This window comes from Cornus florida, unplaced genomic scaffold, assembly GCF_030987335.1.
Source record: "Cornus florida cultivar Cherokee Brave unplaced genomic scaffold, ASM3098733v1 CherokeeBrave_3.0.0_Hap2_Chr07, whole genome shotgun sequence".
Taxonomy (NCBI): domain Eukaryota; kingdom Viridiplantae; phylum Streptophyta; class Magnoliopsida; order Cornales; family Cornaceae; genus Cornus; species Cornus florida.
The window spans coordinates 8,323,453-8,395,541 of record NW_026775577.1 but is presented as its reverse complement, the minus strand read 5'-3'; the positions used below and the strand labels follow the sequence as shown (position 1 = coordinate 8,395,541).

General features: G+C 34.2%; 4 protein-coding genes and 1 non-coding gene across 5 annotated transcripts; 1 reads left to right on the top strand and 4 right to left on the bottom strand.

The window, feature by feature from the left end:
• Positions 1–3,375: 3,375 nt before the first annotated feature.
• LOC132316008 (cytochrome P450 85A1-like) lies at positions 3,376–6,878 on the bottom strand. The gene is made up of 9 exons (XM_059814490.1): positions 6,601–6,878; positions 5,783–6,104; positions 5,502–5,651; positions 5,160–5,408; positions 4,977–5,063; positions 4,772–4,850; positions 4,128–4,234; positions 3,883–4,007; positions 3,376–3,786 (listed from the first exon to the last, which is right to left on the bottom strand). The coding sequence occupies exons 1-9, from the start codon at positions 6,786–6,788 to the stop codon at positions 3,696–3,698; spliced, it is 1,398 nt and encodes a 465-aa protein (XP_059670473.1). The 5' UTR covers positions 6,789–6,878; the 3' UTR covers positions 3,376–3,695.
• A 21,390-nt stretch (positions 6,879–28,268) lies between these two features.
• On the top strand, positions 28,269–31,337 carry LOC132316007 (COBRA-like protein 4). Its single transcript, XM_059814488.1, has 6 exons — positions 28,269–28,516; positions 28,606–28,685; positions 29,007–29,463; positions 29,550–29,697; positions 29,813–30,090; positions 30,182–31,337. The coding sequence occupies exons 1-6, from the start codon at positions 28,462–28,464 to the stop codon at positions 30,463–30,465; spliced, it is 1,302 nt and encodes a 433-aa protein (XP_059670471.1). The 5' UTR covers positions 28,269–28,461; the 3' UTR covers positions 30,466–31,337.
• On the bottom strand, positions 30,754–35,305 carry LOC132316006 (protein COBRA-like). Its single transcript, XM_059814487.1, has 6 exons — positions 35,019–35,305; positions 33,745–33,824; positions 32,829–33,285; positions 32,191–32,350; positions 31,786–32,063; positions 30,754–31,547 (listed from the first exon to the last, which is right to left on the bottom strand). The coding sequence occupies exons 1-6, from the start codon at positions 35,107–35,109 to the stop codon at positions 31,255–31,257; spliced, it is 1,359 nt and encodes a 452-aa protein (XP_059670470.1). The 5' UTR covers positions 35,110–35,305; the 3' UTR covers positions 30,754–31,254.
• Positions 35,306–44,686: 9,381 nt separating this feature from the next.
• LOC132267750 (small nucleolar RNA SNORD24) lies at positions 44,687–44,778 on the bottom strand. The gene has a single exon (XR_009469090.1). It is a non-coding gene; the product is annotated as a small nucleolar RNA SNORD24 (small nucleolar RNA).
• A 647-nt stretch (positions 44,779–45,425) lies between these two features.
• LOC132316005 (protein COBRA-like) lies at positions 45,426–48,680 on the bottom strand. Its single transcript, XM_059814486.1, has 4 exons — positions 48,394–48,680; positions 47,108–47,187; positions 46,194–46,650; positions 45,426–45,704 (listed from the first exon to the last, which is right to left on the bottom strand). The coding sequence occupies exons 1-4, from the start codon at positions 48,482–48,484 to the stop codon at positions 45,646–45,648; spliced, it is 687 nt and encodes a 228-aa protein (XP_059670469.1). The 5' UTR covers positions 48,485–48,680; the 3' UTR covers positions 45,426–45,645.
• Between the last annotated feature and the right edge of the window lie 23,409 nt (positions 48,681–72,089).

Genomic DNA, 72,089 nt, shown 5'->3' with positions numbered 1-72,089 from the left:
TACTTGTTGAGTTGATAGACCTTATATATTCTAATTGGAGAGCTCAAAAAAGTGATTTAGTGTAAATATGATAATTCTCCTATATATTATATTATATTTATAATATATATTATTGCGCCAAATATTGTATTATTATATTAAAAAACAATTAAATATATTTCCAAATAACATACTATTCCACATCAACTAATAATTATTCTTTCTAATACTTATTTATTTGATTAGTAGGATTTAAGAGTATCTCCAATGCAAAATGTTTTATTTCCATGCCAAATCTATATATTGAGAAGAGCTACATTGTCAAAATGCTATATTTTTGCAATTCTGCTTATGTATTTTATCTAAAATACTATTAGTTTTGACACAATAATCATTCCACGTTTTGAGAACTCATTAGAGTGTTTCATTATCATTTTAGCAACTTTTGATAATCTCAAAATATGAGAGGTCTTTTGAGAAAATCCATTGAAGTTCGCTTCTTATATTTTGAGTTTGAGAGGTCATTTGAGAGTTACTATATTTGAGGATACATTTGAGAATCTCAAAATATGAGAGGTCTTTTGAGAATCTATTGGATTACCTTATTTTCATCTATTTATTTTTTGAGTTTGAGAGCTTATTTAAAAGTCATTAAAGATGCTCTTTATAAGGTTACTATTAGTTAGCTTTTTTTTTTTAAACTATAGAACTTCTTATTAAACCTTAATTTTGATTAAAGTGAAAAACTAAAACCAATATCACTTATTAATTTCTCGTCCTCACAATGCCTCTCTTAAAAGAGAAGGTGTCCTAGCACTACTTCTCTATAAATAAGACTTATTATGTTTAAAAGTGGAGGTGTTGTCGCACTCTCCTTGTTAGTTAATTTTTATTTATTTTTAAAGACAATACTTGTTTACTCACTGAGTAAATGAGTAGGAAGTTCATATATATTAAATGTTTGTAATCATAATCGACCTTTTTTTCTATTTTTTTAAAATATTAATAATTGTAAATTAATTTGTGGAGAATTTATTTTAAAATTTGTGCATAATATTCTCTATTCATATATTCAATTTATAGAATTTTTATGATAGGAATAATCTAACTCGATCTTGAATCAAAATTAATTTAATATTTACCCAACTAATCTAATTCGAGTTCAGATTAAAATTTTAAATGTGGGTTAACCGAGTTAAATAGTTGATAAAAGTTTTATACTTTTTGAATTTGAGTTGCGACTCAACGCTACCTCCCTAACATTCATGAATTGCTATATATCTTAGTATAAAATGAGATAAAAATACAATATCAGTGCAATTGTTTAATATATGGTTGATATATTGCACGTTTATTGGTAAAGTGATGTTCAAAACTTAAGGTTTTTTTTTTCCCTGAAATCTAATACTAAATTTTTGATGTGTAAAATTATGTAGAAAAAACGACAATTAGACAAACTAAAACAATATAAAATCTATAATCCATGAAAATGTAATATTTATGAACATAATTCACACACAAATCATTCCGGTAATTTTGCACCAGAATGATGGAAACATTGGAAAGAGAGGTTGCAGCATTTCATGGCTGTTGACTATAAATTTAGTTGACCATTTAGGATTTATTTATATTGTGTTGTCTCATGAGTTAAGAAAAAGCTATGTTAATTTAAACTTTTGAGAAAAAAAGATAAAAAATGAAAAGAAAAAGAAAACATAGTTAGTTTAAAGTTTCGAGACATTGTGACATTGGAAGGAGGGCATGCTTAATTTGTAAGACTATAACATTGGAAGGAGGGCAACTTTCGAGACATTGTGACAAACAAAAAAAAAAAAAAGAAAATGACACCAACACCCCTAATTTTTTTTTTTTTAAATAAGGATTGAATACACCCCTTTGTTATATATATATATATATATATTTGTCAAAATTTATTGCAAATTTTGAAATTTAAAAAATTAAATGCATATTATATACATATAATGAATAAGTAATTTTATTTCATTTTTTAATTATATATTTAATAAAAATAATAACTATATTAAAGTTTAGTTGGGAATTATTTTTTCTTTTTTATTATTAAAGAAAAAATTGAGAACATTTATAGTTAATAAAATAATATTTATTCCCCGGGTGGAGGTTAGGTCTTTCGCACATTGAATTTTAGGACTATGACTATGGAGAGGGCTGCAATTTATTGAATTTTCTATGGCTTGTGCAATTGTTTTATTTTATTTTCTTTTTCTTTTTCTTTGGGCCGCAACTATTGAGTAATGGACCAGTGCACAAAAGCATATATATATGTATATATATATATTGTTTGTGAGGACGTGTTTGACACTTCCACTAGCAGAGGTTAGGTGATTTGCACGTTGAATTTAGGAGTCTCTGCGTTTGTGCCGTGCCAAAAGCTTGATAGCTTTTATGGGATGGTGCTTCTCCACTTAGGTGCGTGTCAATAATGCCGCACAAGACTCGTGATAGCATTAGTTGCTGTCATTCACACACACACACGCTGACACACACATTGGTTTCTTGAGCTTGTACGTAAATGCCAATAGAGAAATTTGGCTAATATTTCTTTAGGTGAATTAATAGTAGTAACAATTTATTTATTTATTTTTGGGTGGGTTAAAATTAGGTAAGTCCACTCCTACATCCGTCAGTGTTTGTACATGATTTTCACAAGGATTATAAGAATGTTATTTTCACAAACTTATAATGAAGGACTAATTTAGTCCACAAGCCTACCATTTACCATTATTGAAGAGTTTGGAGGGAATGTTTTTTATTTTATTCCAATCGCGAACTCTATTTTATAACGGAGCAACATTATCGTTACATCAATATTGTGCTCTCAATAATGACTTTTAAGTCTGAAACTAATAAATTCCAGCCCAAAAAGTGGGAGTAAAAAGATAGATACTAATGGTTGAGTGCTCGGACTATATCCAATTAAACCCTATTTGTGAAGTTCATCATTTGATTTATCCTTGTTATAAGTGCCTATAAATTGAACTTATTACACTTAATTCAATTAGTGACTGATGAAAAAAATAAAAAACCAAAATTTCATATTTTCTCTTATGTCCATGTGTTTTTTTTTTTTTCCAAGGTAAAATATACTAATGTTGTAATATATGAACCTTAGATGTATATCAAGCCCACCTCATGTCTATTCTACCTAAGAAAAGGCTTTGTGCAGCAGAGAAGCCTCTCGGTCCACATTTATGATGTCCCGGCCCATGCTTAGCTTACCTTGCTAAAGCCCTAAGTTTGTGGGCTGAGTCTGAGATGAAGTAAGCCCAATAAGTAAATACCTTACTTTAAAGAGAAAGTTGTAAGCAATGTTTGATTTTAAATCACATAAAGTACGAGCAAGAGCAAATTCGAGAATGAGAGCATAAAAGTAACAAAATTTAAGACATAGAGTGGGAATGGGAGTGAGAATACATGTGAAACGTGAGAGTAGAAACGTACTCGGAGTGTGAGAGGGGCACCCGTTTAAAAGGATTGTGTGACTTAGGTTTTGATTTAACAACCTCTCTTTTTTCTTTTCTTTTTTGGGGGTATGGAGTATATCTGTTTGAAACTTAAATTGATAATCAGGTAGTTTGCTGAAATGAAAATTATGAAATTCACTCAATTCCTAATCTGCTAAAACAATATTGTACATCCATATTTCTTTGATATGCTATATATCTTCTGTACATAAATTAGTCAGTAGATGACACTCTAATGTGCAGCCCATTTGGTGCTTCAACTCTGGGAAATTTCATCAGCTTGTCTCCACCAACTTCTTCCCATCTGCATTAAAAAGAAAATCATATTTTCTATTTCCTATCGGAATTGTTTCTTATTTTCTCATCAACCAAACAAAACATTCATAACTAAACAAGTTACCTGTATCTAGTTACAAAGTAATGAAGGAATGTAGAAATTTCTGCTATTCCCAGTTCCTTTCCGGGACACTGCCTCGTGCCACCTCCGAATATGAAAAAATTGTTTTGTGTCTCCAAGCTCTTATCCTACATTTCACAATCATGGCCACAATCAGTCACTTGAAATCAAATTTCAGTACCAATATAGTACCATCATTGTAATTAAGCAAATAATTAAGTTAAAGTAAAAAATTCGGTATCACGGACCATCCATCTCCACGGGTTGAAGGTAAACGGGTCAGGATATAGACACGGGTCGTAATTTATCTCTCTTGTATATACATATATTCTCCATCCTTCAGGGATAACAAATCCTGTAAAAAAAAAACATAGGAAATGATGTGATTGAAGTACAGAAATATACAAATGGAGAAACATCATAAGGTTAAATCACATTATTGAAAAAGCATACGGCAAAGCTAATAATGCATAAATAATGTCCCACTTGTCATTTCGAAAAATTATTTGATGGTTGTAGACCAATAAATCACTAGTGGTCCAATCTAGTCTAATTAAAACTAATATTCAAAGTTTTTTTTTTTTTTTTTTTTTCGTAATATCTTATTAAACTTTTATGAGTCTGCTTTTCTTAATTGGGAAAGTTTTGATTGGACGTTTAGAGCCATCTAATAATTTTTTCATAACAACCATAAAAAATCACATCATAGTATCATAAAGATATTTCACTAGTTATAGAGCTTTGATTGTACTTGATGGATCACATGTTCTACGACCATCCAAAAATTTCTCCATTCCAACCATAAAAACTCAGATCATAAGCTCCTCGAGCCCCTAAATGCTTGAAAGCAAGAAATAAAATGTGGTGTTGTTATGGATTATCTTGGACTCACCATTTAGTTCCATGTCTCGGGTAGTTTTTCTGAGAACTCCATTAACAATGGTAGCTAATCTTGAAGTCTCAAAGATCACCTGCATCATAAACATCATAGTAAATTTAATCTCCGAACCATTAAAAACAGAAAAAAGAAAAAAAAAAAAGAAAAAAAAAAAGAAAAAGAAATTTTACATGAAAAAATCAGATTTCAAAATACTTACAGCACGAGTAAAGCGCATAGACTTGAAATCATTCCAGTTAATTGGATCCTCTGTCCTTTTCCTTTCTCTAATAGCCAAATGTTCTTTCTATAAAATTTACAATCGAATCATAAAAATGTCAACAAAATACTCTAAAATCCGAATGTAAAAATCATTTTGAAAGTAATTTTCGAATTAACTTACTCTGAGTTCTTCAAGAACTCTGGGATGATCATGGAGATATTTGACAGCCATCATCGAAGTAGTCGAAACAGTCTCATAACCAGAATACAAAAGTGTGATTATTAGATCAATTATCTCTTCATCACTAAGCTTGTATTTATTTTCTTCATAATTTCTCATTAGTAAACCAAGTATGTCATGTTGTGTTTCTTTGGAAGCTCTTCTCTCCTCTATCAGTTGTCTAAACATGTTCACAACATTCTTCCTTGCCTGTAATATATACCACATCCCATTTATACATACACCAAAATTCTTCTACTAACTAAATAATAGAGATAAGAAAATAAATTATAGGTAATTTACCTGAAAACCGCAACGGTAATTCGTGCCAGGAAGATCAATAGGCAGTGAAAGAGTTCCTAATACCAGCTTTAAAAATTCGGGCATGAAATCCTGAGATATTGTACTGGATTCGATACCGGCAATTTGCTTAAGAGAGGACAATAGTGCCATCTGAAACAGAGGAAGAATAAAACTGATTAAACATGACAGTTTTTGACCGTTTTCTTAGTTATGGAGAACTGTTTTTAGAAAACTGAACTTAACAGACATTATGTTCTTTCGGGTTATGATTTAATACGAACCTCTTTGGTTTTTTCTTGAATGTCAATGATTTTGTTATCCCAATTGCTGAGGTGAGATCTCATGAATTCGTCGATTTTCGGCAAGAGTTGTTCTCTGATCATGGAGGGGCTAATGAGGGCTAGCAATGCCCCTCTCATGTACTTGTGAGTGGAGCCATGAACAGCTGCAATATTGCATTTTCCTAAGATGTCTAGCATGGACTGTGGGTAGCCAGGAACAAGCCCTTTTGCTTCATTCATTAGGATATATCTGTTTAGCTCTGGATCCATTGAAACAATGGTAGGGCAGCCCAGTATGTGGGACTTGAAAACACTTCCATATCTGTTAGAAATTTTAAAAAAATATTAAAAATTTAAAAAATTTATAGAGCAAATTACGAGAATGATTAATGATAATCTATATTGTTGATTTTAATGGATATATGTTACAAGTTCTTCTATCAATTTTTTAATCATATATAACATGTTGCTTGTTTCTCGGACACAAACACAAGATATAACATGGTTCAGCCATAACTGACGTACAACCTATGGACCCAACATTGCTGGCTATTTACAAACTAGACCACAGCATTGAAATGACAAAAGCAATTTAAACCACAAAGTACTAGCACTTGAAACTAGGAAACACACACCAACACAAATGACACTTCAAAAAAAATCTATTAAAAACTTAATTACTAGACAAAAACACCAATCACAGCAAAAGCTTCTAATATAGACCAAATTGCATATACATATATATATATATATATTCAATAATATTTGTTCCACAAAAATTTTCTAAAAATTGAAAAAAGTTGTGAGAATATATATACCTTGCTCTTTGGTTCTTCATGAAACTTGGGCCTTGTTTAAGAAAATCTGTAGTTTCCCCAAAAACTGGCCAACCCATAGTACCAGGAGGCAAACCTTTCTTCTTGTACCTCACCTCATTCCATCTCAACAGAGCAGTGCAGACAAAAAGCCCTAGAACCACCCCAAAAACCACCATAAAAATAGCCATTGATGCTCCCAAGAAGCCACTTCAGAGGGAGCTGTAAATGGTATGGGCTTGTTCTAGCTTAAGCTACTCAGAAGCAATGCATGTGTGTATATTTATATATACATATTATATATATATATAGCCATATGTGTAGAAAGAGAGAGACCAAATAGGCCAAAATATTGCACACCCCAGAGGGTCATGTGGACCCTAGTTTCTAACCCCAAGTGATAAATTAAAGCACATCTAAGAAGGGATTAAATTGCAATTTTTTTTGTTACTTTCTACTATGAAAAACAGCTTGACCCAGAACAGATATTCAAGATCTCAGAGCCTCCCCTTCCACTAAAAGTTAATATATTATAATTCAACAACCGACTCATCAGGAATTTAGCAATGAATGTTTGTTTGTATGTCTATAGTATATTATTATATGTGTGCAGTTACACACACACACACAGGGGAGGGTGTTGATAGTTAAATTGGGAGATAAAAATAAAAATAATATAAAATAAAAAGGGCTAGTTTAGAATACGAAATTCTTACATTGCATAATCTCAAAAATATGATACACTTAATTTTATCTCCATTTGAAGAGGTTGCTTTCGATTTTAAAAATGTGACCTGTTTCGATATTCATATACTGAACTTTAAAATTATAATAAAGCAACCATATCGTTATGCAAATTCAGTTATTTAATGATTTGGGTACCGAAATTGCCGGTAGTATGAAAGCTAGGGAGGGAAAAAGAAGACATAACTAATGAGAATGATGGACATATGTGAAGGGCCACATGCAAACCACCACATTGGAGGTGGAAGAAAAGCAATCACAGACTCAGCGGTTCACATGTCAATCAACAAGCTCTGCATATATGGAATTCCAAACAACCACATGAGAACAGTCTTTTGGCTGCCACGTGAGTAGAGAAAGACACTTAGTTCAACTCTAACTGCAAGTTTGAAGCCTAGACTGTCCCTCTATACTTGTCTGAACCTATGGACTGTAATTTCCAAATAACTCCGCTCTCGTATGAGGTTTGGACAAATTATGTACGAATAGCTTGAGGTTTGGACAAATTATGTACCAGTAGACCGTTAGTGACTTTAATGTGAAAAGTCAATAATGTCTTTATATTATAATACTATATTATATTGCATTACATATAATGGAAGGATAAATTTGTCATTTTATAAAATTTAGCCAACAGGTCTGTCGAAAAGAAAACGCTAAGAGCGTCGTTGAACACATGCCGAATCTTAGGAGAAATCAAAGTAATAAACGTTGAACGATCTGCTCGTGTGTAAATTTGTTCAAATCTTAAGAAATATAAGTGTAATTTACACTTTTTTTCTAAGACCTTGGATTTCCAAAAATGCCCATATATGCAACCTTAATGATATCTCAAATGTAACAATTTTTTTTGGAGCCTTAAGTGAGAGATAAGGACATAGCTTTCCTTTCTATTAATGTCAATCAACTTGGAACATATAACAAGGTTGGATTCTTATGCCAGGATGAGATAAATACTTAGTTTTCCGCTAATCACATCAATAGGTTTTTTGGTATAAGGACTAATCACATCAATGGACTTACTGATTGGGGATTTGGAGTTTTTCATTGATATGAAACTTTAATTAATTGAGCCACCATGCGTTATATAGTTAATACCTTGACGTTAGTACAATGGTTGGGAAGACTGGTTAATTTTTGATAGGGATGTAAAACACACCACCAGCCAATACTATCATTGATATTGATAGTAATTCTATCCCTTACAGAGAAGACAAGAAAATTTCTTTTAATTGAGAAAATTAAGCTAGGTACAATCTTATTTGTTTAATTGTGGCTTCGATTCCAAGGAAAAACTTTTTGATTATTATTTTTTTTTGGCTTACAGATTTTGAACTCAGATTTTAATCTTTATTGTAATTATGTATACAATGCTGGATTTGGTGTGCAGAAATATAATAAAATGGAATATCTATTCCAATCATTTTTTTGTTTGGTATACAATTTAAAGTGGAAATCACTATTCCATTGGAATGAAAATTCATTCCACAACTAAACCTATGGAATGGCCATTCCATTCCCAAGTAATTTTTTTTTTTAAAAAAATCAACTTCCCAAAAAACCGTCATGTTCTAAGTTCAAAAATCACTACCATCTTCCACCACAACCACCTCCACCTTTCACCACCAACACCACTACTGCCACCGATTTTCACCACCGCTACTGCTGCCACCTTCCACCACCACTACCACCATCACCTTTTAGAACCTTTCACCACCACCACCACTGCCGCCACCGCCTTTCACCATAGCCACCGCCTTCCGCCACCACCTTTCCCCACCACCACCACCTTCCACTACTGTCGCTGCCACTACCGCTGCTATCGCCTTCCACAACCTTCTACTACCACCATCGCAACCGCATTCACTACCATCACAGTCACCGCCTTTCACCACCACCACCGCCTTCCACCACCACTGTCGCCACCGCCTTTCACCACCGCCACCGTCTTACACCACCACCATCTTCCACTACCATTGCCTTCCGCCACCACCTTTTACCACCACCACCACCACCACCACCTTTCACCACTACCACCGCCACCGCCACCGCCACCGCCACCGCCACCGCCACCGCCTTCCACCACCACCACCGCCATCGCCTCCACCACCTTCTATCACCTCCACCGCTACCGCCTTCCACCACTGCTACCACCACTTCCTTCCACCACCACCACCACCACAGTTACCTCCATTGGCTTCCACCACCACCACCTACAACAGTATCTCCTTCTACTACCACCAACATTCTTGCCACCGCCTTCTACCACTGCTACCTTTCCAACACTACCGCTTTCCACTATTGCCACCGCCGCCGCCTTCCAACACTACCACCTGCATGCACCACTACCGTTTTCCACCTCTACCATCGCCATTACCACGATTTATTTTTTAAAAATTATAAAAGAATGTCATTTTGTTAATTTAATTTATTTTTTACTAATAGGGATATTTTAGAAAACTTAATTTAAAATTTATTCCATTCTAAATTTAAAATTGGTCCAACCAAACACTAGAATGATTATTATTATTCTATTCCTATATATTTCATATTTACAACCAAATAATAGAATAAGAATGATCATTCCATTCCATTCCGATTCTTATTTCATTCCCACTTGCATTTCATTCCATTATTCGATTAAAACTCTGAAACAGAGTGAGACAAAGGATGTAATGGTGCTAAGAGTCGAGAGATTTATAATTTTCCTTTCTTTTTCATATCATTATTAAAGTAGGTTATAAGTTAAACCATGTGAACTTTTTGTGTTTATTTACTTGATTGTGTTTTACCCATTTTTTTTCATATATTATTTGTAAAACGGACTAATGTCAAATTTGTTATAGAAGTGGGATCCACTTATGATAACTTCAAAAGTAAGCTATATACTTTGGTGTGAGGAGAAAGGCTGCACTTTGAGCTTACATTGAAAGCTTTTGTTTGTGCCTATAAATATTCGTATAACTATTGCTATGGGTTATATACTTGAGAAAAATATATCAATGAAAGTTCTTTACTCTCTCATATATCTCTCTCTTAATATTACTCTATATATACATATATATTTATAAGACGTTATCAACACGAGCTCTAGCCATTTGAGACTTGAACAAAACGCTTTCTCTCCCTCTTTATATCTCAACTATATATTTTTTTGTGATATTAGTTTTGATAGATTGTTGGGTTTGTTTGCTTTACTGAAGAAAATTTTATTTCTAACTCCAAAGGGTTAGAAAATCTTAATTATTGATTATTATTCATGAAATTAATTTGTCCACTTCAGTGATATATGTGCTCACACTATGGTCGGTTCTACTACTTTTATTATTTAATGATCTAATAACTATGGTCGGTTCTATCTCCTTTATTATTTAATGCTCTACTAACTACGGTCGGTTCTACAATCTTTATTATCTATTAACTATGGTCCATTTTACTGCCTTTATTATCTATTAACTATGGTCATTTTTACCGCCTTTATTATTTAATGATTTATGGCCAATTTTAGCGCTTTTATTATTTAATAATTTAATTGGCTGGTTTTACTACCTTTGTTGTTTAATTATACTGAGTCTTGGAAACACAATTAAAGAAGGAAATGATGCATCATTACATGATAAAGCGAATACCATGATTTTCCTTCGTCGCCATATTGGCAATGAGCTAAAAACTAAATACTTCACAGAAAGAAATCCACTGAGTTTGTGGAAAAAATTGAAAGAAAGATATGATCATTTAAAGTATTGTGACCATCTCAAAAGTTCAGTATGCAAGAAATGCAGCTGCGGTTGCAAGATAATGAAATTATTAGCGAATATAATTCGGCTTTGTTTGTAATTAGCTATATTGATATAATGTGGAGAAATAATTACTCATGAGTACATATTGAAAGGAACATCATTCACTTATCATGCCGAGTGCGTAGATTTATGAAATATTTGATATGGAGGAAAATATTATTGAAAGACATATATTGATTAAATGATATTCCACTTTTCACGCCGAGAGCGTAGATTGATGAGATTTCTTATGTAAAGAGTATATATGTTGAACAAGTGATACTCCACTAATCACGCTAAGTGTGTAGATTTATGAAATATTTAAAGCTGATATCATGTCTGTTTATGGCAGAACAAAATAAATAGCTATTATTGAGAAATTTTCAGTCCAACCGGATAAAAAACGATCCCTTAAGCGAATACTGCCTTATTCGCGGTCATGGATGTGGTTATGGGTATAATCATGGTAGAATTAACTACCAACATCATGGAGATTATATTTTGAATTTCACATTGTATCCTTAAAGGTGGGACCAAAATAATATGAAACAAACAAAGGGAAAAAATTTGCCTGAACCCCTATAGCACATGTTGTTTGTTATCAATGCAAAATTGATCAGTGTGTCGATGCAAAAAATTTGATCAATGTGAATTTACATATTATCAATGCAACATTAAAGAGAAAAAGGTTACACAACATGCTTCTAAGCATTTATCTAATTCTTATCGTATGCTTTAAAGCATTAGACTGATTTTTACCAAGTCATAATCCAAGAAAATGAGACAAAGATAAAAATGAATTTTATATGATGTTTGTTAATATTTCAGTTTTTATGAGGTAAACTAATATTTTAATTAGTAATATATACACATCTTATTTATACTTCCTTTTATCATTTCTGTTATTAAGCATGTTTTATTTTATTTGTCAAAATTTATATTAAGTTATCAAAATATGAAACTTGCATATTTAAGTAGGCAAAGACCTGAACTATAACTAAAGGTAAGGATATATATCTTGTGAACAGTAAGACCATCACACACGATCCTTTCGTTATCGAAATTATTTTCCCCAACAAGATGAAGATAATGTAGAATATATTTGTTTCACTTCTATTACTTATTACAAGAAACATATAATAGAAAAGCATCATTATTTCTCTTATGGGTATTATTATACCGCCAAAAGCATGTTTGCTTATTTTATATTCATAATATTTCATTTGCTAAAATTATTCTCTTATTTGTTTATGAAATAAGTTGAACCCCTGATATGTGATGTCTTTATAGCATGATGTGCTGATTATCATTTGAATAAGAGTGTTATCCCACCTTGAGGGGGAGAAAAGGTAAGATCAGAAATGGAAAAATGATATTACTGGAATGCTTTGAAATTATCTATATGAGTAAGAAGTTCAAAGGAAAATATGAACAAGAAGATCAAAGGATCATTCATTTGCAAATTATTACAAATCAATTACCAGATGCATTCATTGACACAAAGAAAGTAATAATATCATATGTGCCAACCGAAAAAAAATATAACCATAAGTTGACATCTCGATAGGATAGTTTGTCAGCGTTGCAAATGCATCTAAAGCACGTATGAAGCGTAGCAGACTAATTAGTACAAAAGATTCTATTCCCTGAAAGTGAAAAGCACTAGAAAGAAGTGTATAATAAAACAGGAGTTCTTGATGATGCCAAGTTAGCTAACAATGATAAAGTAAACCTTGATAAGGTAGAGGCACTCAATGTGGTACATGTAAAGGAACATGATAACATGGGTGCTCCTGTAGAGACCTTGTGATAAAATGAGGTACCTGCCAAAGAGCACGATGAATGATGAAAAGGGTACTCCTGAAAAGACCTAATTAGCTAACAGTGATAAATGTTGCCTTTGATAAAACATATGCCTTTTATATGGCAAAGGGACCTGACGAGGCTAATGATCTGACGTGGTCAAGTTAGCTAACTATGATAATATTGCAACGGTACCTGGAAAAAATGAGATCTCAATAAATTATGAAAAGATATGGAACAAAAATGAAGTTATTATGGACAACATATTCTCATATACAATTGCTCTTAATAAAAATAGTGAGGATCCGGAATCTCAAAATGTCGAAGAAAGTTAACGAAGATATGATTGGCCATCATGGAAAAGAGCAAAATAGGTAGAGCCAATTGTATTAGCTAGATGAGAAGTCTTTGGATCTGTGGTTCAAACACCTGAAGGTGTAAAGCTTGTTGGGTATTTGTACAAAGATGAAATGAGAAAAATGAAATTATAAGATTTAATGACCGACTGGTTGCTCAAACTTTCTCACAGAGACCATGTATTGATTATGAGGAGATATGCTCTCCTGTGATTGATGCAATCATATTTTCAATTCTTAATTAATTTAGCAGTAAGAGAAAGACTGGATATGCATCTTGTAAACGTGAGTACAATATTTTTATATGGCTTACTAGATAGTGATATTTATATAAAAATCCTTAAAGGATTTAAATTGCCTAGTATGTACTCAATAAAATCACAACGATCCTTATATGGATTGAAGCAATCTGAACGAATGTGGTACAATCGCCTTAGCGAGTACTTACTCAAAGAAAGGTATGGGAACAATCATCTTTGTCTATGCATTTTTATTAACAAATCAGAATTTGGTTTTGTTATTATTGCAATATATGTTGATGATTTGAATTTTGTAGGAACATTGGACGAAATCGAAAAGACTGCCACTTATTTAAAGAAAGAATTTGAAATGAAAAATCTCAGAAAGGCAAAATTCTGCCTTAGCCTGCAGGTTGAACATTTTTCGAGCAGTATTTTCATCCACCAATCAACATATACAGAAAAAGGTTCTGAAACATTTTTATATGGATAAAGCCCATCCATTGAGCTCCCTAATGGTTGTCCGAACACTTGACATCAAGAAAGATTCTTTTTGTCCTCGAGAGGATGATGAAGAACTCTTTCGTCCTGAAGTCCCTGATTTCAGTGTGATTGGTGCTCTTATGTATCTTGCAAATTGCACACGGCCTGACATAGTCTTTTCAATCAATTTATTAGTAAGGTACAGTTCTGCATCAACCCGCAAATATTGGAATAGAATCAAACACATATTGCGATATATTCATGGTACAATTAATATGGGATTGTTTTATTCAAAAGTACCAAATTCTTAATTAATTGGATATGTAGATGCTGGCTATCTCTCTGACCCACATAAAGCTCATTTACAAACAGGATATGTGTTTACTTGTGGCGGCATTGATATATCATGGTGATCTATGAAACAAACAATGATTGTAATTTCTTCAAATCATTTTGAGATACTCGCAATTCATAAGGCAAGCAGGGAATGCATTTGGTTGAAGTCAATGATCCAACATATTTGAACAACATGTAGTCTCTCATCAATAAAAGATAGTCCAACAATATTATATGAAGGTAATGCGGCATGCATTGCACAGAAGAAAGAAGGATATATTAAAAGTGACAGGACTAATCATATCTCTCCAAAATTCTTTTATGCACATGAATGCCAAAAAAAGGGTGATATTGATATTCAAATAAAACATTCATGTGAAAATCTAGTAGTTTCACTAAAACGCTATCTTCCAACTATAACATTCAAGAAGCTGGTACATAATATTGGAATGCGTTAACTAAAGGATATTCAGGGTTAATCTAATGCAACAATGAGAGGTAGCAATTAATTGAAAAGGTATTGACATACTGTACTCTTTTTCCTTCGCCCAGGTTTTGTCCCACTCGATTTTTCTGGTAAGGTTTTAATGAGATAGTTTTAATCTATGCAATATTATTTTCTGATACACAAGAATACTGTACTTTTTTTTTTCCTTCGCTAAGGTTTTCTCCCACTGGGTTTTTTTTAGCAAAGTTTTAACGAGGTATATTTTTAGTGTAATATAGTGAATCCTAAGGGGGAGTATATAGAAGTGGGATCCACTTATGATAACTTCAAAAGTAAGCTGTATACTTTGGCGTGAGGATAAAGGCTGCACTTTGAGCTTACATTGAAAGCTTCTATCAATGAAAGTTCCTTTACTCTCTCATATATCTCTCTCTTAATATTATTTTATATATACATATATATTTATAAGAAAATTTATATCTTCAAGCTTGACAGTATTTTTTACTTTGAAATTTTTTATTATTAATGATACGCGATTGTTAAGTATCCCTAATTAGCCTAATTGTAACTCTAACTTTTGTTTGCATATTTAACCTTTTAGAAAAGAGACTAGAGAATGGTAAATAGTCAAATCACGCAATATTACTTCCTCCTTCTTTTTATTTCATTACTCTGTTTTTTTTTTTTTTCATTACTCTGTTTTAGTCACTTCTAAAAGCAGTGGCGGATCCAAAGGGGGGCTTGGGTGGGCTTGACCCCCCGCCCCCCCCACCCCCCCAATTTTTTTTTTAGTATAAGTATATTTAGCCCAATGTTTTAAAAAAGAAAAAAATTAGTAGTAATATTAGCCCCCAATTTTAACCCATTCAAACAAGTCCAATATCTAACCCACAATTTTAAAACAAAGACTCAACCGAATACGCCCAAGCCAAACAAGTCCTAAACAATCACTAAGCCAAAACACAGAGAACTCCTAAATTCCTAATCTTGCACAAATCAGAGAGCTCACTCATTCTCTTCCTCTAAAGTAGGTCAGGAAGGAGTTTGACTGCTGGGTTGGGATCGGATCCTACTCGACATTGAAATTCTTGTTTCCTCAGAGCCCAAAGTAAAGTGAGTCAAACAAACTCGATCCATCTTGGGTTTGAACATAGCATAGGCTCAAACGTGATTGGAAGGGTCCTAGCTATGCCATGCGTTCAATACAAAAGAAGGGCGAAGGATATTCATGATATTAGGTTGGATTTATGTAAATTTGCCCGGCTCTACGCATTCAGTCAGGGAAGAGAATAGGATTTCTTGCATTCAACTGGATCATCATAGATTGAACAATAAATAGAAGAAATCAGTACCTCTTTTCTGATTCCTACTGTGAAACTACCAGAGTCGCATTAGCATATGTTGCGAGTCTTGCTTTCGTTCACAGCTATATTGGACAAAACTTTTTCGATTTCTTGATCCTCTCCAAGCTTCTAATTCCCTGGTTTCCAAACGCTAGGGCTAGGCTTAAAAGTTCCAAAAATGATCGCAAAACCCTATTTCCTCTAAAAAATTTCGACTCTTTAATCTTTCGTCCTCAATTCTCCCTTGTTTAATATTAGCCCCTTTTATTAACTATTTCTGGATTCACCCTTATCTAAAAGGTACTACTATTGTTTTCTTTTACATGATCCGGACATTTGAAAGAAGTAGGTAACAACCTAGAGCAGAATTCACTGAACATCAAGCATGTCACTTGTATATGTAGTACAAATATTATCATAAAATTTCAGCAAAATTGAAGGGTTATTTGGTTTAGTTTTGTATAAATAATTTTATGTTTTCTGTGAATTGAAAGTTAAAAAATTATACAAAAATATATTTGGTAGACAATTTTTGATAATTATTTTTCAAAAACTCGATTAAAACGTAGACGATCAAATTCTCTGCGTAGCTTTGAATGAAGTCACGAACATCAATGAGGGGGTATTGAATGTACGTGCAGATGGTTAGATTAATACCGGACATATATACGCACGTTGATGGGTCCAATCAAAGTGTGTGATATTAAGAATATAATGTTTGTTTTCTAATTTCGAAATATTATTATCGCTACCACTCTCATATTGTATCTTGACTTTATGTTTGAAGTAGATTGCTTGTCTTCATTTGGAACAAAAGATGGATTAGATGGTGACTTGAAGTAAAGAATGAATCCCCCGAAGATCCTTGGAAAGGGATTGGACACTAATAATTTATGCAAATCCCTTTTGCAATAAAACAGGAAATGAAAAAAAAAAAAAAACGAGATATTAATAAAAAAAAAATCCAACTCTTTTTTCATGAAGTTTATATTTTAGAGATGCATTGGTATAAAAAAAATTTGAAAACTTTGACTCTGTGTTGCTCACAAAATTCCGTGTCCTTCTTTGCATGTGCGAACTTGTGAAAGGCTAAGTAGGGGTGGGCGTCCCTACTGAATTTTTTTATTTTTTATATAAAATTATCTATAAGTTTTTATGAATTTCTTAAAAACATCTCTACTTTTTTGTGAAAATTTTAAGAATGTCCCCACTCAAATTTTAATGATACCTCACTATATATTATTATTATACAAGATCACCCCCTTTTTGGGTCCGCCCCTGTTTCTTTGCATCTACTATTACTCGATAATTTCCACCCTTCTTTGCATCTACTATTATTACTCGATAACTTCCACCCGGATAACAATTGTTAAAATGTTAATGTAACAGTTGATAATATATTTTTTACGAAATTATCGTCTTAAGACTCGAATCCAAGTAATAATTAATTAATTGATTTCGACAAAAGAATTAGACAAGCAATGAATAAATAATAAAAATAATAACAATTTTATCAGGTCCATTCATCCAATACATGGTTTAATTTCTACATAATTATGTTTGAAAATATTGAATTAATACTTTAAAAATAGAATTTGTGTAAGTATTTGGGAGAATATTTGCCGACATAGGATACGGATCAGGACATGTACGTAGAAGAAAACAAACTGATGAATGATAAAAAAAAATTAAATAGATAGTTTTTATAAACATTTTATTTTTTAATCTATATTTTTGTGGAGAGGGGGTGTTTGGCTGGGGGGTAGAACATGCATGATAGGGGATGTGATTGATAGAAATTAGCTTTTGCTGCGTCAGCAAGAGATACACGGAATTGCAGAAAAGATATATATATATATATATATATATATGTGTGTGTGCATATCTATATATATATATATATACACACAATTGGCTGGAAAGGTTTGATTAAAGTGAGGGGAGAGAGAGAGAGAAGGGAATGTCTACCCACACGAACGCTGCATTAAATTGTGACGTAAGTATATACAAACAAAACTAGTCCAGTTTGCACGAGGGCCTCTTTTTTGTTCACTTGTGCTTTTCCCTATTGGAGAAATTGGTACCTCTCCTTTTCCATACCTTATTTCCTTCTAATAATTGCCAGTATACATATATACATATATATTGACAATACATACTTCTAATTATTGACAATATATACATATATATTCGCTCTACATATATGTAAAATTGTATGTATAGAGAACTTGCAATTCTGGGATTACTTGTTATATTCCTTTTCATTTGTCTTGTATGAATTTAGTTTTCTTATTCTTATACCTAATTGGTAACATCTTCAAGACTTCAACCCCTCTCTCTCTCTCCCTATATATATTATAATACATCAATATGTATGATCAAGTATCTCAATCTATTATTTCTAAGCCGCTTATTCGATGTCTCAATTTTGATAAACGTATGTACTTTTAAAATAAAATAATAAAAATTAAGTACTCCCTATGTAGGCTTCCGTTATCATGAAATTTGAGAAGAATAAGATGTATGCAATCGTGCATAGCTCAATTATTAATGAGACTGTTACAATTATTAATGAGACTGTTTTTCATTTTTTAAGATAAGCATTTAGCCTCCAAACTCCAAATGCCAATCATGAGGAGGGGGTATAAACCCCACCACTTTATTCATGAGAGATTATTTTTCATTTTTTAAGATAAAGAATGAGCCTCCGAACTCCGAAGGACAATAATCAAAAGCGGTATGAACCCCGAAGGCCAATTATTAGAAGTGTAGGAATTCCCACCACTTATGAGATATATATTGTTTTTCATTTTCTAAGATAAAGATTGAGCTTCTGAACTCCGAAAGCCAATCATGAGAAGGGTTATGAACCCCCAAAGCCAACCATGAGAAGGGGTATGAACTATAAACCCCACCACTTTATTCAAGAGAGAATGTTTCTCATTTTTTAAGATAAAAGATTGAGCTTCTGAACTCCGAAGGCCAATCATAAGAATGGGTATGAACCCAACCACTTTATGGAGAGAGTGTTTTTCATTTTTTAAGATAAAGATCGAGCCTCTGGACTCTAAAGTGACTGTTTTTTATTTTCTAAGATAAAGATCGAGCTTCTGGACTCTAAAGGCCAATCGTGAGAAGGGCATAAACACCACCATTTTTTATGAAATACTGTTTTTCATTTTTTTAAGATAAAGAATGAGTCTCCGAAATCTTTATGCCATTCATGAGAAGGGGTATGAACCCTCCACTTTATTTACGAAAGATTGTTTTTCATTTTTTAGATAAAATTAAACTTCTGAACTCTAAAGGCCAATAATGAGAAACGCGTGAACACCCATAACTTTTCTAGGATAAAGATTTAACCTTTGTACTCGGGAAGCCAATCCACGACTTTCCACACTCTATATTAGTTATCATAATGGGTAAGTGTTTCGCAATCGAACTGAAACGTTTAAGTTATTTAACATCCAATTCATATATTAATTTCACTTTTCATCCGAATTCAATTTAAGAGAAATCTCATATTATAATGTACAATTATCCACTTTAAATATTAAAACATTTTAATAAAAATACAATTAATGCATTCATCCTCTCACAAAATGATAAGATCATATTATTCATATATCTAACTCCAATCTTATCATATTTTGTGAAAGAGAATGTAACGCGTAGCTCCATGGCTCCATATGATGATTGATTGCACGTGTGATGATGCATGAATCCAATCCACGTGCACTCGTTTTGTTTCATTGAACAGATTGATTTTTGTCTCGTTGTCCTTTTCTCTTCGGTGGCCACCATATTTTAATTCATTTTGTTTTGTTCTTTTCTCTCTGCCCTTCCTTTAAATTAATTGAAGAGGCAAATATGACACATTGCTCAGCCAACTGTCAGAGTCACTCATGGTCCCGCTGCAACTCTATTAAATTTCTGTTCATTTACCCCTCTACTATCTATGAAATTGAAATTACTTTGGCATTGGATGGATACATTATTCCCCACCATTTATTGAATAGGCATTTGCAAAGCATTTTTCAGTGCGTTTTTTTTTTTTTTTTTTTTTTCAATTACAATGAAATCATATATAGGTTCAAAGTATTATGGGTAAATTAGCTTAGGACAAATTATGCATAGTTATTATTTTGACCTTCTTTGTGTAAGTGTTTAATAACATTTTTAATTTATATATATATATATATATATATATATTATAAAGACTAAATTTTATAAAATGATAATTTGTTATTTTTTTTATAGAAAGATAATAAGATAAATTACACTAAGCTCTCCTAAAATTTGAACAAATTATACACGTTTGTGTGAATTTTCAAATTAACAATTGTTTACAAGATAATATTTTATTATAATATAATAGCATCATTGATTTTTCACCCTTAAAATTACCTTCCAACAGCGGGCAAACGAGTTTAAACAAAGTCAAAGTAATAAATATTGAACAATTGATATGTGTGTAATTTATTCAAATCTAAAGAAAACTAAGTCAATGTAATTTAAGCAAGTGTTATTCAAGTTATCTCCATATTGTAGATTTTAGATCCGTAACTAGGCCCAAGACATTCTTAGTAAGTGTCACACACTTTAATTCTTATACTATATTTGCTCGACTTGCTATTATTTAAATGTTTATATATATATGTATTGTATGTTTTTGACCACCATAAAATTTTATTTTTGACCACCATACTTGTCTAATTTAGTTTACTATCAAATTTGTATTCTAATTAGAATTTTTTTTTTTTTTTTTTTTTTTTAAGCAACAACTGATTTTGATTCAATACAATTTATTCTTCTGTCAAGAAATATTCTGGATAGTTTAAGATAGAAAGCATTTTATATAGTTTAAACTTTTGATTAAATACAATTTATTCTTCTGTCAAGAAATATTCTGGATAGTTTAAGATAGAAAGCATTTTATATAGTTTAAACTGAAGTATTTTTGAAAGGATGGAGTGGTTAGATTGAGTTTTGTGGAGTTCTAAAGAGAGATTTTGCAAGGGAAGATCCTTACAAAAGAATACTAGTGGGACGCATTAAGCTGAAGATCAATTTATACCATAATTAAAATCGCATTTCTCTAACAAATATAAACTATACTCATTTATGTTTCATTCTTTAGTAGTGCTACAATCTCGTCCGGTGTTCGAGAGAATTTTTTTCATTACTAATTATTATACATTTTGTATCTTTCTAAAATATTCTAGGATTATAGGAAATTTAATTTCTTTTTCAATTTGGAGCTTAAATCCTTTTCTATTTGGAGAGCTTTCTAAAATCTTTGAGTAGATTATTGGAGATTTAATTTTCTTTTGTGTTTGGAGAGCTATAGTACATATAGACATTCCAAAGGATTATTATCAAAGAGTGAAGAAATGAAAAACATTATCTTATTAGAGCTCTAACCATACATTAATAAGCATTAGTTTAATGGTAAAAGCAACCACAATTTCACTCTAAAAAACTATATAACAACGCTTAAGACATTCCAACTTAAACTAAGTTCAGCATTGATGATCCTATGAAAAAAAGAAATAGATGATACATTAAAGATTCATATATTTTGAGTTTGAGATTATCAACAAGTGGAAATGGTTGCCCAAAGGGTGTGCTTCCAACCAACATATTGCTAAAGATTCTTAGCTTTTGGTTGGCTCCACTGCACAAGCTAGGGCACCCCACCCCATGTGTTAAAGGTCCCCATTGAACTTTGTTTGATGCCCTAATGCTTGTCTTTGCTCTTGTTTCTTTCATTCTCAATTGTGTTCCTAATCTTATTTCTCTTCTTTACCTTCCCTTAAGATCACATTAGGTATCAGTATGTCAAAAAAGAGTACCAAAACCATGTGATCCGGGGCTTGCTAGGCCAAAATGGAGATTGAAACTTAGCTCTGGTGGGGTTGGTTTTGTGTCACAACTCGAAAACAACAATGGAGACCATCCTCATTTGCATGTTACTCCCTCGTGGAAATTTCACAATCATCATTCTTGACATTGATAATGGACAATTGACTATCGTCGTCTACATCATTCCAGAAAGTTTATTTTTTTTCAAATTGCACATCTGAATAATGTTTATCACAAAAAAAACTAGTATATATAAATGGGATTGCATGCTTTTGTAGGAATTTAGTTACCATTTTGCTTTGTTCACTGATATGAAAGATTGGCAATGTCAACATCATCTTTTCACAAAAATGACTTCACTTTGCTTTCCATTTCACAGGGTGAAAAGGTTAGAGTGCAATGCATTACCGGAGTTCCGGGAGGATTAGAGATGAAGCAAGCTCCATTTTTGGCAATAATTTTCAAGAGAATTAGGTTACTACTTTGTCGAAAGAAGTTGGTACAAGCTGAAAATTTGGACTTAAAATGTATGAAACTCAAGTAATATTCATATTTTTCATGCATGTCTAATTTAGTCAAAGGCACACTTAATTGGAGAAGCATCTTATCATCTTCAACTTCAATTTATTTTTAATGATACACTTCATCTAGCAACATTCATACATCTGATCATCTGTGTCAACCATCAGAAACATATGAAGCTAATCCAACAGTAAACTTCAAATGCATGAATGGCTTTTGGCATCTCTACATGAAAATGTTCTTTAACATATGATCTAACCAAGAAATAATATAGTATTAAAGTAATCAAATCATTAATGAACATTCAAAGGAATGATACAAAATCAATATTATTATTCTCTCTCTTATATATATATATATATATATATTGAGTGTTGCATCCACTAATAACATGAAGCCCATTATTCTTGCAAAGAGGAACATCTGAGCATGTTACTAGTGAAAGAAATAATAGGTTAATTAATCATGTTTGATATCTTATGGTACTTGATAATGATAAAATTATAATATGATTAGGATTTTTTATTAATATCCTAAGATTGACAGCATGTGTTAGATACCTCCTAACCTACCTACTCACATGCTCACAGTGATATAAAAAATGGTAAATCAACTGCAGAGCAATGAGGAGTATTAGATTTAAGTTAAAGTAGAGTCTTAAAATTGCTGAAGTCAGTGTTTGACTGATCTCAAATTTCGCACACTGATTCATCCTTTTGTTTAATGTTCATAATACAATGTAATTCAATCTTCATTCATTTTTAAATAAGGTGTTAGTGACAAATCGCAAGAAAGCACAAAAACAGTAAAGAAATAACAAAAACAAAATTTATGCGCCAAGTCAAATACAAAGGGAGCGGGAGTGAGTGAATTTTAGAACGGGAGCACGAAAAGAGTAAAATTTAAGTTATACAGAATCAGGATGGGAGCGAGAGTACATATAAAGCGTGAGAACCATACTTATTGAGAAAAATTGTGTGACTTAAATCATACGCCACATACCTTTAAAAATATACATGCATCACATTTAATACAGATATTTAAGGTGGTTCGACTTATATCCTATATCCGTGGGTAAAAATCGAACTGATTTATCTAATACAAGTTTCTCAAACCCTAATCCCCTAATACAAACACTATATTTCATTCATCTTTTTCAATGTTTGCACAATACAATCTCTAGCACCCTTGTATATACCGAGTTACAATAGAAAGGATCCCCCTCCACAGTAAAAAAAATCCAAAATAAAAATAAAAAATTAATAAATTCAAATTGCAGCCCAAGATGCATAAAGTCTTTTTGCAGCATTCATATTGGTAATTTCACGCCTCAACAGATCATGCAAGCATGCGTTAATATATATATAATTAGATACAAGATTTGGTGAATCTAACAAGAGTTTGAAACTTGAAATCCCATCTGTTCAAATCGCATTATTAACCAGATCTCTTGGCCTACTTAGAGCATTGAAGTCTGGTATGTGAATCCATTGAGACTTTGCTTATTTGTTACACAAAGCCTAGTGAATTAAATAACTAATTAATTAAGGACATCTAAAACAATAATTCAAATTAAATAAATGGTTCTATGTAAACTACAAGCTGACAGGCTGACAGTATCAAATTAGAGTCCAATAAGCCAGAGCCTAAACAATCAACCTATCCACATTTTCATATTGATATTGATATATACATTTTTTTTTTTCCTGAATGGGTTGTTTTTTTATTTTTTATTTTATTTATATATATATATATATATATATATATATATAAGATTCAAAAATACAATTACAAGGTAGACGTATCTTCATTACATAGCAAAGAAGTGGAGTTAAATCCACAAAAACAAAAACTTCCAATTAAAATTGGAATAAAACATAATACCAAAAATAAAATAAGAGAAGAGGCTTCTATAAAAAATTACTGCTCTTTGAGAAGGGCACTCTTTTTTCTGAAGCTCACAAACTGAGCTGAAGCAAATTCGAAGCAATCCCATTATCAGCCCAGAAACAGAGCCAAACTACCCCACATCAAAAAGCATCATTAAGTCAGTAATTATAAATCTATAAAATTTTAAAATTACCCCAGAAATACTCCACTATTTTCCCTGTCTAAATCACATAATGTAGGGACGGAATCGAGAACGAGTTTGAGAGCTGGAGCATGAGAGCAACATAATTAAGTCATAAATAGTAAAAATTAATTTTAGTTAGAGCACGTGCGGGGCGTGAGAGCGAGAGCGCGCTTGAAACGTAAAAGCAACACTCATTGAGAAAGATTATAAAATTTAAGTCTCTGTAATATTTTTTATCTTGTTATTGTTAAAGGAGGGCTCACGTAAATTCAATTATTGATCAGGACAAAACCTAGACTCATGCCCTACTAATCAGGCATGGTCTGTCGGATGATCATGGAGTCACCACCATTATATGAGAGTGAAGGATGAATAAAGATTTCTTTTTTCATTTTCTAATTCCACCACTTCCAAATACGCCTTACTTGTAGCCCATTGTTCAAACAAACCAACAATAACACTCATAGCACTATCATTTCATTACAAATATCATATACATATATATATATATAGTACAATATAATTTCGTTAATTATATACAACACTAGTGTTATTGTTGTACTGCAAACATGTTTTTATGTGCTAGTGACCGGTAACATGGAATTCCCATTCTCGAGGCTTTTATTAAATCGTGTGTGCACATAAAATACGTAGTAGGCACATTTTTTTTTTTTTTTTTTGTTTTTTTTTTTTTTTTTGTTTGTAGTAGGCACATCTAATGTCTACAAAACTTAAGACTTTCTAGTGTATGACAATTTTTTGTTTAAATATGTATTTCAAATGCGTACAAAGTACTTGATTTTCAGCCATTTCTGAGTTACACAACTACCCCACAAAAGGTACTGATTTTGCTAATCTGAAACATGTAGACTATGTGCTGCACATGCTTGCTAATGCACCTTTTAATTAAACATTTTTATCAAAGTTGCCTATGATGACATGCTTGAATAAGCATGATATCACAGTCTTAAACAAATTCAGTTACATAATGTATGTATGTATGTATGTGTGTGTGTGTATATATATATATATATATGTATGTATGTATGCAAACTAAAGTAAGATGAACTAAATTCAAGTAAACGCACACACTCACAATAGCAAAACCCCAAATTTAAAATTTAAAGAGTAATGATACTTGGACCTATTTCTCGTACCTACCAAATGATGTCTTAAAATGGTTCTTACGAAGAGACTTACTTTAATGGATTTGAAAGTTCTAAGTGATTCGGTTAGACTATTGGGTTTGACTATTTACTTTAAAAATTATTTTTTCAAATTGACTGTTGCTTTCTAAATTTTTCTTTGATTTCTTTTTCTTTTGTAAAGTTATGAAAACCCTTCTTTTTTTTCCCAGTAAATACAAAAAAATAAAAATAAATTCTCATTTTTTATCAAATTGCAGCAGCAAACAAGAGCCCTATCTTCTCATTGTTCACTTGTATTCAGAAAAATAAATATATATTGCTAATTAAACTTTGGGTGTAAAAGCCCATTGGGATACAAATTCAACCTTTAATGGGCTATGCATTGCAAGTCTAATGAGGCTGACCTTGTGGTCTTGGCCCTCTTGGCTCTCGGGTCTCTGTCCCAGAGTTTTCCTTGCTTTACAGGTGTAGAATTCAAGTGACTGGGGCAGTGAGACCATGACTATCAAGTTCTACAGAAAGCACATTGAACCCAACTTAGGCCACATGGTTAGATTAGGCCAGCTTGGCCATAAATAGATTGGGCCTATTTGGGCCACATAAATAGATTGGGTCGGACATTGGGCCACCATATTGAAACCGTTTCATTCGAACTATGACTGGAGGATCCATTTGTGTTGTGACCAAGTGGACCTTGAGCAGAGCCCAAAATTACTATGAGGAAATTTTAGAAAAAGGTGAATAAATAATATTGGAGTCAAATTTATTTAGAAAAATGATATTTCTTTCATTTCTTGATCCATGCTAGCAAACACAACAGTAAATAATATGACTTTCGTTAGGACTTAATGGATTTAAGATTCTTATTTAACATAATTGCTTTCAAGTAGATAAATTGATGTGTGGTTAAACAAATATGTAAATAAACTAGAATGGAGCCACTCTAGAAAATGGAGAAATCATCAAGAAGAGAGAAATATATATTAAAAAAACGGTACACCCTCTAATTTTAGAGGGATTCGGAATAAGGTTAATGTGAGAGAGTGTGAATCCGATCACATTACATCATTCAGGACATTCGTCAAATTCGAAGAGCATATTATTACTCATATATATTTGCCATTTCAATCTTGCTATCCATTAAGCCTTATTGCATCCTACATGAATATTTCGGGATAGGAATAGATGAAATATATATATTTTTTTCTTTCTTCAGCATCCATATTTTTTTAGAAATAATCATACCCACAATCTCATGACGCGTCAATCATCCAACTTGTCGTGAGACACAAAGTTCGCATTAAGAATTTTAGAAGTCACTTGATTAGCGAAAAGTACACATGAAATATAGCCTTAACAAACTTCAAACAGTTTATGCTACAAGGTTTTGGTTCGATTATCACCACCGAACCTAAGGAGATTCTTTTATAATATTTTTTTTTTTTTTGAAAAGCTAGTAGGTATTATCTTTTGTCTCTCGTACTCTCTCTTTAAAAACGTAAATACAACATAAACTTTGAATATATGCAATCACTATCAAATTACGGATATGGATTAAACAGGGATCTAAATTTGAGATCTCAAGTAAAACCCTACCACCTCAACAACCATGGCATGTAATAATTGAACGTGTGTATTGAGTGCAAAAGGACCACAGAAAGAGAGCAATTGGGTACATCCACTGTTGAAGCACTCAAAAGTCGGTTGAATTATCGGTTGGAGTGTCTCTTTTTTTCTGAAGGGGACTCCCTACTTGTCCCTACCATTGCTTACTTGACTCGAACTCTTCCCACTGACCAAAAACGTGGGACTATTTTTATAAAATTCCCCAAGCAAGGAATGGCAGTAGCCAAAAAATCATCAAAGCTACCACTGTTCCACATTAAGACCAAAATGCCCTCTTCCTATTTGCTCTTGTAATGGTTCGCAATATCGGTCACGGTCGCGGTATAACAGATTCGGACAAAGCTAGTATAAATTGACTGACACAGATTGCGTATTAGACTTAAAAAAGAATCGCGTATCGGACGATACAACGAACCAAGGTAACGGCGTTCATGTGTATATTTTAAACTTTATGACAATAAGAGACATAGGTACCATGCAAATTTAATTTTGTTCGAACTTGTGATGAGTTGTTATATACGTCCATGAACCGGGTGATTCAGTCGGTTTACATCGATATTTACACGAATCCGTTATACCGCAACTGCGAATCATGGTACGGAGTATAAAAATTAGTGGCCACCTTTTTTTTTTTTCCCTCAGGAAATTAATTAGTGGCTGTGTTTATTTTGGTTGTTTGCTTGGACACAGGGTCATTCTGGGTAATTCACTAAGCACACCTAATTCTTTCATTGCCTGTCACCTTCCAGGGCAGGTGACCGTTAAAATGTCTTGCTCAATCTCCCGCCCGTTTCTCCTCTAAAGTCGTTGCTTTAAGATACAGTAAGTCTAACAGAAATATGAATATGGGAAGAGAGAGATAATTAAATATATGTGCGTGTGTGCATTTATATATATATATATATATAACAACCAGTAGGTAAGCCATCTCAAAATTCTAGACATTTCTCACTGCAGAGAGTCTTCATTTTCTTGCATATACATATATATCAACTGAACTGACACAAGTTGTGAACCAGCCTGTAAACTTCCATGAGACAGAACTCAACTCTCATCTTCCACAATTGACAAACAACAGTATAGCAGAGCATTGCAGAGATGAAAATTTTCATCTCATCAGCTTTCTCTTTTCTTGTGCTCTTTTCTTATGCAGGTAACTGAACTTTCACAACTCGAACTTCAATCTGAATTGATTTAGTCATGTCTATTCCATTCTCTCTTACACTTGTTTTCGAATTTCAGTTGCATATGATCCGTTGGATCCAACCGGTAACATCACAATCAAATGGGATATAATGTCTTGGACTGCAGATGGTTATGTGGTGAGTACTACAGTGCCTGTTTACTTCAGTTTTCTAAAAACAGTTTTAAGTAACTTAGAAAATACAGAGATCCATCTACAAACACTTCTCTGAAAACCGGTATTTTTTTTAAGTGTGTTTTCTAATTTTCAGTTCTCAGAAAACAAAAAATTATTGCTAGAAAACTAAACTAAACATACCCTTAATTTTATGTACAAATTCAATCTAAAACCAAATCAGACTCATGAAATTCAACAATGTTAATCTTACTATTAGCTTATAAATATGTACCAATGCATCTTACTGTATTGTGATCCTGAGGTTTCTTCTTGAATTGTATAGGCAGTTGTAACTATGAGCAATTTTCAACTGTACCGGCACATCATGAGCCCTGGCTGGACCCTAGGATGGACATGGGCTAAGAAAGAAGTGATATGGTCTGTGGTGGGATCTCAAACCACCGAGCAAGGGGACTGCTCCAAATTCAAAGGCAACATTCCACATTGCTGCAAGAAGAACCCTACTGTTGTGGATTTGCTCCCTGGAGTCCCTTACAACCAACAGTTCTCCAACTGCTGCAAAGGCGGAGTCGTGGGGTCGTGGGGCCAAGATCCGTCCTCAGCCGTCTCTGCCTTCCAGTTGAGCGTTGGCATGGCTGGGACTTCAAACAAGACGGTGAAACTTCCTAAGAACTTCACTTTACTAGGTCCAGGACCAGGGTACACCTGTGGCCCTGCAAAGGTCGTGCCTCCTACCATTTTTCTTACAGCTGATCATCGCAGAAAAACTCAGGCTCTAAGTAAGTCTTGTCCTACAATTTCCTCAATCCCTATTATTGTTGCTGGTATAATCTGTTTCATATCTAATTTTTGTATGTGCATGCAGTGACATGGAATGTTACATGCACTTATTCCCAGTTTCTCGCCGGAAAACACCCTAGTTGTTGTGTCTCCTTCTCATCTTTCTACAATGATACAATCACTCCTTGTCCTTCTTGTGCTTGTGGTTGTGAAAACAAGAAAAAATGTGTCAAGTAAGCCACAACTTTCAGCATCAGAACTTACATAACTCTAATTACATAGAAACACAGACACACACATATATAGCTGTGTAAGATCTAGCATCTAAATAGTTTAACGGTGATACAGGAGCGATTCCAAACTGCTAAGCGTGGTTGGAGTGAACACTCCAAGAAAAGACAATGCACCTTTACTACAGTGCACACACCATATGTGCCCGGTCCGGGTGCACTGGCATGTAAAGGTGAACTACAAGGAATACTGGCGAGTGAAGCTTGCGATAACAAACTTTAACTACCGAATGAACTACACGCTGTGGACACTGGTTGTTCAGCATCCGAATCTCAACAATGTGACTCAAGTTTTTAGCTTTGATTACAAGCCTCTTGTGCCCTATCAGTCAATAAGTGAGTACCCTAAAACTTTTTAACTCTTTCTGAATTACCAGGGGAAAGAATTCAAGAAATTAATCTTGCCGGACAATGTTTTGATATGCAGATGACACAGGAATGTTCTATGGTATGAAGTTCTACAATGACCTACTAATGGAGGCTGGGCCATTTGGAAATGTTCAGTCAGAGGTGCTACTTCAGAAGGACAGGGACACTTTCAGCTTCAAGCAGGGATGGGCATTTCCCAGGAAAGTTTACTTTAACGGCGATGAGTGCATGCTGCCACCACCTGATACATACCCATATCTACCAAATTCTGCCCCTGAAAACTTAGTTAGACTGTCGACACTTATTTATTCAGTATTTCTGTTCTTAATTGTAATATGGTGATTTTGAGCAGTTTGATAGAACATGAATTTTTTGAAGCCAGGGGGGCAGCATGCCGATGATTGGGAGCACAGGTACACAACATAAATTCTTTGAAAAAACAAAAAGAGATTGAGTTGTGGAAATTTGGTATGACACAATGAGTTTGTGAATAGGAACAACAAAATATGAACCTTCTGTAATGAACTCTCCTTCAATTCTTCATTGATATTACAAGGCTGTAAACTAAGAACTTCATCTGTATCTTGCTATGTTGAAAAAAAGGATGTATGATAAGAACAGATTCCAATATAAAGAAATTTCGCACTGTATAATATAATTTCACTTTACCAAATGAAGATGTTAATTTAATGGCACAGGTGCCATTAAATTCACTACATAAGTTGAGACTGCACAAGAAATAAAATTAGGAGTGTGAACAAAACTAATACAACCAACACTTTGATTTAGCAAAAGATTCTGAGTGTTTTTGTTCTTGTAACAAGTGTAACACTTCATTTTTTTATTTTTTATTTTTGGGACAAACTGTAACACCATTTTAATGTGAAAAAAATCTACAAACAGTATAATTTAGTACAATGATACTGCAGTAAACACTTGCAAGTAACAAATGGCCATGAATTCACCAATCCAAAACATAAATTGGAGTTCTATTCAATGACACGCACCTGAACACATGGGAATGCTTAATGTCATTGCCCAGACACAAACTATTCAATTGGTTTGCCATTGGTTCTGAGGTCGGACTGATCCAGTGTAAATTTGTGCAATAATTGTATTGTTGAGAAGATTCTAAGCATTTGCATAGATGAATACCAAAGATGACAACAGAGTCAGCATTAGAGTAAGCATTGAGACATCTGGCCGGGAACTGGTATTTGGCAAATACGGATAGGCATCAGGAGGTGGCATAACACAATTATCACCATTGAAATAGATCCTTCGAGGAAATGCCCAACCCTTATCGAAAGTGAAAGTTGATGTATCCTTTCGGAAAAGTAGCTCTGACTGTACATTGCCTAGAGGGCCAGCTGACGAGAGAAAATCGTTGTAGAACTTAACTCCCCATAGCATGGCAGTGTCATCTGTATTTGGAAGGGGGGAAAAGATTCTTGTATCAATTCTCAAATTACAACAATCTTAGGAACAAAGAGAAAAACATTTACGTAGTTTGAACTGAGACTACAACTATAACCAAAAGAAAAAATTGGCAATACATATACAATAGATTAATGCATTCACCAAACAGATCTATTGCCGCACAAAAAATAAGCAAACAATAAAGGACAAGCAAAAGCAGATAGAATCAAATATCTGACTTACTTATAGCTTGGTAAGGATTTAATGGCTTGTACATAAAGCTGAAAACCTGAGTCAGATTGTCAAAGTTGGGATGTTGCACAACTAAGTTCCACTGTGTGTAGTTCATCCTGTAATTGAAATTCGTAATTGTGACCTTCACCCGCCAGTATTCCTTGTAATTAAGCTTAACATGCCAGTGAACTCGGACTGGGCACATATGGCTCGTACATTGTACCAGAGGAGCATAGTTGTTCTTGCTAGAGCCGGAAACAACAGAAGCTAAATACGGTGACTTTGGGCTGTAAATCAGCAGGAAAAAATTATATTCATATTAGAAGAAGCTCGAAGAAAAATCTCCTCTTTTAAATCTTGTTACAAGAAGAGAAAAGCAGGAAGATGCAGAAAAATAATTTTAAGAGAACATACTCAACGCAGCTCCCTGGCTGAGTGGCGTTGTTTTGGCAGCCACAGGTGCATGTTGGGCAGGGTACTATTGTGTCATTGTAGAAGGATGATAGAGAAACACAGCAAGTTGGAGTTTTCTGAGCCAAAAATTGTGAATATGTGCATGTAACATTCCATGTCACTGCCATGACAGAAAGATGGGATTAATATCCAATAAGTTTAAAGGTACCGGTCTAAATATCTTCATTAGGACCCTTTGGAGACGCACAAAAGAAAAAAAAGAAGGAATTTTTCCCTTCATCATGACAATATGACTGCGTATGATACTTTTCTAAATATTGACACAAGTCTTAAATAACTCAAACTCCTTGCAATAGAAAATCAACAGCCATTTTGAAAGAATTTGTTCCCGAAATTATGATTGTTTAAATAGCAACTTTATAACATGCATTTCAGTTCAGGACACCATAAACTCAATGATGTATTGACCTTCCTAAGCTATAGTTTTAGATTACTTTGAGTAGCAATGTTACTTTTAGATTAATCTGTTTTCTCAGCTATGAAATGACTGTATAATTGTGCAGGTTTGGCCTTCAAGCATGGAATAAACATAAATAAGTCTAACTGAAGTACTCTACAATCTTTGTCCGGTAACTTACTCATAGCTTGTGTGACTCTCCTTCCATCTTGGCTAACAAACCTGGTAGGTTTAACAATTTTTGCAGGTCCACAAGTATAACCCGGTCCAGGTGCTTGCAAGGTGAAGTTCTTGGGCACTCGAACTGTTTTGTTAGTGGTTCCAGCTGCACCCACACTAACCTGGAATGAGCTCGCAAAATTGTTTGGATCTTGCACCCATGAGTTGATTACTCCTCCCTTGCAGCAATTCGCAATTTGCTGGTTGTAAGGAGTTCCCGGCAATAAGTCGACAACCGTTGGATCCTTCTTGCAGCAATGCGGAATGTTCCCTTTGTATTTTGAACAATCTCCTTGCTCTGTAGTTTGGGCTCCCATCATGCTCCATATCACCTCCTTTTTTGCCCATGTCCATCCTAGTGTCCATCCTGGTGCTTGAATGTGACGATATTGCTGGAAGTTGAACATTGTGACAACAGCCTGTGCAATTTCCAGTAAGAAGCTGTTTAAATATTTAATGCAGGGAGGAAAGGTACCTTGAAGTATTGCTGCAAGTTTTGGACATGACTGAAGAATTATTTTTTTCTTTTTTAAAAATCCGAATTTTTGAATCAGTTTTTTAATGAGATCAAACATTCTAAGAGTTGCCCCTCTGACCTAATTAAAGCTAAAAAGAATTTTTGCAAATCCGAAGAAATTATCAACTACAATTGTCAAAAATAAAGCCACCTTTTTTTTTATCAATACTGGAAAATGAACTTCAGAAAATGATTACCATTTCATAGTAACAACAACAGCACCCATAACCATTTCATAGAATACAAATGATTAGCACAGTTTCTTGTAAGAATTAACTTAATTCTAAATAAATTTGAAAGTATAATTCAAAAGGGAAAAAAGTCAGAAAACGTGATTGAATACTAGTTTACTAGTACTTACAACATAGCCATCTGGAGTCCAGGTAATAACGTCCCATTTAATTGTAATATTTCCATTTGGGTCAAGTGCATCATAGGCTTCTGAAAAACCAACCAGCAAGAAAGGTTAATAACCCTTTGTTCTAGATACTGTAAAACTTGTATCCAGAGAAAATAGAAGCCCAAATTAATGTTAGGACACAGTTGAACAGAAAACCTATAAATCAAATTTCTTTTCATTGTGAAATTAATAACAAAAGTCCTTATAGAGCTAACAAGACACATAATAAACTTAGATCACAGATCCAAAAATCCTTTATCTAATAAAGATATCATTTCAAAAAATAAAAATTGTTCTTTGTTAGCAAGGCAGATGAAATGCCAAGCTCCTTAAATGCGGATTGTCCTTAAATTATTATGTAAAATTTTGCGTTAATACTTTACATTATCTAATTTGCAGCAACTTTTCCCTATCTACACCCAACTACAAAAATCATGATGGGATCGCAAAACATTAAAAATAAGAGTTTTTTTTTTTTTTTTTATTTGGCACACTCAGCAAATAAATAGATTTAATTCACAACCAAATCTCAGTTTGACAATGATCATGTTTAAGAAATAGAAGAAAGAACAAGATAAAGAGGGAATGTAGAAAAGAAGTGTGTTATCTATGTCTCCAATTCTGGAATTCCTAGAGACCCAATTCCTGGAAATTCAGGAGTTAAGTATTTGATTGCGACTTGAAATACATTTTTAACCAGGAATAAAGAAACAGAGTGAAAATTTCTTCTGGCCATTGGGCTACATCTGACGAAGTAAATATTGGGAAAGAGAAAGTAGATCTAATTTAGGATTGACTTTTTCTCTGCGTCATTATAACAAACACAAAACCTTCTCTTTCCAGTTCAATTATTTCATCATCTACACTACAAAGTAAGTTAAAAGCTTAATCACCATGCACCCGAGAGAGAGAAATCAAGTTCTTACTAATTTGGAATTTTCGTATAATCCATTTTAAAGAAAAGCTAAAATTAGAGCTAAATCTCAAGTTCAACTACTAAAATTCATTAAAATGAGCATCAAACAGAAATCCAAAACAACAAAAATGCCTGAAATGGATGACCCATTTCCTCATTTTCCAATTCCATCAGTCAATTAGGCTTCAAGAAGCAGTATACACTAAAACGAGTCAAATCTTTGAAAGTACCCAAAACCCATTAACCACGCATCAATAAACAGCAACAAGACTCCAAATTTAGTAAGATTTAGAGATAGAAGAGACATCAATGTGCTAACCTGATGAACTAAAGCTGAAGCAAGAAAGCAAGAACACAAGAACACAGGTCCAAGTGGTGAACTTGGTCACAGATCTGAAGCAACATCCCATTTCTTGTTGCAAATGCTCAACTTTTCTTCGTTGGTTCCTGCTCAAGATCTGCAACAGAGAGAGAGAGAGAGAGAGAGCTTTTTCACACTCTCACCTGGCAGGTTCGTTTAGATTATTAGTAGGTAAGTGGACTTGATTGGTAAAGTGGACCAATGCAGATTTTTGGCATTAATATAAGATTGCTATTTGTTAAACAAATCAATGTTCTTGTTAACTAGACGTAGTTGTTTTATATGATTTTTTTGCAATTTCCTATCTATATTTATTATATCTAACGAACCTTTTCAATTATATACACAATAATTATTGAAGAAGCTAAATTCATTCATTGACAGCTAAGTATTGCTGTAAACTAGTGACAGCTAAATTAAAGCCGTACTCAACGGGAGAAATAATATTAAAGACCTTTCGAAAAAATAATAATAATAATAATAATAATATTAAAGAATAAAAAAAAATATCTCACTTTAAGAATTTGAACCCTAAATTTTTTTCCTTTACTTTGCATCGTAAAGATGGGGAAAAATCCTCCAATTAGTCATGTGACGGTATAGTCTTAAGTCACCAAGTTAAGAAAAAAATTTACTTTTATTTTACCATAGGTACAAATAGCACTCTATTAGAGAGTATATCATTATACAATTTTAATTTTCCTTTTGATTGAAATTAAAATAAAATTAAAACGCAAAATAATTTCACTTTAAAACAATTTAACAAAAATTAAAATATGTATATGGAACTTGTTACTCAAACAAAACTAAAAAGAAGAACAAATCATATAATTATGGGTTGGTTTACTCTTACCTCAAAAATAGATTGAAATCACTCAATTCTCAAAACTACTCCAAATTTTGAAATTACATAGAATTCAGTCGAATTGAACAACTTTAATTCTTCTTTCTCCAAATCCTGAAATTGCGTAGGATTCGATTAAATTGAATAACTTTAATTCTTGCACCATAAATTAAATCTTACCCCACTCTAACCTTTAATTCTAAAGAGAAAAATTGAACCAAAAAAAAAGAGTTTTTCTCTAACTATTACAATTCCGTGTTGTTTTCCTTTTTTTTTTCTTTTTTTTCTTTTTTTTTTCTTTTCTTTTCTTTTTTCCTTTTCCACCTTTCCTTGTATATACACAGATAGTTAAGGAAATCAACGCAATCATGTTACTAAAGTTTGTCTAAAACGCCCACACTTAGCAAATATATATATATATATATATATATATATATATATATGCATCGTTTTCGTTTAGTTCTTCTTTTGTTTTGTGTCGTTTTGTTGGGTTCTCATTCTTTTTTAGGCAGCGATGAAGTCCTCAAGTTAGCTTTTTTATCCCTCAGTGGACCAATCCAATGAGAGAATAAATGGAGAAAAAAAAATTTTCTGTAGAGAAATGCCATTAGATTATAGTCCTTACTAGTTAGATTAATTGAACAACCAAATCGAAATAAAATTTAACAATACATGCTTTTTTTGTGTAAAAATAAAATTTAACATTGTTGATGAGATGATATCTAAGACTAATTGATTCAGTTTGTTTTGAAGTAAAATATTTTCTTTATAAAAGATTTTCTTTTTTGAGGTAAAATATTTTATTATATTTATTTTTATTTTTATTTTTTTTGGCAAAGGCATAGGTCAAGTCCATCTCAAGTAAAATAATTTGGCGAAAATTGATAAGTAAGTTAATATTGTTAAATTTTAATAATTTTTTTCTTCATAAATATTTTACGATAATCAAACACCAAAAAAAAAATTATTTTATGAAAAATATTTTACATTCAAACAAACGAAGCCCAAATTAAAATAAAATTCCACAATAAATATTTTTTTTTCCACAAAGATAAATTTATGGATAAATATTTAATAAGATGGCATAATGATCTCTTGCTCTTGGTAATTATATTTTGAGTAATAATATTTGCATCAAATAGTTAGACCGAATTAATAGATCTACTGTATAAAATTGGTCAATACATACCAAATATAAAAAGTAGAACCCTTGACTTTTTTCTCATACGCATATCATTACTCTTATATTTTTACGGTGACATGAAGAAATTTTTTTACTACAGTCGCTGAAAAATATCATACATGTGTATGTGTTTGTGTCATATTGTCTAACTGGACTTATTAGTTTAGACAAAAAAAAATAATAATAATAAAAAAAAGGGTGAAAGTTAAGAAAGTGACAACAATATAGCTGATTTAAGGATTCAATTTCATCCATTGCCGACAGTTTGAGCAGATACTAAACACGTAGCTGATTTACGGTACTAAATACAAATTAAAGAGGGCCCATACCTATGGTGAACTAATATTGATCCATGCTTCTTTTGACCTTTTCAATACAAAATGTATTTCAGTACTGTCGGTGCACATAAAATAACATGTGATATATATATATATATATATATATATATATATATATATATATATATATATATTACAGTTGTCTGATTGTAGCTAGCCTTCCTGTGCTTGATTTAATAAGGGGCCCTTTTTTGTGATATAAAATTCTATAAATTTGGCTAAATGAAAATTTTATTTTGTTTTTATGGAAGCTTTCCATCTAATGATTTTATTTTATTTTAAATTTTATTTTTTCTTGAGGGACAATGCAAAGCCAGCTCATTTTGTGACACTTGCACGCTTGTTCACATTGTAGAAAAAACAAACCCATACCCAACTGGTGTGCATGTTTTTGTTAATTTTATGGGTTAGCTTATTCTTTTAAATCATAGTGTTACTATCTCCAGACTTTTTAATATGTTTGGTAAATCCCATATATATATATGTATATAATTGTTAAATTTTTTTAAGTATAACAAAATTTGTGAAGGGACGCTTCACGTTCTCAAACTCGGTCGCTTGGCCAACCAGTGACTACATGGGACAGGTAAGTCTTCTCTTCAATTCAGTGTGTGTGTGTGTGTTTGTAACTTTGTATATAATCTCTTGTTAATTTATTGAATATGCTCTTCTAATTTAATGCACTTCATTTCAATGATTTTTTTTGAATGTGCATTCATTCATGTATTATATATTGTTAATAATGAAAGCAGTAAGGTTTTGTTTCTTATATAAAGAGTGTTAATGAGGTTGAGCATTGTATATATATTAGCTAATCTTGGACATAATGTGACTTGTTCATCAAACTCTTTGAATTTGCATTCTATTAATTAGTAGTATATATAAAAATCTGCCATCATTAAAAGAAAAAATTAAATGCCTTGAAATTGGGTAATGTGAAGGTAAAGACATATTAGACAATTAGAAACAATATCCTAATTAGAAACAATATCCTCCAAAAACATTAGTCTATGTTTTACTTATTTATTTTTTACTTTATTTTTTTATTTATTTAAATAAGAACAAACCTTGATTGTTCCATTGTGATCATGGTTTGAAATAAGAAAATATTTTATTTGAAGTAGAGACGAGAATGTCCATCTAATCTCATATCGGTGTTGATGAAAACCTCGTACAATTCATTTACTTGTGACCGGCAAGTGATGGAGATAATTTCGGCAATATAGTGATTATTTTGGGATCCAGCAACATAGGTGATAGGAAAGAGAATTGCTTGAAAGATGAACCCATGAAGATATAGAGAGGTTGATGTAAATAGTTACGCGTTCTAAATCAATATTTGCATTGTTTAATTTTTTTATACTTCATTTGGTTGTATAAATGAAAAAATTGATGAAAGATATAGGGGAGAGGTGGCCGAGGCATCCCTAAAAAAAGGAAGACGTCTCCTCTATTATTTGATTGAATGAAATAGATAATAAAAAGGATAAATGAGACAATGGTGCGTTTATTAAAATTATATTACTGTGAACTAGTTGTTTTCTTATTTACTACTTTCCATTGATTTTTTTATTTTTTTGAAAAATGAGAAACGAGCTTCTTAATTTAAAAAGCTGATAAACATGCAGTCATACTTGGCATATCAAATTGGTAATTCATGTGTCATAATTTTTATTCAATCTACTTGAGCTGCTGTAACGACCGATTATTTTTACCTCCCTCCTCTAGAGACCATGTTTAGAGTCAACGCTGGTCAGTACAGTTAACTAATAATGCCACATTTTGCCCAATTATGTGGTGTTTAAAATACAATTATACCATGGTCCCTTTAATGAAGAGTGAAACAGAGAGTGTTTTCTAATGGCATTCACTTTTTCTTCGAATTCGTTTCATTAATGTTTCAAGTGTAATAACATATGCGTTGAATGAGAGAAGTCTGTAAGCTAGGGCCACAAATGTCACAAGTTGTCCTCCTTTCTTATTTCCATGGCATTAAATCAGTACTTGAGTCTTGTGACATACATCTGAAGCTCTGAACCTCAACCCCTTGCCACTTGGGCTGGATTAGCAGTGAAAAACCGTTCAATGGGCGCACTAAAGTTTCTCCCGATAGCTTACATTTTTTGGATTTACCATGTAACATATAGTAAAAGACGATTGTAATCGACGTGTGAGTGTTTTGCATGCATAAAAGATCAAAAGACGATTGTAATCGACACGTGAGTCTTTTACATGCATAAGTGATCAGAAGACGATTGTGATCGACACATGAGTGTTTTACATGTGTGAGATATCAGAACTGTAACAAACATTGTTTGATTTATAGAGATGATCAGGGAGAGCTCCGTGGGCCATACATTCATACACCAAGATCATCATCACAATAACCAATCAGAGGCACCAAATGGGTGTGTGTGAGCTTAGATAGCTTCACGATCTCAGTTTCAGGGTTCAACCTCTTTCATCTTAACCGTGGTGGAAGCAGTATCATTTTGTCTATGTATTGTTTATACACGTTACTAAATCCTCCATTGCCAATAATTAGGGGCGGAGCCAGGATTTTATTTCAGAGGGGGCACAAAGCACTTGTTAACAAATTTTTTTTTTTAATAAATATGACAATATAAATTTTTTAAATCAAAAAGGCAAATTAAAAAAAAAATAGTTGTAAAATAATATACTAAATAAATTCCATAAAAAAAATATAGTTATAAATATAAGGATCAAAATATTAATTAATAATATTTTAATTAAATATAATCACAAATGTCATCGATAAAAAGAAATAAGTTTAAAAAAATAGAAAAATACATAATTATGCATAAGTGAAAAAAGAAATTTTTTGAAAAAGGAAACAAAAATTAGAAAAGGAAAGAAGGGCTATATGTAATTTTTTTTTTTTCAAAAGGAAATTAAAATAATTTGAAAATTTGAGGGGGGCACTCTTTAAAATTACCATGTAAGTATATATATATATACAAAAAAAAATGTACCTATGTATAGTATGTTGGAGCAAAGTGAGGGAGGGCACGTGCCCCCTCTGGGCCTTAATTGGCTCCGCCCCTGCCAATAATAAAATTGTCATCAAAGTTGCGCGTAGCTAATCTAATCTCCGCCAACGAGAAGTGTTGGCAGAGATAGACGGCAGTGATGATACAGTATTAGTTGAGTCGGCTGACCTTTGGTGGACTGGGACCCACGATGACTTGGTCACTGTCGTACCAAAATCTCGCAAAACTGACATTCCTGTTAATCAAGATGAATTCATCAGCAATTGCCAATGAGGTGGATTTAGGGTTGCAAATGAGCCGAGTCGAGCCGAGTTTTAACTTGTCAGACTCGCCTCATCTAAGATAGAGGAGTGTTCGGACTTGCCTCGAGCTCTACTCGCCAATTTTTTAACCAGCCGCTCAAGCTCGTGTATCCATATAGATATATATATATATATATAGACATCAAATTAGGGGTGGCAAACGGGAGAATTGGGTTGAGTTTGGGTAGGGTCTAATATGGGCTGGTTAAATATGAGTTATGATCCATATTCAACCCGCTTGTAACGGGTTAAATATGAGTTTGGTCAAAATAAGCTGGGTCAACCGTCATGACCTGTTAACTCGTTTTAAGGGGAAAAAAATGTAATTATTTTTTATATTCTCATTATTATAGTTCTAAATTTTATATGGATAAAAACTTGTAAAAATATGTATGGATAATTGTAAATCCTCTAATTTATTTTGAAAATTCTTTAAATTTATATTATTTTATTTTATTTTATGATTAGACATGCACGAAGGTAAATGTTATTTTATTTTAATTTTTTATTTTGGTGCATTAGATAAACTAAAAAAGAATATTGATACAACTCTAACACGTCTTCCCATAAAATCCTTTAGGTAAGAAAACAGAGCAGATATAATATACAATACAATGTGTTGTGGATATAGCTGAGTAATACTATAGTATTCCAAAGAATTTTAGAGAGAGAGAGAGAGGATGATGCGAGAGAATCTTAGACAGAGAATGGGAGAGAGAGATTTTGGGATCGTGTGGGAGAATTTTAGAGAGGGAGAAGAGGTGAATTTGAGTCAAATATAAGGTGTGAAACTGAGTTTCTTATATAATGGGTGAAATGTGGGTCAAAATGGGTGACCCATATTTTAAAATGATTCACCCATATTCATTTTAAAGCTAATGGATATGGACGGATTGGTGGGTCATGACCCATTTTACCACCCCTAGATCAGATGAATTGAAAGAATATGATAATGGCACCATCATCTCCTTCAAATTAGTTTTTCGTGTTCCACCATTAATCACTAATTTTCTATAATCTTCATCAGCTTCAAATGCAACTAGGTTTCTTTGATAGTTTGATTTTGCTGGAGGAATGTCAGTATTGTCTTCTCTATTCTTCATCATCAAACCAGAATAGCAAGAAGCATATATGAGGGGATATATGTAAAGAGAGAGAACAAAAAAAATATTGATTTTCCAGTGGATTAGAAGCAAAGGCGAGGCGAGGCGAGGCGAGGCGAGGCTATGCAAACTGGAAAGTTTAGATCACTTGCCACTTGTGCGGCTACGCTTAGGGTTTTCTAATCTAACCCATAAAATTGTAAAAGGAATCTAATGCCTACTAATGAGATAAATTATGACTTGGGCCATTAAATGGACTTCATGTATAAGATGGGCTTGTAGATAGCCATGTATTAATTGGGCCCATGAAATATAACTGTTAACTTGGGCTAAATTTTTATATTGGGTTAGGTTGTTAAATATAAAAAATTAAATATAATGCATTTTATTTAAACGAGCTTGTTCACGAGCTTCACGGCCGAGCGTGGTAGTGCTCAAGCTTGGCTCGTTTATTAAACAAGCTCGAAATTTATGCTCAAGTTTGGCTCATTTAGTTGACGGACAATTCCGAGCTGAGTTTTTAATGAACCGAGCCCGAGCTAAGCTGTTCATGAACAGCTCAGTTTATTTGCAACCCTAGATGGACTAATATTTCTTTGGGTGGACTAATAGTAGTATTAATTTTTTTTTTTTGGATTGGGCTAAAACTAGGTATAGTATTGGAATAGTTGGAGGGGGGAGGGGGGTTGATTTTATTTTTTAAAAATATAATACAATTGATTTCTTAAATTTTAATTACATAATTTTATTTTAGCCTCCAAACCCTTATTCTTGGCTCCGCCTTGCCTATATTCAAATTCAAATTATCTATATCTATACTTATTATTAAAAGTACAAAGAATTTCAGTATATTATTGTGTTTCACTATATTAAAGTGTTTTCAGTATATTATTTATTTTTATAATAAATGAATAATAAATTTACCTTCCTTTTGGAATCCACCTTCTTTATAATATTAATATACTTTATAATACTAATAATAATACTACAGTTGTACGAAATATTGAAATTCAAAAAAGGATAATACTAATAATAATACTATAGTTGTACGAAATATTGAAATTGGGTTAAGTACAAAAAAAACCTTTCTACTATCGATATAGTACAAATAGGTCCTTATGGTATAAAACTCCCTTATACTATTAATTTGATGCAAATAGGTTCCTGTGTGGTATAAAATGACTGTAATACCCTCACTGAAGTTGAATAAATTAATAACTATAAATACAGGCCATGTAAAATGACATTTTTATTCAATTTGTGTATATTTGTGTTTATTTGGGACAAGAATAAAATAAACCTTAAATTGTATAAAATCGGGATAAACTAAACCAAAGAAACCTAAAACTGAATATAATAAAAACCGAAACCAAACACTTCATCATAATAAAGATGGGGTATACCGATGGTGCAACCAAGGTGGAAAATCACCTCCTGTGAAATACTGCAACCATTTGCTCCATTTTTGTGAATGAACAATACTTACCATGGTGGGCAAAAAATTGAATTTGCTTTATACATAATTTTTGTATATATATATATATATATATATATATATATATATATATATATATATACACTATTCAAATATACTCTTATTTCCTCCCTTATTCTTCTTCCCTCCTTTCTTTTTTTTTCAGCAACCCATTTGAAATAAATTTGAAATCCGCTACCCAGCTACCCTTCTACTCTCCCAAAATATCAATCAACTCAGTTTATAATTTGATTTCTTTCCAAATAGATTTAATTTCTCCAAATCGAAGCAAGAGGTACGATTTCTTTGTTTCTGCCATTCTTATGGAAATAAGAGGATTTCCCTTCTTCCCTTCTTCCCTTCTTCTTCTTCGTTTTCCCTTCCCTTCTACTCTTCATCTTTGTTTATTCGAAATTCAAACTCTAACCCTTAGACCTACGTTCTCCTTTCTTTTTTGCCTCAGACCTTCATTCTTCCCTTCTTCTTCTTCGCCTCAGACCGTCGTTGGTACTATTTCCTTCTTCCCTTTTAGAGAGAGAAAGGAAGGCAGCCGTGGGTAACTTTTAGAGAGAGAAAGGGAGACAGCTGTGCGTAACGTATTTTAGAAATAATATTTAAAGTTTATATATATATATATGAAATACAGTATTTAAAGGGGTGGTAAAATTAGTTACCCAATTTTTTTAATTGATGTGGCACATTCTCAACCACTTATTTCAAATGGAGCAAATGGTGAGGTGATCCTGGTCCACCAACTGGTTGCACTATACAATATGAAATATAGTATTTAAAGCCGTGCAACCAAGGCCTTATTCCAGCAACTGTCTGTTTCACACCCCAATGCTTCACCCATCTGATTAGAAGACTTAATGGGAATGCCTTCTCTATACACAATGAAATCCTCATACACTTATTTGGGGAAGAAAATCGCCATATCTTCTCAAAACTTTATTACTTGATGTAGAAGATCGAATGCTTTCTTGGTTTTTTTGGTGTGACAGCTTCAAGGAAGAGATTTATGCAATCTTGTACCATTGTCTCCCCACTTACTATTCAAATAAGTAAACCCTGATTCCATCCCCGTGAATTCCCCACCTCTGCTACAATAGCATTCTAGCCGTATAATTGTTTGTGCCTTAGATCAAACTGTGTTGGACAATTAACATGAATTTTCTAAATAATTTTTAATATAATATATGTAATTATTATTTATTCCAATTATCATGGATTATGCCAGAATCCAGACCTGTTGAAATTTTATACATTCCTTTCATAAGATTAATGTGTGTGTGTGTATATATATATATATTAAAAACCACAAAATAATTGTTTAAAAAACAAACTGATATAGGAAAACAAATATTGAGAAAAGGCCTCAGAGATCTTGGTGGATACAAAATCGTCAGATGGATTCAGGAGGAAGCCAATCAAGAGTAGCAAATATCAATATCACATCACCAGCCGCAAATATATATATTTTCTTTCAATATTAAATCCATAACCAAATAATTTATTTATTTAACTAAAAAAATATAAACTATATAATCAATACATACATATATGTATACGTGTGTGTGTATATATATATATATATATAAGAATGAGGAGATTGAAGATCCATGATGAGTCAGAAGTAGTTGGTTGTAAGATCATGGTAAATCATTAATATACGACTTTGCTCAGTGGCAGCACAAGCGCCGGAAGGAGGACTAACCCTAGAGAGAGAGGGAGGAGAGAGAGGGGCGAGGAAATGGGTACAGGGGGAGTTATATGCACATATAGGGGCGAGGAAATGGGTACTGGGGGAGTTATATGCACATATAGGTGAAAGGCAAAATGGGAATCAAAAGGGTAAAATAGGATTTTCATATTTACTTTTTGTCAAAAAAATGGTAAGAGGAACTTATTTGCACCTTTTTTTTTTTTTTTTTTTTTTTTTTTAATTTTATTGACTAACATGAACATTTTCAAAAAGTAGGGACTAATTCTGCACAAACCCTATATATCAGAGTTTTTTTTGCACTTAACCCTATTGAAATTCAATAAAGGAAATCTAATTACATAGGGAATATATGATATTAAAAAATTAAAATACTGAAATTCAATAATCAGCAGGGAAAAATTATATTCATATTAGAAGAAGCTCGAAGAAAAATCTTCTCTTTTAAATCTTGTTACAAGAAGAGAAAAGCAGGAAGATGCAGAAAAATAATTTTAAGAGAAAATACTCTTACGCAGCTCCTTGGCTGAGTGGCGTTGTTTTGGCGGCCACAGGTGCATGTTGGGCAGGGTACTATTGTGTCATTGTAGGAGGATGATAGAGAATCACATCAAGTTGGAGTTTTCTGAGCCAAAAATTGTGAATATGTGCATATAACATTCCAAGTCACTGCCAAGACAGAAAGATGGGATTATTATCCAATAAGTTTAAAGGTACCGGTCTAAATATCTTCATTAGCACCCTTTGGAGACAAAAAAAAAAAAAAAAAAAAAAAACAAAGAAGGAATTTTTCCCTTCGTCATGACAATATGACTGCTTATGGAACTTTTCTAAATATTGACACAAGTCTTAAAAAACACAAAATCCTTGCAATTGAAAATCAACAGCCATTTTGAAAGAATTTGTTCCCGAAATTATGATTGTTTAAATAACAACATTATAACATGCATTTCAGTTCAGGACACCATAAACTCAATGATGTATTGATCTTCCTAAGCTATAGTTTTAGATTACTTCCAGTAACAACGTTACTTTTAGATTAATCTGTTTTCTCAGCTATGAAATGACTGTATAATTGTGCAGGTTTGGCCTTCAAGCATGAAATAAACATTAATAAGTCTAACTGAAGTACTCTACAATCTCTGTCCGGTAACTTACTCATAGCTTGTGTGACTCTCCTTCCATCTTGGCTAACAAATCTGGTAGGTTTAACAATTTTTACAGGTCCACAAGTATAACCCGGTCCAGGTGCTTGCAAGGTGAAGTTCTTGGGCACACGAACTGTTTTGTTAGTGGTTCCAGCTGCACCCACACTAACCTGGAATGCGCTCGCACAATTGTTTGGATCTTGCCCGCATGAGTTGATTACTCCTCCCTTGCAGCAATTCGCAATTTGCTGGTTGTAAGGAGTTCCCGGCAATAAGTCCACAACCGTTGGATCCTTCTTGCAGGAATGCGGAATGTTCCCTTTGTATTTTGAACAATCTCCTTGCTCTGTAGTTTGGGCTCCCACCATGCTCCATATCACCTCCTCTTTTGCCCATGTCCATCCTAGCGTCCATCCTGGTGCTTGAATGCGACGATATTGCTGGAAGTTGAACATTGTGACAACAGCCTGTGCAATTTCCAGTAAGAAGCTGTTTAAATATTTAATGCAGGGAGGAAAGGTACCTTGAAGTATTGCTGCAAGTTTTGGACACGACTGAAGAATTATTTTTTTCTTTTTTAAAAATCCGAATTTTTGAATCAGTTTTTTAATGAGATCAAACATTCTAAGAGGTGCCCCTCTGACCTAATTAAAGCTAAAAAGAATTTTTGCAAATCCGAAGAAATTATCAACTACAATTGTCAAAAATAAAGCCACCTTTTTTTATCAACACTGGAAAATGAACTTCAGAAAATGATTACCATTTCATAGTAACAACAACAGCACCCATAACCATTTCATAGAATACAACTGATTAGCGCAGTTTCTTGTAAGAATTAACTAAATTCTAAATAAATTTGAAAGTATAATTCAAAAGGGAAAAAAGTCAGAAAACACGATTGAATACTAGTTTACTAGTACTTACAACATAGCCATCTGGAGTCCAGCTAATAACGTCCCATTTAATTGTAATATTTCCTTTTGGGTCAAGTGCATCATAGGCTTCTGAAAAACCAACCAGCAAGAAAGGTTAATTACTCTTTGTTCTAGATATTGTAAAACTTGTCTCCAGAGAAAATAGAAGCCCAAATTAATGTTAGGACACAGTTGAACAGAAAACCTATAAATCAAATTTCTTTTCATTGTGAAATTAATAACAAAAGTCCTTATAGAGCTAACAAGACACATAATAAACTTAGATCCCAGATCCAAAAATCCTTTATCTAAAAAAGATATCATTTCAAAAAATAAAAATTGTTCTTTGTTAGCAAGGCAGATGAAATGCCAAGCTCCTTAAATGCGGATTGTCCTTAATTATAATGTAAAATTTTGCGTTAATACTTTACATTTTCTAATTTGCAGCAACTTTTCCCTATCTACACCCAACTACAAAAATCATGGTGGGTTCGCAAAACATTAAAAATAAGAGTTTTTTTTTTTATTTTTTTTTATTTGGCACACTCAGCAAATAAATAGATTTAATTCACAACGAAATCTCAGTTTGACAATGATCATGTTTAAGAAATATAAGAAAGAACAAGATAAAGAGGGAATGTAGAAAAGAAGTGTGTTATCTATGTCTCCAATTCTGGAATTCCTAGAGACCCAATTCCTGGAAATTCAGGAGCTAAGTATTTGATTGCAACTTGAAATACATTTTTAACCAGGAATAAAGAAACAGAGTGAAAATTTCTTCTGGCCATTGGGCTACATCTGACGAAATAAATATTGGGAAAGAGAGAGTAGATCTAATTTAGGATTGACTTTTTCTCTGCGTCATAATAACAAACACAAAACCTTCTCTTTCAGGTTCAATTATTTCATCATCTACATTACAAAGTAAGTTAAAAGCTTAATCACCATGCACCCGAGAGAGAGAAATCAAGTTCTTACTAGTTCGGAATTTTCGTATAATTCATTTTAAAGAAAAGCTAAAATTAGAGCTAAATCTCAAGTTCAACTACTAAAATTCATTAAAATGAGCATCAAACAGAAATCCAAAACAACAAAAATGCCTGAAATGGATGACCGAAGGAACCCATTTCCTCATTTTCCAATTCCAACAGTCAGTTAGGCTTCAAGAAGCAGTATACACTAAAACGAGTCAAATCTTTGAAAGTACCCAAAACCCATTAACCACGCATCAATAAACAGCAACAAGACTCCAAATTTAGTAAGATTTAGAGATAGAAGAGACATCAATGTGCTAACCTGATGAACTAAAGCTGAAGCAAGAAAGCCAGAACACAAGAACACAGGTCCAAGTGGTGAACTTGATCACAGATCTGAAGCAGAATCCCATTTCTTGTTGCAAATGCTCAACTTTTCTTCGTTGGTTCCTGGTGACTGGCTTTTTCACACTCTCACATGGCAGGTTCGTTAGATTATTAGTAGGTAAGTGGACTTGATTGGTAAAGTGGACCAGTGCAGATTTGTGGCATTAATATAAGATTGCTATTTGTTAATAAATCAATGTTCTTGTTAACTAGACGCAGTTGTTCTATATTTATTATATATAACGAACCTTTTCGATTATATACACTATAATTATTGAAGAAGCTAAATTCATTCATTGACAGCTAAGTATTGCTGTAAACTACTGACAGTTAAATTAAAGCCGTGCTCAATGGGAGAAATAATATTAAAGACCTTTTGAAAAAATAATAATTAAAATATTAAAGAATTTGAACCCTAAATTGTTTCCTCTACTTTGCATTGTATAGAAGGGGAAAAAAATCCTCCAATTAGTCATGTAACGGTGGTGGTTAACCCACCTCCCTTACGTAGCCTTAAGTCACCAAGTTAAGAAAGGAATTTATATTTATTTTATTATATGTACAAATAGCACTCTATCATCTTATAGAGAGTATATCATTCTACAATTTAATTTTATTTAATTTTATCTTTTGACTGACATTAAAATAAAATAAAATCATATAATTATAGATTGGTATACTCCTACCTTCAAAATAGATTGAAATTACTCGATTTTCAAAACTATTCCAAATTTTGAAATTGCATAAAATTCGGTTGAATTGAAAAACTATAATTCTTGTTTCTCCAACGTCCGAATGGGAATAGGAATGGAATGAGAATGTGAATGGAATGGAATGGTCATTCTCATTCTATTGTTTGGTTATAAATATGAAATATGTAGGAATGGAATAATAATAACCATTCTAATGTTTGGTTGGACCGATTTAAAATTTAGAATGCAATAAATTTCTAATTGCTTGGTAACAAATAAATTAAATTAAAATAGCAAAATGATATTCTCTAATAATTTTTTAAAAATAAATGGTGGCAGTGGCGGTGGTGGACGGTGGAAAGCGATAGTAGTGTAGGTGGTAGTGTTGGAAGGCTGCGACAATGGCAATGGTGGAAATTGGTGGCAGCAGTGGTGGTGGAAGGTAGTAGTGGTGTTGGTGGAAGGCGGTGGCAGTAGTGTGGTGGTTGTGGTGGAAGGAGATAGTGGTGTGACTATAGTGGTGGTGGAAGGTAGTGGAAGTGGAGGCAATGGTGGTGGTGGAAGGTGGTGACAATGGTGGTGGTGGTGGTGGTGGAAGGCGGCAGCAGTGGTGGTAGTGGTGGCGGTGGCGGTGGTGAAAGGTGGTGGCGGTGGCGATGGTGGAAGGTAGTGATGGAAAGTGGTAGAAGGCGATGGCGGTGGTGGAAAGCGATGGCGGCTGCGGTGTAGGGCTATGGAGGTGACGGTGGTGGTGGTAGTGAAAGGCGGTAGCAGTGGTGGTAGAAGATGGTGGCAGTGGTGAAAGGCGATGGCGGCGGTGGTAGTGGAAGATGGTGAAAGGCAATGGCGGCGGTGGTAGTGGAAGGTGGTGGTGGAAGGTGATGGCGATAGCAGTGGTGAAAGGTGGTGGTGGTGGTGGTTGCGGCAAACGGTGGCGTTAGCGGTGGTGAAAGGCAGTGGCGGTGGTGGTGCTGGTGGTGAAAAGTGGTGGGCGATGGTGAAAGTCGGTGGTGGTAGAAGGCAATGGTGGTGGTGGTGGTGAAAGGCGGAGATGATTGTGGTGGAAGGTAATGGTGGTTTTTGGACTTAGAATATGAGGGTGTTTTGGGAAGTCGATTTTTTAAAATAAATTACTTGGGAATGGAATGGCCATTCCATAGGTTTTGTTGTGGAATGGATTTTCATTCATAGGAATGGATTTTCATTTCAATGGAATGGCTATTCCCACTTTTAAGTTGTACACTAAACAAAGGAATGGTTGGAATGGGCATTCCATTCTATTTCATTCATGCACACTAAACGTAGCATATTATCTTATGAAGAATATATCATTCTACAATTTAATTTTATCTTTTGACTGTGTAGACACTAAAATTTAGTGGGCTTTGGTTTTAACGAATGGACCCATTAAATATAGGCTTAATGTTTAAATAAATTATTTAATTTACCAGGCTTGGTCCACTTAAATTATTTAATTAGCCCAGCCCAGATAATTAAATGAAACGATAATTATTCCTAATAAAATATATTTTGAATAATTATCTTTAAGGATAATTATCACAATATAACCGGCCCGGCCCAGTTATAGTTTTATCCTTATCAGGAGATGACACGTGTCATCATCCTATTAATCCAAGAAGCCTATAAATAGAGGCTTGGAGGAAGCAAAAAGGGGGAGAGAATTCATAATTCAGAAGTCTACAAATTCAGACACAAATTCAGAATTCAGAAGTTCAGAGACTCAGAAATCCAGAGACTCAGAATTCAGATACAAATTCAGAATCGAAACCCAAAAGCGAAGAACATCAAGCACATCCAACAACGTGCCGTTCTTCATCAAATTCCACAGTGATTCAAGAACAAGCTCGTGCAGCCCTTGGATCCAACCAACCAAAAACAAGGAGATCGAATCAGAGGACCATTCTTTTTTTGTAAAAGATATTACAAAGGATTGTACTCCACATTCATAAATTAATAAAATTCTATTTTGCTCCATATTTTGTTTCTATTGCAGACTTACAAAATTTGTGTGTACAAATTTGTGGCATGCCCAGTGGGACCACCTTTGTCTCTCATCTCTTTCTCCTACCATCAAGTTTCTTCTCTATCAGATTCTATGACTCCCCCTAAGATTCAGACAGACAAGAAAGCCCAAAAGAACATCACTATTGCAAAGGTCGACGCTAAAGCCACCATGAAAAGTGGCACGAAGACCAAATTAAGCGATGGAAGTACCTTGACGGGCCCTGTGACACTTAGCAAGTCCCAGGCGATGGCGTCATTCAAACTTCAGCAAGATGTGGTGAAAACTAATCCTGCAACACCGGTGAACGTGAAAACTCAACATGTCAAAAACCTTGACATTGTTCCAGAGGAGGTTTCACCACCAGATTCACTTCGTTCTATCTATGATGCTCACTCTAGTGTCGGTTCACCCCCAGAGTCACCACGTCAGACATCGGAGCAATCAATCACTTCAAGGAACGTGGATTCTCAAGGCCTATCATACTCAGATGTGGTTGCTGCTATGATAACTGGAGCTGCTACGGTGGAGGAACAACTAGCAACTATAGCTCATTCCATTGAGAACCTCACAAAGACTATTGAAGAAAAGGACTTGCAAATTGCTACACTAATGAATAAATTGGAAGTTCAGACCTCCGGTGAAACACCAATGCCATCTGGGAATCGTGCAACTTTCACACCACCACCGTCTGGGAAACCTACATCTTCCACAGCAATACTAATGGAGAATCCTAATTCTACAGCACAAGGTACTCATAGGGAGAATCCCAAACAGACGCCGGTGACAGAACAAGCGACCAGTCAAAACCAGACGCCGGGGTTAGAACAGGCGACTGGTCAAACCAATCATACCTCTTCTTCAGTCTCTTCATTATCTGTAGAACAATTGCAAGATATGATAACGAATACAATCCGAGCTCAATATGGTGGTGTCTCACAGAGCACTCTTATGTACTCAAAGCCCTATACAAGGAGAATCGACAGTATGAGAATGCATGTAGGATACCAACCTCCGAAGATTCAGCAATTTGACGGAAAAGGTAACCCTAAGCAACACATTGCCCATTTTGTTGAGACTTGTAACAATGCCGGAACAGAGGGGGACTTACTAGTCAAACAGTTTGTCCGGTCCCTTAAAGGAAACGCGTTCGAGTGGTACACTGACCTAAAGTCAGAATCAATTGATAGTTGGGACCAGATGGAACGAGAATTCTTGAACAGGTTCTATAGCACTCGTCGTACCGTTAGTATGATAGAGTTGACTAACACGAAGCAATGGAAGGATGAGCCTGTAATCGACTACATTAATCGGTGGAGAGCCCTCAGTCTTGACTGCAAGGACTGTTTGTCAGAAGTATCTACTGTGGAGATGTGTATGCAGGGAATGCATTGGGGCCTGCTCTACATTCTGCAAGGCATAAAACCTCACACATTTGAGGAATTGGCTACGCGTGCCCATGACATGGAGATCAGTATGAAATCCCATGACGGCAAAAGTCCCGTGACTATAGAACCACGCAAAGATAAGAAGGACTGGAAGAAGGGCGACAAGTCATCAAAAAATGCGGCTAAAGATTCAATGGCTATCTTAACCACCCCAATCAAGATATCTGTTAAAGATGACAAGAAGGATGATAAAAAGCCTCGCCAGTTTCAAGAGAGGGAGAGACAGCGTCCTACGCTAAAGGAGTTAGAGAAGAAAGAATACCCCTTCCCCGATTCTGATGTTCCTGGCATCTTGGAATGTTTACTTGAAAGTAAAGTTATAGAACTCCCTGAATGCAAACGTCCTCCAGAGATGGGACGTATCAACGATCCAAAATACTGCAAATATCATCGCATTATCAGTCATCCAATTGAGAAGTGTTTTATCTTCAAAGAGGTGGTGATGAATCTGCCAAAACAAGGAAAAATCTTATTGGATACAGACGAAGTTGTAACTTCAAATCATACTACTGCTACTTTAACAACCTCTGTCGTGGGGAGTGCTCGTTCTCAACCTTTAACTTCAGAGGTATCTTGCACAACTATCCAGTTTGGTTCATTGGAACCAATCCCAATCTATATTGGCCAAGGGAGTGTACGTGACATTTCAACATTTGGAAGGGTTTTTCCTCAGGATGATGAAGAAGGATGGACTCTGGTGACAAGAAAGAAACCACGGAAGCAACAAGCTGATATTTTTCAGACTGATTATTCTGACAGAGGGCAAAGGAAGAAGAAACCCCAATATTACCATAAACAGTCTGGCCATAACAGAAAATGGGTCAAGAAGACACAGTAAACTAAACACACCTCTATAAGCAAAAAGAGTCAGAAGCCTATTACTTTGCAAGAGTTCTTTCCAAAAGGATACCTAAATGACGAAGTTGTAATAACTTACATGGTTTCAACTAAGAAAACAAGCCTTAATGATGAGAAGAATGAGGATCAAGATGAAGTCCAGACTGTAGAGAACCATAATACAGCCATCATTGAAAAATCTGATGATGATGAAGTGGTCAGAGGTACGTTTGAGTCATGTTGTGCACCAATTGTTTTCAAGGACGAGGATCTTCAGTTGGGTTCGAAGCCGCACAATTGTCCTCTCTTCGTTTCCGGTTACATAAAAGAACGAAGAGTTACTCGTATTCTTGTTGATGGTGGCTCGGCGGTGAATCTAATGCCAAAATTTACGATGAAAAATCTTGGCATCACAATTGACGAGTTATCGCGTAGCCGTCTTATTTTTCAAGGTTTTAACCAAGGAGGACAGAGAGCTATCGGCATGATTCGGGCAAAGCTAACTATTGACGAGCTCCAAGCAGAAACCTTATTCCATGTGATTGATGCAAAGACGTCCTACAATTTGTTGTTGGGAAGGCCTTGGATACATAGTAATGGCGTCATTCCATCGATTCTTCATCAGTGCTTCAAATTCTACAAAAATGGCGTACAAATGGTTGTAGCGGATCATAAGCCATTTACAGAGGCAGAATCTCATTTTGCCGATGTTCTATATCGATCATGATACACCTTCGGAAGTGCCCATCCCAAGCCTTCCATCTACACAAAAGATTCAATCTACAAAAGCAAAAGAAGCATTAAGTGATCCACTAGACGTTTCAGTGACAGACATTGTAAAGGTAGCTAAAACGCGAGGGGTCTCGATAAAAGCACATCAGACGAAACCTATTTTAAAGTATGTTCCAAAATCTCAGCGACAAGAAGGGCAGGCACCTGTTATCGAGATAATTGAAACTAAGGAATTTAAATTAAAGATGTCACAAACCAAGGAAAAAGAAGATATGCAAAAGCTTAAATGAGAGTTAACTCTTCCTCTCCCTAAGATTCAGAAGTCTTCGCCTTCCAAGTCTCCGTTAAAAAGGTTCATGCGGCCTTCTCAATCTATGGTTGATCATTTATCACTTCCAAAACAAAGGACCGACGAAGGATTCGATCCTAAAGCATACCAACTCTTGGCTAAGTCGGGATATGATTTTACAAATCCTGCAAGCCTTGGAAAACTGAATGCTGAGGTCACCGGTGAGAAGGTGCACGGCCTCAATGAGACACAGAAGAAGTTGAAAGATCAAGGGCATAAAATCAGTTCACCTAAGTCTGGTCTCGGTTTCGTAGCTTCTGAGCCACTTCGAATTCAAATCACAAAGAGGGATCAGAAGTCAAGCACCTCATACATTGGGTTTGAAGAAGTTGAGGATGAACAAGATCAGCAGACTGGGCATCAAAAATCAGTCTTTGACCGTATAAGAGCTCCATGCGATCGAACATCTGTATTCAACAGGTTGTCAAGCCGAGAATCAAATGTTTCAAGTTCTCATATCAGCAATTTGCCTCGTAACTCTGTTTTTAACATAATGAGCTTTCATGACCAAGGAAGAAAATCTGCACAACCTCAATCTCGAAAGTCAGTATTTTCTCGAATTAGTACTATCCATGATGCACCACTAAAAAACAGCAAGATTGTGAAGTCAGAAGAAGCTAACATCGACGTGGTGAATAATAGTGAGGTTCAGAGCCTAGTGCTTTCACGAATGAAACGTAAGACAGAGATAGATGTCACCAATGATGTTACATTGAAAGCTCGAAGGCAAACCATTGTATTTACTAATCAATCAGCAGAAGTGGATAGAATAGAAGGCACTGGCGAATCGTCTTGTGTTACTTCATACCACATCACTGTTGAAGAGGAACCTGATTGTGAACAACCAGATGATATCGAGAAAGCTCCACCAACACTAGAAGAAGGGGGGCAGGCTACTGTTGATCAACTCAAAGAAATCAACTTAGGAACTGACGATCAACCCAAACCAGTTTTTGTTAGTGCATTCCTAAACCCCTCAGAAGAAAATGATTACTTTCAATTATTGTCTGAGTACAAGGATGTCTTTGCTTGGACATACAAAGAGATGCCCGGTCTTGATCCTAAAATTGTAGTGCACAATCTCGCTGTCAAACGTGGGACACGTCCGATTAAGCAGTCTCAACGTTTCTTTCGTCCAAAGCTAATTCCAAGGATAGAGGAAGAACTCAACAAATTGATTAAAGTAGGGTTTGTCCGTGAGGTCAAATATCCAACATGGATTTCGAGCATTGTTCCAGTGAAGAAGAAAAATGGACAGATTCGAATCTGTGTGGATTTTCGTGATTTGAATGAGGCATGCCCAAAAGATGATTTTCCTCTTCCCATCCCTGAGCTCACTGTAGATGCAACCACTGGACATGAAGCTCTCTCTTTTATGGATTGTTACTCTGGGTACAATCAGATAAGAATGACTCCGAGGGACGAGGAGTTAACTGCCTTTCGCATTCCTAAAGGCATATATTGTTACAAAGTTATGCCCTTTGGACTAAAAAATACGAGAGCAACATACCAGCGCGCTATGCAAAGGATCTTCGACAACATACTCCACAAGATTGTTGAATGTTATGTTGATGACTTGGTGGTTAAGACAAAAGAACGAAGAAATCATTTACAGGATTTACGTACTGTCTTTAATCGCCTTCGAATATATCAACTTAAGATGAATCCCCTTAAATGTACATTTGGTGTGACTTCAGGGAAATTCCTGGGATACGTCGTACGTTATCGTGGTATTGAGATTGATCCTAATAAAATTGAGGCCATTCAAAAGATGCCGCCACCAAAGAATTTACGTGAATTTAGAAGTTTACAAGGTCAACTTGCGTTCATTCGTCGGTTCATCTCAAATTTAGCGGGTCGTTGTCAGCCTTTTAACCGACTCCTAAAAAAAGATGTTCCATTTAATTGGGACCAATCATGCCAAAATGCTTTTGATAGCATCAAAAAGTACCTTCTCAATTCTCCGGTATTGGGAGCACCGGTACCTGGAAAGCCACTCATACTTTACATTGCTGCGCAAGAAGAATCGCCGGGTGCCTTACTTGCTCAGAATAATGAAGAACATAAAGAGAAGGCATTGTATTATTTAAGTCGCAGACTCACCCCGACGGAGCGAAATTATCCTCCAATTAAAAAAACATGCCTCGCACTTGTCTTCGCTTCTAAGAAATTGAGACATTATTTCTTGGCTCATACGATACATCTTGTTGCAAGGGCAGATCCTCTCAAATATGTCATGTCTAAGCTGGTTATTTCCGGACGATTGGCGAGGTGGTCAATTTTGTTCAACGAATTTGAAATTATTTATGTGCCACGAAAAGCAGTAAAAGGACAAGTCTTAGCTGATTTCTTAGCTGACCATCCTATTCCAGCCGATTGGGAAATTTCTGAAGATTTTCCTGATGAAGAAGTCTTCCTTGTGGACATCCTCCCTCCATGGATGATGTTTTTCGACGGGGCAGCACGATCAGATGGGGCTGGAGCAGGTGTAGTTTTTGTTTCTCTAAAGAGACATGTCATTCCATACTCTTTTGCACTTACTGAAAACTGCTCAAATAATGTAACTGAGTATCAAGCCTTGATTATCGGCCTTCAAATGGCGAATGAGATGAACATCACGGACCTCGAAATATATGGAGACTCTAAGTTGGTGATCAACCAACTTCTTAAAGAATATAAGGTTAAGAAAGATGATCTAGTACCGTACCATCGTTACGCCTCTCATTTGTTGGAACGGTTTGATAGCGTCATACTAGAGCACATTCCAAGAAAAGAAAATCGGATAGCTGATGCTTTGGCAAATTTGGCTACAACATTGGCGTTAACTGATGAAGACCTGGTTGATGTTCCTGTATGTCAAAGATGGGTCTTGCCACAAGTCTTGGAGGATAAATTTGAAGAAAGTAATGTGGTTTCTTGTTGGACACAAAAGGAAGAAGACTGGAGAATCCCTATCATTGATTATCTGGAACATGGAAAGCTTCCCGAAGACCTACGCCATAAGACTGAAATACGAAGGCGAGCACCTCGTTTCATCTATTACAACAATACATTGTATAGGCGTTCCTATGAGGGCCTTTTCCTTCGCTGCCTTGGAAATGATGAAGTAACGCATGCAATGAAGGAGGCACATTCTGGGATTTGTGGAGCTCATCAATCTGGTTTAAAGCTGCACTTTCGCGTCAAAAGAATGGGTTATTATTGGCCCACCATGGTCAAAGATTGCTTGGAGTATGCAAAAATGTGTCAAGCCTGTCAATTCTATGCCAACTTCATACACCAATTACCAGAACCATTACACCCTACTGTGACGTCATGGCCGTTCGATGCATGGGGATTAGATGTAGTTGGTCCTTTAGAAAAGTCTTCAAAAAGCCACTTGTATATCTTGGCTGCAACTGATTATTTTTCAAAATGGGCGAAAGTTGCACCCTATAAACATGTGAAAAAGGAAACAGTGGTTGATTTCATCAAGTCCAACATTATTTATCGATATGGTGTACCTCGATACATCATCACTGATAACAGGACAAATTTTAAAAACAGTTGGGTAACTGACCTTTGTGAGAAATTTGGATTCAAACAACGTAAATCCTTCATGTACAATGCCCCTGCAAATGGTCTTGCAGAAGCATTCAATAAGACTCTATGTGAGCTATTGAAGAAAGTAGTCAACCAAACAAAGCGAGATTGGCATGAGCGAATGGAAGAAGCATTATGGCCATACCGCACTACGCATCGGACACCTACTCAAGCAACTCCATATTCTCTGGTCTATGGCGTAGAAGCAGTTCTTCCATTGGAACAACAAATCCCTTCATTAAGGATAGCCATACAAGAAGGTCTTATAAGTGAAGAAAATGCCATCTTACGTCTTCAAGAACTGGAAGCATTGGATGGAAAGATATTAGAAGCTCAACAACAACTAGAGTGTTATCAAGCTCGACTTTCTAAAGCGTTCAATAAGAGAGTTCGACCTCGGTCATTTCAAGTTCGAGACTTAGTATTTGCTGTTCGTAGACCGATTGTCATAAATCGCAAGGAAAATAAATTTGTATCCAAATGGGATAGACCGTATGTTGTTCGCCAAGTTTATACTAACGGCGCATATCTCATTACTGATGAAGACAGAGTAAGAGTGGGGCCCATTAATGGCAAATTCCTGAAGCGCTACTACCCATGAAGGCAATGCTCCTGATCGTACAAGCTTAAACTGCACTATGCTCCTGGCCTACATGAGTTAAAACTGTGATTGCAAAAAAAAAAAAAAAAAAATTTCTTTATAAACTCCTGGCCCGTAAGAGTATAAATTGTGAACGGTGAAATAAATAAATAATGATAACATCTTTGTAAATAAAATGGAGATAATAAATCATTTGTTTTATTGCTAAAATTCAAAGTTACAACTTTTTTTTGGAAAAAAATGATGATCAATACTAAAATTCCATAGCGATAATTTCGTCACGTTCTTGCCATAATATCTCTTCCAGTTGCTTCACTACTTCAAGATCGCGATTCGAGATGACGTTAGCTTCTTCTATTGATTTTCGATCTTCCCAAAGTTTGGTGATGGCTTCCTTCTTCTGAGATAACTGTGCATCCGTTGTCGATATGAGGACTTTAAGCCCTTGAGTCTCTTCCCTGGCTTCTTGCAATTCTTTCACTAATCTAGCTTCTTTAAATTCAGCTTCACTCAAACTAGATTGAAGTGATTCTATACGCTTAGCACCATCATCTTCTATAGACCTAGCGTCGGTGAACTGTGCATCAATACTGGCCAATCGTTGGGATTGAGAGTCTGAAGTCATCATACAGGCATATGAAGAAGATGTAGCAATATAATTGGCCGCATTATTGGTATATGAGTCAATTCGCCTCTTCAAAGCTGAATGGTCTCCAGGGAGTTTTGCGAGTCCTTCATAAAGTGTTTGAAGTTTAGGTGCTCGAGACGGTATTTTATCGGTAGGAGTATCGCGTATGATATTCTTTATGAAATCAATAAAGAATAAAGCAGCACGACGATGAACATCAAGAACGATCTCTTCCGCATTGAAAATTGACATTTCAGAAGGGGCAACACGATACAAGGGTGGACCCTGTTCTCTTAAAATCAAAGAAGGGATAACTACATGATCTTTACCAATATTTTCAACCACCTCCATAGCTTGACTAGTCACTTCAGCAACCCCCAAAACATCCTAGTGTTGACTAACTCTGCTTCTTTGTAGTGAAATCTCTGTACCTTTTCCTATTGCAGTGGCCAACTCTAAGGCAGACGGTCCATAAATAGATTCTTCACTACATGTTGGGTTAGCAACAATGACGACATCTTCCCCAAGAAATCCCTTGTTGTCTTTTATCAAATATATATATATATATATATATATATATATATATATATATATATATATATATATAAAATAACAGTTACCTGTATAGGTTGTGAATTGCTAGGTACCCCAGTAAAAAATTGATCAAGAGAAGTGGCAACACATTCCTGTACTGAATCAAGTCTCACTTTGTCGGTGACATGCTTCCAGTTACGATCCTCATCATAAGCTTTCACATCCTCATCTAACTCCATTGACAACTGACGACGGCGACGGTTATTGATTAGTGGTGGGACATCTTCTGCTGTTTGGTGATGGCTACTAGATCCTCCAACAACGTCACAATCATTATGAGATTTGATGGTTAACTTTGGCACTGGCTTAGATGGGAGATTTGACTTTAGCCTCTTAATTAAAACCTTCCTGATTTTAGTTGGTTTCTCTGGTGGGGAAATCGGGCGTTTAGATTGCTTTGAGGTAGTTTCTTTCTGTGTAAATGGATCAATATATACGCTGGACCACCATTTGGCATATGCTCTGGTAACTGAGGATTTTTGGTGGCTTAAGGTTGAAGGAAGCAACGCATCACAACCAGAAGAATAATGAACGGATGAGTTCCAATGCTTTAAAAATTCCTCTAAGGTGCAAGTACGAAAGTCATTTTTTAATTTTCCAGGAATATCTTGATGGTACCCAAATTGTCGGCTAAATCTGTGTGGACTATACGGCTCAATGATAAGACGGTCATTTTGGCGCAATGTCAAATAACATAATCGAAGATTGATTAGGGTGTCAAAGTCAGCTTTTATCATCTCGCCATTATCTACAATAAGTCACTCTTTTGAAGATCTTTTAGCCATTCGAGTTAAGTTTATTCCTTTACATGATCTGAATAAATTTTGGGCTTCAAAATGGTTAAAGTATCTTGCTCTTCCTTCGCCTGCATATAATGTCATTCTAGGCCAATAGTTGGTATTAGGAATGGTGAAATTAGTTCTGAAATATTCACTCAACCATCCGAATACATAGTGAATAGGAAATATCGCAGAGCAGCTTCCAGGATCTGGTGAGGAAACAATCTCGTTCAAGCCTCTGTAAATACTAGCCAGAACCGGGATGGAAAGACAAATGTTGCAGCCATCTGCTAACATGCTTGCGACCTTGAAAGTCCCAGGACGAATTATGTTGCCAGGGTGTGCAGGTAAGGCAAATTTGCAGAGCCAACATGCTAAAAAAGCAGCTAGATAAGTGGTGTCTCTCAATGTTTTATCTATACCAAAGTTGATAAATACTTCTTTCTCTTTGGTGGACATCGACCGGACAGGAGGGATCACACCAGACGGATTTTGAGTCCTCATAGGGCGGTGAACTTTATTTTTTGTTGATTTCTTTGAAGGTTTGGCATGTCTTGATGCACCTTTAAACCAGAAATTAATCCAGTAAGATATCTTCACATTCTGATCTCCTTTATACTTCTTGGAAAGTTTGTGGAAGGCCAAAAATAGGTGTTGACAACTCAAAGGGATATAATTTTTGTTGTTGCCAGCTCTTGATAGTTCATCTGCACAAGGAATAACTTCATCATAAATTGTTCCTTGGTGAGGGAGACCACCTAGCATATATAGATCTCGAAGAGAAATTGATAGCTTGCCAATAGAATAATGAAGTGTATTAGTGGCTGGGCACCAACATTCAAGGAATGTTTTGAATACATCTTCATGACGATCATAAGAAAATAGGGAGGCGAATAAAGCACCATATAATTGTTGTTTTGATAGAAAGTCGTGGAAACGCGCCAAGGCATCTTCTAACCACTCCCAATATAGTTCGGTGTATAGCAATTCAGCAGGAAGTTTATAGGGAATACTCCATGATATTTCCTTCGCCTGAACATTAAGACCCAATAGTGAAAACTGGTTTTCTTCAACAACTCTTTCATGAAGTGAAGAATTTAGTATCAAGGCTTTAGAGACAATAGATTCTTCATTAATCTAATCAGGACCTAAGTCGGTGAGTTCACATGTGGCCGTGCATGTCCAATGAGATGAACAATGTTTATTGTTAGAATCAGGCACTTGAATAGCATTGTGACCAAAAAGTGAGTCATATACACTTAATGTCGTTCCTTGGACTCGTTGACTATTTTTGCTCTCTAAGATAGTCAGCTTTTGCTTTGCGAAACACTTGAACACCACCATGATGGATACCAAAGCTCAAATCGGTGTTGTCTAGAAGGAGGATTCAATTTCTGCTACGGTTGACACAAATCAAGTTGTTATACCCAATCAAGCCCTGCAAAGAAAAAAAAAAAAAAAAAAAAAAAAATGTTCTCCAGCGTGCGTGGAGTGAAAAAAAAAAAAAAAAAAAAAGTTCTCTAGCGTGCGTGGAGAGAAAATAAATAAAAAAAAAATTGTTCTCCTATATGCGTGGAGAGAGAGAAAAAAAAATTGTTCTCCTACATGCGTGAAAAAAAAAAAAAAAAGAAAAGAAAAGAAAAAAAGAAGAAGAAACACACGTACCAATTATTTGTGATCTGACAAGTCTTCAGAGAATTTTGGAATTGATATCAAACCCTAGAATATTAAGGGTATATATAGGCAACAAGATACCTCCAAGTTGTATTGGGATTTGGACAATTCAATTTAAATAGGAAAGTACAATTAAGATGGGAAAAAAAAAAAAAAAGAAACTTCAAGTCCCACTTGGAAAAAGAGACAAGTCTTGTCAAAATTGGGACTTGAAGTGGGGGCAATTTGTAGACACTAAAATTTAGTGGGCTTTGGTTTTAACGAATGGACCCATTAAATATAGGCCTAATGTTTAAATAAATTATTTAATTTACCAGACTTGGTCCACTTAAATTATTTAATTAGCCCAGCCCAGTTAATTAAATGAAACGATAATTATTCCTAATAAAATATATTTTGAATAATTATCTTTAAGGATAATTATCATAATATAACCGGCCCGGCCCAGTTATAGTTTTATCCTTATCAGGAGATGACACGTGTCATCATCCTATTAATCCAAGAAGCCTATAAATAGAGGCTTGGAGGAAGCAAAAAAGGGGAGAGAATTCATAATTTAGAAGTCTACAAATTCAGAATTCAGAGACTCAGAATTCAGACACAAATCGAAACCCAAAAGCGAAGAACATCAAGCACACAACCAACCAAAAACAAGGAGATCGAATCAGAGGACCATTCTTTTTTTGTAAAAGATATTACAAAGGACTGTACTCCACATTCATAAATTAATAAAATTCTATTTTGCTCCATATTTTGTTTCTATTGTAGACTTACAAAATTTGTGTGTACAGACTGACATTAAAATAAAATAAAATCATATAATTATGGATTGGTATATTCCTACCTTCAAAATAGATTGAAATTACTCAATTTTCAAAACTACTCCAAATTCTAAAATTGCATAAAATTCGGTTGAATTGAACAACTATAATTCTTGTCTCTCCAATGTCTGAAATTGCGTAGGATTCGGTCGAATTAAATAACTTTAATTCTTGCACCACAAACTAAATCTTACCCCACTCTAACCTTTAATTCTAAAGAGAAAAATTGAACCAAAAAAAAAGAGTTTTCTCTGGCTATTACGATTCCGTTTTGTTTTCCTTTTTTATTCTTTTTTTTTTTTCTTTTCTTTTTTCCTTTTCCACCTCTCTCCTTATATTTACAAAGATGGTTAAGGAAATCAAGGCAAATCATGTTGCTAAAGTTTGCCGGCCTGAAACGCACCGAGCAAAATTAGAATATATATATATATATATATATATATATACATGCATTGTTTTCTTTTAGTTCTTCTACTGTATATATATATTGTTTTCTTCTAGTTCTTCTTTTGTTCTATGTCATTTTGTTGGGTTCTTATTCTTTTTGAGGGAGCAATGAAGTCCTCCAGTCAGTTTTTTTTATTCCTTACTGGACAAATCCAATGAGAGAGTAAATGGAGAAAAAAAAAAATCTGTGAAAAAATACCATTAGATTATAGTCCATACTAGTTAGATTAATTGAATAATCAAATTGAAATAAAATTTAACAATACATGCTTTTTTTGTGTAAAAATAAAATTTAACGATTGTTGATGAGATGATATTTAATACTAATTGATTCCGTTTGTTTCGACGTAAAATATTTTTTTTTATAAAAGATTTTCTTTTTTGAGGTGAATATTTTATTATGTTTACTTTTTTTATGTTTTACAAAGGTATAGGTCGAGTTCATCGCATGTAAAATAACTTGGTGAAAATTGATAAGTAAGTTAATATTATTAAATTTTAATAAATTTTTTTCGTAAATATTTTACTGCAATCAAACACCAGAAAAAAATTATTTTATGAAAAATATTTTACATTCAAACAAACGGAGCCCAAATTAAAATAAAATTCCACAATAAATGTTTTTTTTTCCACAAAGATAAATTTATGGATAAATATTTAATAAGATGGCATAATGATCTATTGTTCTTGGTAATTATATTTTGAGTAATAATATTTACATCAATTAGTTAAACCAAAATAATAGATCTACTGTATAAGACTGGTTAATACGTACCAAATATAAGAAAGGGAAGCTTTCATTTTTTTATCTCATATATTAATAAAGTAGATCTAACAATTATATCTAATTATTCAGTATACACATCATTTTTACTCTTATATTTTTATGGTGATATGAAGAAATTTTTTCATTGCTGTCGCTGAAAAATATCATACATAATATGTATGTGCTTGTGTCATATTGTCTAACTGAACTTTTTAGTTTAGACACAAAAATAAAATAAAATAAAAAATAAAATAAAATAAAATAAAATAGAGAAAGTGACAACAATATGACGGATTTAGGATTCAGTTTCATCCATTGTCGACAGTTTGAGCAGATACTAAACATGTAGCTGATTTAAGGTACTAAAAACAAATTAAAGAGGGCCCATACCTATGGTGAACTAACATTATAGAGTTTTAGGTGAGTAACAATTTTGATACATGCTTCTTTTGACCTTTTCAACATACCATGTATTTCAGTACTGTCGGTGCACATAAAATAGCATGTGATATATATATATATATATATATATATATATATATATATATATATATATATATTACAGTTGTCTGATTGTAGCTAGCCTTCCTGTGCTTGTTTTAATAAGGGGCCCTTTTTCGTGATATCAAATTCTATAAATTTGGCTAAATGAAAATTTTATTTTGTTTTATGGAAATCTTTCCATCTAATAACACTTGCAAAGCCATATCATAATTTTATTTTGTTTTTATTTTGTTTTTGTTTTTATGAAAATTTTATTTTGTTTTTAATAATTTTATTTTGTTTTTATCTAATGCAAAGCCAGCTCATTTTGTGACACTTGCACGCTTGTTCACATTGTAGAAAAGACAAACCCATACCTAACTGGTGTGCATGTTTTTGTTAATTTTATGGGTTAGCTTATTCTTTTAAATCATAGTGTTACAATCTCTAGACATTTTAATATATATATAGTTGTTAAATTTTTTTAAGTATAACAAAATTTGTGAAGGGACGCTTCACGTTCTCAAACTCGGTCGATTGGCCAAACAGTGACTATATGGAACAGGTAAGTCTTCTCTTCAATTCAATGTGTGTGTGTGTTTTTGTGTGTGTTTTTGTAACTCTGTATATAATCTCTTGTTAATTTATTGAATATGCTCTTGTAATTGAATGCACTTCATTTCAATGATTTTTGAATGTGCATTAATTCATGTATTATATATTGTTAATAATGAAAGCAGTAAGGTTTTGTTTCTTATATACAGAGTGTTAATGAGGTTGAGCAATGTATATAGAGTAGGTAATCTTGGACAGAATGTGACTTGTTCATTAAAGTCTTTGAATTTGCATTCTATTATTTGTAGTATATCTAAAAATCTGCCATCATTAAAAGAAAAAATTAAATGCCATGAAATTGGGTAATGTGAAGGTAAAGACAAATTAGACAATTAAAAACAAGGGCTAATTACAATGACACCCCCTGAGGTTTGTCATAATTACATTCATATACAATTTGGACTTTTTTTAAACAATGACACTCTCTGTCAGAAATTGGATCCAAACAAACCCTTAAAAGGTGTGAAAAGTCAAGATTGCCCTTCAATATTTTATTAATTTAAATTAAAAAATAATCAAAACTCCTAAATGACATTTTTACCCTTGGTATGTCTATCATACGTCACCACTCTCTCTAACCTATCACCTTCTCCATTAGAAACCCTAAACACCACCAAGTCAGGCCACCACACTTCCACAACAGAAAAACTAGAGCAACTAGCAACCACACCTCTCAAAACCTAACCTTAACAAGCCCACCACCACAACAGAAAAAAAAAGATTGACTAGAGATTACAGGTTTTGTACACCTGATACAAGATCTCCTATGATCTTTTACCATCTTCTATCACAAATGTGGATTGTCTTTCAAAGGAAAAACAACTCATAATGGAGTTGAAAATGACTTGTATTTGGCAAATTGGTAAACCTGTAGCTATAGCCGTTAAACGGTGTCTAGGAATTGGGGGTTTGACTTTGTGTTTAGAATTTCAGAAGTGTTGTTTGTCACGTACATTCCCTTAAGAGATAGTACAAACCCAACCCACACTCCTTCCATCATACCCACCACCAAATCCCTAGACCTCTCCACCCTTAAATCCCACACCACTGTTGTCGCTGCCGTCGCCACCACCAAAAAATCCATCGTTATTGAACCCTCAGATCCCGCCGCCACCGCCACCACCAAAAAACCAAACATCGTTGCACCCTCGGATCTGGCTGCCGCCAATACCAAAAATCCGCATCGTTGAACCCTCGGATCTGGCCGTTGAATCAGATGAAAAATTTGGACGCATCAAATTGGGTGTCATCGTTGCCGAAGAGGGAGACGAGGCCCATCCCTGCGATGACCAGATTCTTCTTAATTTGGATCATTCTCGTGCTTAGGGTGAAGGTTGTGGTGGTGTCGACGCTACCTTCGCCTCCGCCGCGACCATCGTTAAAGTCTAGGACCTTAGATATATATATATATATACACATACGAGTGTATGTTGAAGATTTGGGTTTTGAATAGTGAAGTGGTGGTGGTGGTGATGGTGGGTGAGACCTTCACTGCAACATAGATTGGGTTAGATGATAGAGGTGGTGGTAATGGACGGTATCGAGGAAAAGGGAAATTTTTGGGTTTGTTTTTTTTATTTATTTATTTTTTATTATTATTTTTTAATTTTTTTATACAAGGTTAGAAGGGTAATTTATCATTTAAATTGATTGATTGATAATTCAAAAGGGCAACAATGTAAATTCCTTAAGTGGCAGAGGTGGCAGGTGATAGTTGGGGTGCCTTTGTTAACTTTATTAAATTTGAGGGGGTGTCATTGTTAAAAAAAAGCTCAACTTATATACGGTTGTCATTATGACAAACCTCAGGGGGTGTCATTGTAATTAACCCTAAAAAAATATCCTCCAAAAACATTAGTCTATGTTTTATTTATTTATTTTTTACTTTATTTTTTTATTTAAATAAGAACGAATTGTTGCATTATTTTTTACTTATGAGACTTGGTGCAAAAATAAGATTGCTTCATTGTAATTTGAAGATCATGATTCGAAATAAGGAAACATTTTTTTCGGCCATATACTGATTAATTTGGGATCTAGGTGATTGGAAAGAGAATTGCTTGAAAGATGAACCCATGAAGATATAGAGAGGTTGATGTAAATAGTTATGTGCTTTTTTCCAATCTCCGAGTTGTTCAATTCCTTTATGCTTTATTTGGTTTAGTTGGAGGGATGAAAAAATTGATGAAAGAGATAAGGGAAAGGATGGACGAGGTATCTCTTAGAGAAGGAAAGGTGTCTCATTCATTATTTGATAACGAATGAAAGAGATAGGGAAGAGGGATGAAGCGAGAAATTCCTAAAGAGGAGGATGTGTCTCCTCCATTATTTAATTGAATAAAATAAATAGTAGAAAGGATAAATGGGATACTGTGAGATTAATGCGATTATTGAATTTAGATTATTTTGAACTAGTAGTTTTGTTATTTACTCTTTTTATTGATTTATTTATTTATTATTATTATTTTTTTTTGAAAAAATGAAAAATGAGCTTCTTAATTTAAAAAGCTGATAAACATGCAGTCATATTTGGCATATCAAATGGACAATTCACGTGTCATGATTTTTATTCAATCTACTTGAGCTGCTGTATCGACCAAATGTTTGATGGCAATTGAAGTTGCATGAATCTTATGTTTAAAGGTTCGACCGTTAAGACTTTTAATAGTATTACATTTTATTTATTGATTCAAAGTCTCACCAAAAGCAAAATTTGAACTTAAATATAGGCATTCATGTATTTAGAATTTACAAATCATTTTTACCTCTCCTCGTAAAGACTATGTTAGAGTCAACGTTGGTAAGCACAGTTAACTAATACTGACAACATGTTGTCTAATATGTGTTGTTTAAAATACACTTATAGAACTTAAATATACGCATCCATGCATTTAGAATTTACAAATTATTTTTACCTCTCCTCGTAAAGACCGTGTTAGAGTCAACATTGGTAAGCACAGTTAACTAATACTGACAACATGTTGTCCAATATGTGTTGTTTAAAATACAATTATACCATGGTCCCTTTAATGAAGGGTGAAACAGAGAGTCTTTTCTAATTGCATTCACTTTTTCTTCGAAGTCGTTTCATTAATGTTTCAAGAGTACAAGTGTAATAATAACATATTCGTTGAATGAGAATAGTCTGTAAGCTAGGGCCACAAATGTCACAAGTTGTCCTCCTTTCTTATTTCCACGATGACTTGGTTTGTGACATACATCTGAACCTCACCCCCTTTCCACGATAACTTTCTTATTTCCACAAATGTCATCAAAGTTGCGCGTAACTGATTTAATCTCCGCCAGCGAGAAGTGTCGGCAGAGATAGACGGCAATGATGATACAGTATTAGTTGAGTTTGTTGACCTTTGGTGGACTGGGACCCACGATGACTTGGTCACTGTTGTACCAAAACCTCACTCTTCCCGTTGCTGGAAAATAAGGAAACCCAAAAGTGACATGCCTTCCAATCAAGACTAATTCAGGAATTCCTGATTAATGGACTTAGGGCTGCAAATGAATTGACCCGAGTCAAGTCGAGTTTTAATTTGTCAAACTTGGCAAGTCTAAGATAGAGGGGTGCTTGGACTCTACTCGAGCTCGGCCTAGCCAGGCTTGAGCTCTGCTTGCCAACTTTTTAACCAGCCGCTCAAACTCCTGTATCCAAATATACATAGATATTAGATTAGGGGTGGTAAACGGGCGAATTGAAGAGTTTGGGTAGGGTTTATTATGGGCTGGTCAAATATGAGTTGTGATCCATATTCGACCCGCTTGTAACGGGTTAAATATGAGTTGGGTCAAAATAGGCTAGGTCAACCCGTCATGACCCGTTAACCCATTTTAAGGGGAAAAAAATGTAATTATATTTTATATTCACATTATTATAGTTCTAAATTTTATATCGATAAAAACTTGTAAAAATATGTATGGATGATTGTAAATCCTTCAATTTATTTTGAAAGTTCTTTAAATTTAGATTATTTTATTTTATGATTAGATATGCATGAAGGTAATATAATACACTATACAATGTGTTGTGGATGTAGCTAAGTAATACTATAGTACTCCAAAGAATTTTAGAAAGAGAAAGAGGATGATGCGAGAAAATCTTAGAGAGAGTGAGAAAGAGAGATATAGGGATCATGTGAGATAATTTTAGAGAGAAAGGAGGTGAATTTGAGTCAAATATAGGGTATGAAACTAAATTTCTTATATAATGGGTGAAATATGAGTCAAAATAGGTGACCCATATTCAACCCGTTTAATCTTCTATAAAAATAGATTGAGTATGAGTCACCCATTTTGATACATATTTTAAAATGGTTCACCCATATTCATTTTAAAACGGGCGGATATGGACGGGTTGGTGTGTCATGACCCATTTTGCCACCGCTAGATCAAATGAATCGAAATGATATGATATTAATGGCACCATCATCTCCTTCAAATCAGTTTTTCATGTTCCACCATTAATCACTAATTTTCTATAATCTTCATCAGCTTTAAATGCGACCAAGTTTCTTTGATAGTTTGATTTTGCTGGAGGAATGTCAATATTGTCTTCTCTACTATTCATCATCAAACTAGAATGGCAAGAAGCGTATATGAGGGGATATATATAAAGAGAAAGAGAACAAAAGAAATATTAATTTTCCTGTGGATTAGAAGCAAAGGTGATGTGACGGCCTTGATTTTTCAAACCAGTGCGTTCTGTGATGAACCGAAGATTAACCTGATAACGGATCCGAATACGAAAGCGAAAACAGAAATAAGACTCTAAGAAGTCAAAGTGATCTTCCATAAGATTGTGGAACTCAATGAGAATTGATGCGGAAGCAAAAGATAAAAAATATAACAAATAAGCCCTCATGGGCAAAATGGTGATTTTCTAAAAAATAAATTCGGGTGCACCGAGCACACCGCTGAAAAGACAACGAAAAACTATCAAGATGGACTCTAGAATCACATGATTCGGAGTTCGAACAAAGGAGAAACGGCATGACGAAGAAAAACGAGCACTTGAGGTTAAAAGGGTAAATTGGTAATTTTCTAGGAAGATCTGGGTGTAATCAAGTATACCGTTGGAACGACAGTAAAAAATTAGTTAAGTTCAAAAAAAATTTCACTCAATTCGGAGTCCGGATGAAGGAGAACGAGCAAAAACAAGAATCGACGTCACGATGTCGAAACGAGCACCCCACGAGCATCCTGACATGCTCGGAGAAGAAAAAAGGCTCAGCCAGAACTGAGAGCCGAAACGAGGTCTGAAACGACTTTTTCTGGAAAAACACAAAGAAGAAACCCCCCCTAAAATCGAGTTTTCTATCTGATCATGTGAAAGAAAAAGAAAAAAAATTACTGTGAAATACCTAAAATGCCCCTAGATCAGAAGAGGTCAAGAGGACCAAAAAGAATTGCTACAGTAACTGTCTACATCTGATGGCAGAAACGGGATATCAAACGAATTTTTCTGGAAAAACACGAAGAAGAACCCCGCCTCAAAATCGAGTTTTCTACTCGATTATGTGGGAGAAAATGAAAAAATCACACTGTGAAATGGCCAAAATGCCCCAAAGATCAGTAAGGGCTTAAAAACTCAAAAAATGCAACTTTGCAACAAGTATGCATTTGACCCTAAATGCATTTTTAGGTTGAAATAAATGTGCACGCAACTGTAATAAATGATTCTAAGCGCGCAGGAATGGTCTGCGGCTCCTGAGAAGCCCCGACCCACAATTCGACCCCCCGACGGCCAAAAATGATAGAAATGAATAGGAAATGGGAAATTTGAAAATCAAAATTAACAAATGATTTCAAATCACCGTTTGATCCTTGGCCATACTTCAAACATGATTAATGAGACCTATGAAAGAATAAAAATGAAATTTCTACACTCGATGCAAACATGGTAAAGCTAATATTTTCATAATACTTCATACTTGTCATTTTTCAATATTTTCATAATATTTTATAAAATCAAGAATTACATAAGATGCAATATAAATGTCATTGGCCTTCGGCCTCATCTAATACAAGTCAAATACATCGTAAAAGGTGTTTTTATGTACACATTGTATATATAGAATCAAAGATACAAGTTTAGACATATAAAGCTACAAAATGACATTTCATGCCAACATTTACATGAAATGGAAACTTAAAAGTTACAAGTCATCCAAAGTATGATGAGCATCACGAACCAAGTCTTCATACCTGAAACAAATCCCCAGTAACTTCGGAGTGAGTAGTATAAAGCTACTCGTAGGAAATGAGCATGTATTGACCTAGCATTTTACAAAATTATCACTTTAAAGTGAAACAAGTCAAATGGGCTCATGCCACCTAACGTCTATGCCAAGATGAGACTCGAGGAGCATCCTAAGCTACTTTAGATCATTTTTAACAAAAATCACATCATTCATGCAATTTAACAATATGGAAGTATGTTATACAAAGCAACAAGATATAGATTGACATACCCCAACCCAATTTACACTATTTAATAAATTGAACAAATTGGAATGCATCCAACCATCTGCATTAGTCTCATTTATACA

Coding starts and splice junctions, on each gene's coding strand:
- LOC132316008 (XM_059814490.1), bottom strand. CDS start 6,788: ATGGCTATTTTTATGGTGGTTTTTGGGGTGGTTCTAGGGCTTTTTGTC. Junction 4,851..4,976: donor CTATGCGCTTTACTCGTGCT/GTAAGTATTTTG, acceptor TTTATGATGCAG/GTGATCTTTGAGACTTCAAG. Junction 4,008..4,127: donor TCAACCCGTGGAGATGGATG/GTCCGTGATACC, acceptor TGTGAAATGTAG/GATAAGAGCTTGGAGACACA.
- LOC132316007 (XM_059814488.1), top strand. CDS start 28,462: ATGAAAATTTTCATCTCATCAGCTTTCTCTTTTCTTGTGCTCTTTTCT. Junction 29,698..29,812: donor AACAAGAAAAAATGTGTCAA/GTAAGCCACAAC, acceptor ACGGTGATACAG/GAGCGATTCCAAACTGCTAA. Junction 30,091..30,181: donor TGTGCCCTATCAGTCAATAA/GTGAGTACCCTA, acceptor TTTGATATGCAG/ATGACACAGGAATGTTCTAT.
- LOC132316006 (XM_059814487.1), bottom strand. CDS start 35,109: ATGGGATGTTGCTTCAGATCTGTGACCAAGTTCACCACTTGGACCTGT. Junction 33,825..35,018: donor CTTCAGCTTTAGTTCATCAG/GTTAGCACATTG, acceptor TTGGTTTTTCAG/AAGCCTATGATGCACTTGAC. Junction 31,548..31,785: donor AAATCCTTACCAAGCTATAA/GTAAGTCAGATA, acceptor TTCCAAATACAG/ATGACACTGCCATGCTATGG.
- LOC132316005 (XM_059814486.1), bottom strand. CDS start 48,484: ATGGGATTCTGCTTCAGATCTGTGATCAAGTTCACCACTTGGACCTGT. Junction 46,651..47,107: donor GGACTCCAGATGGCTATGTT/GTAAGTACTAGT, acceptor GAAATTGCACAG/GCTGTTGTCACAATGTTCAA. Junction 45,705..46,193: donor GAGAGTCACACAAGCTATGA/GTAAGTTACCGG, acceptor CTGTCTTGGCAG/TGACTTGGAATGTTATATGC.